Source organism: Glandiceps talaboti, chromosome 19, assembly GCF_964340395.1.
Source record: "Glandiceps talaboti chromosome 19, keGlaTala1.1, whole genome shotgun sequence".
Classification (NCBI taxonomy): domain Eukaryota; kingdom Metazoa; phylum Hemichordata; class Enteropneusta; family Spengelidae; genus Glandiceps; species Glandiceps talaboti.
Window position 1 is genome coordinate 12,029,598 of NC_135567.1, and position 64,886 is coordinate 12,094,483.

At 37.6% G+C, this 64,886-nt stretch overlaps 2 protein-coding genes and 1 long non-coding RNA gene across 3 annotated transcripts; 1 reads left to right on the top strand and 2 right to left on the bottom strand.

Annotated features, from left to right (window-relative positions):
• Positions 1 to 9,375: 9,375 nt before the first annotated feature.
• On the top strand, positions 9,376 to 10,896 carry LOC144449995 (BTB/POZ domain-containing protein 17-like). Its single transcript, XM_078140561.1, has one exon. The coding sequence runs from the start codon at positions 9,376 to 9,378 to the stop codon at positions 10,894 to 10,896; it is 1,521 nt and encodes a 506-aa protein (XP_077996687.1).
• Positions 10,897 to 34,084: 23,188 nt separating this feature from the next.
• Positions 34,085 to 40,536, bottom strand: LOC144450239 (uncharacterized). Its single transcript, XM_078140831.1, has 7 exons — positions 40,356 to 40,536; positions 39,198 to 39,803; positions 37,939 to 38,701; positions 36,749 to 36,852; positions 35,982 to 36,174; positions 35,721 to 35,803; positions 34,085 to 35,162 (listed from the first exon to the last, which is right to left on the bottom strand). Exons 1-7 carry the CDS (start codon positions 40,387 to 40,389, stop codon positions 35,062 to 35,064), a joined length of 1,884 nt encoding a protein of 627 aa, XP_077996957.1. The 5' UTR covers positions 40,390 to 40,536; the 3' UTR covers positions 34,085 to 35,061.
• Positions 40,537 to 45,196: 4,660 nt separating this feature from the next.
• On the bottom strand, positions 45,197 to 46,489 carry LOC144449921 (uncharacterized). The gene is made up of 3 exons (XR_013482193.1): positions 46,448 to 46,489; positions 46,020 to 46,123; positions 45,197 to 45,301 (listed from the first exon to the last, which is right to left on the bottom strand). It is a non-coding gene; the product is annotated as an uncharacterized LOC144449921 (long non-coding RNA).
• Between the last annotated feature and the right edge of the window lie 18,397 nt (positions 46,490 to 64,886).

Below are 64,886 nucleotides of genomic sequence, written 5' to 3' on the forward strand. Positions count from 1 at the left end.
ACTTCCTGATTAAGAATGCCACACCCCCTTGGCCACGTAAGGAGAAATCGGCAGGATTTATCTCCAAAGCTCTATCATAGACGCCAAACGATGTAAAGTTCAAGTCGATAGAGTTCAGAAAATGCATTGAGTGTGGAAAAAGCCAGTGTTCTGTAATTGCAAGAATATCAATTTCCGGAAGGAGCTTGGTTAAGTACGGTACTGTGGACATCACTCCACATACATTCCAACAGCCAAGTCGTAGATTTTTCTCATTGTCGGGTGTAGAAGAAGTCATTAAAGTTGTAATTAAAAGCAACAAAAAAGCACGAAATTGCTTTTTAGTCATCTTCATTGACAGTCATGTGCTCTTGGCGTTCGTGTTGAGCATTTCTTAATTTCATTTGCTCCGAAAATCTATGTTCCCCTAACCACACTCTACAGGAAACGTTTGGTGGCCAAAAACATTCGGCGAGAAGTTGGCTTACAAAGCGCGACGGTACATTGATTTTAGCCGCTACAGCTCCCTTTCGTTTACTAGCAATAATTCGTATCATTGTGGCATGTATATTGTTTTTAGACAAGTGTCTCTCGATTTGATCACGAGTGGTGCCTACCTTAATGCCTCCTATATACATTCTCTGAGTTCGTTGTCTTTGATTAACTCCTTCAAATTCGAAGTCCGAGTGAATACGGGAAGAGTTTGGGGTAGGCAGATTTTGATTTGTTTCATGTAGAACAGCGGGTGTTTTAGAGTTTGAAGCGTCGGATGACGGGTTGAAAATGTCGCGTTGCGTTTTTGATTTTGAAATCGGTTCCGCGATCAGATTTGGCGAGTGTCTATTGACAGAATCAGGGACGGAAGTTGAAGTACACTGTGGATTTACAGCAATATGGCTTGCAAGGCATGATGCGTATGATAGTTTATTTGTACTCTGGGATGGAGTAGACGATATTTGTGAGTCACGAGATTTACTATCATTCGGACGAGCAGAAGCGGGGTTTTCACCCGAAGACACTGATATCACATGTGAATTTGATTCAATGGCATTATTTGGAGTAGAGGCAATTTGGTTCTCTTTGCTGTAAGGTTGAGGAATCGGATGTGTTTGTAGATCAGCAGCTGGAACTGAGGTCGACTGGTTAGGTGGTGACTTGGTGGTGTCACTCAAATTAAGTACATCATCAGCTGGTTGACTAGAAACGCGTTTATTTATCTTCTTGTCTAAACCTTTCAGTTTGGATGAAATATGGTCATGCAGAGTAGATTGACTTCCTAGATCAGTTTGAATCACCTTAACTTGTTGGTTTAATAATTTCAGTTGAGATTTGGAGTTTGCTTCGAACGCCTGGGTTTCGCCTCGGATAGTGTCAATAGTTTTCGCCATGGCGGACATCGCACATTTAGTGTTTTCCATTTCTGCTTTGACTTTACTGGACGACTTTTTCAGGAGGTCTAGTTCTTTACGCAGTTCACTGAATTCGTTGTCATGTTGCTGTTTCAATGCAAGTAGTTGAGCCATTATGGATGCCACATTGTCTCTCATACTGGTGTTTTCAAAGTCAATATCTAAAACTTGATGAGGTTCAGCATCATCTCCACTTTCAGCATATGTAAGATGCATTGTTTGACTTGAAGTAGTTTGTCCTTGTTTCAACAAGGAGGTAATGATTGTCGGGTTTTCTTCATCAAGAAATCTACAGATGTTGTAGCAGTCCTCCAACAGCTTCTCAGTGACAGTGACCTTTGCATTTTTTCGATTGAGTCTACGTGCAAGCACACCATCTGGACAAATGGAGATTTGTCGTGCTAATTTGAATAGATCATTACGTAACAGGTGAATTTCATCGATATCACTTTTCGTTTTTTCACGAAGTTCTGTAACCCAGTTAGCTCTCGGGATGCTATCAAATCTTTTGATGGCAGTCCTGGTAAGGCGCGACTCATACAGATTTTGATTTAATGAAGTGCACTGTTCGTTGTCTTGGTAGTCTTCTTCTGAGTCAACAGTAGAATATTCACTTACCGAAGCTTGTTCATCACTAGTTGGCATTGTCATGCAGATATGCTGTCAACGTCAAGGGTCTTGAGTGGGTGTTTTTACATTTTGACCACTTGTGTAAGCTGTTAGAAACAACGGATCTGTATGTTACTGGTGAATATGAGTTGTATAAAGGGGTCACTAAGTGGATAGAGGCCAAGATGGCTACACAGAATACTGACGAATACATTGCCAAGTTGTTGCCACTAATTCGATTCCCCCATATGACACCTGAGCAGCTTGATTCTATTGAAAAATCGCAACTTTGTGAAAATAATACTTCGATTTTTGGGAAATATTTGTACGAGGCATTTAAATTCCACACAATGAGTGATAAGGCCACTTGTGAATTCACAGGTGTAAAGTTCGAACCGCGAATGTATGGATTCGATGTGAAGTCACAAAATGGATTGACAACATTAAATATTCGGTCTAATAACATCCCTGATTGTCAACCCCACAAGTATGTATCAACCTTGAGTTCGCGACACGCAGTCAACGTACAGGCCAAGTTGGCTGGCTCACAGGCAAAGCGGGGACCACTACAGTACAGTTGGTCTCTGGCGATTAACAGTGTACAGATAGGGCAAAATAAACATCTTATTATGCAGTTTATTCCCGACGATCAAAACACTAATATGAAATACCGCCTCAACATCACTTTGAGAGAAATGTGGAGTCATGTGGAGTCATGATGGGTGAATGGTTAGCGTGACGGGCTTGGAATCTACAGGTTGCAGGTTCGAGCCCTGTCGCTGCCTGCTGTTTGTTTCTGAGTGGCTAAAGTCCTTGGGCAAGATTTGAACCACGACTGTGCTTCAGTCAACCCAGCTGTATAATTGGGGACCTGGTAGGATGTAGGTTGCAATGTGAAGGCTTTAATCCTATGCGCTGAAATGGCTGCAATGGATTGTATGCTCCCCGGGGAGTTGAGGAAGACTAAAGGGCCGTTGTGCCGTTCTGATCCGAGCCAGGGGTAATAAATTGTAAAGCGCTTTGAGCACGGTGTGGGAAAGCGCTATATAAGAACCCAACATTATTATTAAATGGAGGTTAAGCAGGAAATGCAGGGAGGGTGCCATTACGATCCCGGAACCGTCAAAAGGGGCTTTGTAAAAGGTGTCTTAAAATCTGATGGCATTGTTGGTAAATTTAAATCTCATGTAGCTTCATTCAATTCACAGAAATCTCCTGATCAAGTAAGGGTTACTACGTGGTTAAAAGAGATATATGAGCAACAGAAACAACAACAGCAACAGCAACAGCAACAATTTGGGTCGCACTTCGGAGGCTTTAGCAGTTATGCGAGAACAAGCATCCCCTGGCGTCAACGGAATTCAGCAAATGCTGTTCTGTGCGCATTCCTAGATTTTAATGATTCTCAGAACCTTTCAATCTCCACATGTATATTTGCATATCAGTGACAAACTAATAACAGCACAGATAAGATACTAACAGAATTTTAAATTTATGTATTTTATATCTTTCATGCAGTAACCATCAGTCAATGAAAGAATACTAATTAGATACATTTAGTAAGTTAGATTTAGTTTTATCAAAAACTGAAGCAATAGACAAATATAAATCTTCAAGTAAAAAAATGTTCCCTTAAAACGGTATTTGTAGTTAGTCAGGCTGAGAAAGTGCTCATGGCAATACAGCGGACTGTAACAATTATTACAAGTACTGCACCAGAAGCCGGAATAATGAACCATATTTTGAAGATTACTGTGTGCCATACTCTATGTCAGATTCTCAGAAATAGAGAAATCCAGGAGCCAAATATAATTACAAAACGATTATAACACGAAATCGAAATTTTATCAGCAGAAACCAAATACAATGTGTCACTTTAATATTTTGAGAAATTTCTATGACTAGATTGAATGTCTATTCATTTGAGTATGGAAGGGTACAAGCCTGTGAAAAGAAACCATTTTTAGTCACAAGATAATATATATTACTTACTTTTCATGAATATAGTTTAATCAATATAAAACAAAGTATTGATTTGTATTATTTCACCAGTTGGTCGACCATAAAAAGTTAATGTGATTACTTGTAGGGGTGTTATTTGAATAACGATATTGGTATCAACATATGTAATTTGAATATTAGCTTTTATAATTCAAATAAGCAATAAAGTGAATTTTCTCCAGAATTGAATCACTTCAATTTTTGGTAGGATTGTGTGTAATATTGTTGAAATGTTTACAATAAAGGTATATAGGTATGGTACAGCTTTACAAATTTGAAGTAGAAGTAGGACATCCTAATATATATATATATATATATATATATATATATATATATATATATATATATATATATATATATATATATATATATATATATATATATATATATATACACACACACACACAAACATACATACATACATACATACATACATACATACATACATACATACATACATACATACATACATACATACATACACGATTAGGACAATCGTGAGGAGACAGAAAAGTGTAAAAGCTATTGTACAGATAAAATATACTTTTATCAACTAAGGGTTCTAGAGATGTTCAACGGATATTGATTTAATCGACATTTTGGTCATATGAATATGAAACCCTGACCATTACAGGTGATTTCCCCAGATACTATAAATGACGGGTGCTCACTCAGCGACATAGTAAACAGAAGGTGTGTCTCTAATAGTATGTACAGTTTGCATCGACAGGTACACAGTAATATAATTGTTCGTCATCATACACGTCCCGTCTGTGACGTCTTGACCGTCTAAATCAAGGCGATCAACGCTGACAACAACATTAATTACTGTGACATAACAATTAATTGTTTTCGGTAAGAAGGCTATATCTCAAGAATGCACGCTTCAAATTCTGTATAACTTGGTACATACATTTGCGATACCAAAGTGCATCTGTCTTAAAAATGTTATCGATTTAGCTTTTAGTTTTAATACTTTATTGGCATATTTCGGTAATTAGACGCAGTGGACACACAAAGGAAAGTTGTTTCTGGTCAGAAAACGTTCCCTAAAGGGGTGTGACGACGTGAATTGTTCATGACTTACTTTGGCAGTTGTCTTCCCTGAAGTAGCAATTACAGTAGGGAGAGTTATTTTGTGTTTCCCTTGGATCTGCATTCTGCATTGGCTGAACATTGGTTGGCTGGCTGGTTGATTGGTTGATTGATTAAATGATTGGTTGGTTGGCTGGCTGGCTGGCTGGCTGGCTGGCCCTGCTGGCTGGCTGGCTGGTTGGCTGGTTGGCTGGCTGGCGCTACTAGCTGGCTAGCTGGCTGGCTGGTTGATTGATTGATTGATTGATTGATTGATTGATTGATTGATTGATTGATTGATTGATTGTTTGTTTGAGTGAGTGAGTGAGTGAGTGAGTGAGTGAGTGAGTGAGTGAGTGAGTGAGTGAGTGAGTGAGTGAGTGAGTGAGTGAGTGAGTGAGTGAGTGAGTGAGTGAGTGAGTGAGTGAGTGAGTGAGTGAGTGAGTGAGTGAGTGAGTGAGTGAGTGAGTGAGTGAGTGAGTGAGTGAGTGAGTGAGTGAGTGAGTGAGTGAGTGAGTGAGTGAGTTGTTGTTGTTGTTGTTGTTTCTTTATTCCTCCTCAAAGAGAAGAGTTACAACTCAGTTCACAAATATACAAAAAACAAAATAATAAATAAATAACTATAGAGTGCATGACTTCATTAGTCAGTTAAACGATAAACTTAAGGATTTTATCTTGAATATTTCCTATTTGTTCGGTTGCTGAAATTTATACTTACTGTCTTCTAAAAAATTGACAGTAAGAAATAGGAGTGTGACGAGACATCATAATCCAATCAAAAGTCTAAGCATGTGTCTATAAGCTTATAGACTATATCTTGAAATATTTCCCATTCGTATGGTTGCTGAAAGTGTTTTTTGCTATTTTCTAAGATGCTGATAGTAAAATCAACTTCATTTAAGTTGTACAAACGTACAGCAAAGTTAACGTTGATATTATCAAACATAGTTGACCAGAAAATGTCTCTTCGTACAGCCGTATTACGACATGAAGTCAATAAATGAGTTAGATAATCTCCAACGAGCTCTTGGCATTTAGAACATTCAGTTTGTCCTAAAGAGGCTAGGATTTTCATTATTTTGCAAAAAAGCATTGATCAGAAATCAATACCGACCGCCCGCCCGATTGATTGATTGATCGATCGATCGATCGATCGATTGATTGATTGATTGATTGATTGATTGATTGATTGATTGATTGATTGATTGGATGCTAGGCCAATCAACAGATATACACACGTGCCTACGTACATGCCGTACATACATACATACATACATACATACATACATACATACATACATACATACGTACTTTGCTCTGAAACACTACCCAAAAAATTAGTTCGCCAGGTATCATTAATTTGTGTGAATGAGGGCAGGGACATGGTAAACGGTAGGTGTGTCTCTATAGCAACGACCTACACCAATGGAATTGTGGGTCAACATGCCACGTCTGTGACGTCGTGATCATCAAAACGAAAGAGATCAACGCTTACAACAACATCTGGTTTTTTGTGTAGGAAACAACATTACAGACGGGGAATTCATTTAACTCCTGTGTCTTATAAAAGGTAAGTGAAAGACAATTATCAATGTCTACTACTGAACACATACTGTAGTGCTAAAACACCGTTCTTATCAAGTTCAAAATGAACAGGCGACTAGGTATCTAGTAGGTAACGTATGTAAGTTGGTTAAGTGAGACAGTATCAAACTGTAGGATTTTTGGTTAATTTTGCAATTCTTACCAGTAACTGACGTCAAAATGAGATCGCCGAATTAGCTGAGTGACGTCATGGGTCTGTGAGAGAGTGTCTAGACAAGGATAGAGTTTTCACTGCTACTTTAAATGCTATAACGTATATGGGAGTTTTTGTTTTATTGTATCAATAATATGCTTACTGCAACCGTTGGACTCCAATCACAACAGCATATTTTCCACTTGTAAGGGTAAGGCGTTACAAGAATTCGGATTTTTAGAAATTTGGTGAGCCTGATGCCCAAAAGCCGTAGATTTTTACTTACTGCTTTTATTTGTCAGACTGGCAGCTTTACCTGGAAAAACACCCCCTTTCTTTACGTGTAACGTTATTTTTTTGATGAGCTGTTTTTATTTCGCCGAATTAGCTAATTTTTAACTTAAACATATCGATTGATCTACAGACTGAACTCGTGGGTCTGTGGTTGACCTTAGAACCTTATGATGGCGTTATCAACATTTTTTATCAATTCTGATTGTTTTTTTATATCCAACAGGAGAGGGCGTACTTGTACTGGTACATTTCCCGTCGATACACTGCATTACCGAAAATATATAAATACTAACTGTAGAAAATAACACACTGAGGTATGTATGTAAGACCACGATGATTCAGTACATGCCATGTTTTAACAAGCATATATGCCGACTGGGTAACAGTATTGGAAACAGGTTTAGCTTTGTAATAATATATACCAAATAGGTTATTTATATCTCCCATAAGGGGAGGTTATGTTGTGCTTCTGTCTGTCTGTCTGTCTGTCTGTCTGTCTGTCTGTCTGTCTGTCCGTCCGTCCATCTGTCTGTGTTTGTGTGTCTGTCTGTGGCCACGATATCTCAAAAGCTACTGCGTCGATTCTAATGAAACTCACTACACTACTTTCATAATGGAATGATGGTAAACATCAAATGAACATATGAAACATTTGCATAATTAATTACTTTCGGTAATTAGGCTACATCTTAGAAATTCCTAGTTCAATAACAATATAATTTGGTAAATATGCTAACAATAACACAGTGCATATGTCTTATACAGTTTGTTGATGAAGCTTACTTTTAATGAATAATTTGCATAATTAATTATTTTCATTAATTAGGCAATATCTTAAGAAAGAAAGCTTCATATAATTTGGTACATATATCAACCATTATAATGCGTACCTGTCCTATGAATTTTATTCATATTGCTTTAACTTTTAATAAGTAATTTGAATAAATAATGATTTTCGGCTATTAAGCTATATCTTAATAATGCGCACTTCAAATTGCACATAATTTGGCATAAGACCAATGAACTACCCCGTATATCCAATTGCCTTGATATTTGGTGGGGACATTACTTCGGGTGTGTAGATGAGAAATTGTTCAAATAAAAATGATTGCATCAGAGATGTACGATGTGCATTTTGGGTCAAAAAATGTGATTTTTGGTAAATAAAAAACCCCTTGAACTCTAAAAATACTTGACAGATTGGCCTGAAATTTGATGGGAATGTTCTCAGGGGCATGTTTATTTACATTTGTTCATGATGTGATGATTCCATTAGTGATATGCAAATTAGGACAAATATAGCTTTTTGGTCAAAGGTCTTTAATCCAAAACTACTAAGCAGATTGGACTGAAATTTGATGTGGATGCTTCTGGGGTGTATAGATAGAGAAATATCAAGCATATAATTATCTCATGAGTGATATGCAAATTACGTGTAAAAATGTGGAGTTTAGTCAAAAACTTAAATCTCAGAAAGTAATATGTAAATGAGACTAAAACTTGGTGAGATGTTACTAGAAGTATTATTCTACAGATTTTCTGTAAAATATTTTGGCCCTAACAACAATGACCACGCCCATAGCAACAAGAAAATGGCAGTGTATTTTGGTCACATAAAATCATCAGGTAGGCAAGTGAGTAAACATTCAAAAATGTATGTAATATCCTTAGCAACCATGACCATGGCCAAAGCAAAAGCCAAAATGTGGTGTATTTCACAAAGATAACAATAGGGTTTTTAGACAAGTGAACAAACATTCAAAAAATGTTGCAAATGTACCTACGAACAAGACCATGCCGATAGCAACAGCCACATTATCACACATATCACAAAGATAACAACAGAGATTAATAGACAATTGATATGCCTAGCAACAGGAACACGCCTATGGCAACAGCCAAACAATCAGGTATATGCAAAGATAACGAAATGCATTAATAGACAAATCAATAAACATTCGAAAAATGTATTTAAATGTGCCTAGCAACAAAACCACACCCATAGCAACAGCCATTTGACAAACTATTTTTCTCACTACATAAATGCCTTATATTTAAAGTAACACATACTGATTTAAAATTGAGTGTACTGTCCGAATCAATTATCAATTACCATATGGAACTAAACTGTTGACGTCGCCTCTAATATTACGCTCAATAGTAAAAACCCGGTAAATATGACTGGAAGCACATAATTTGAATATAACGCCTAGTATAATTATGATACATCCTTATAATGTCGAATATTTTGATTAATTACAGTTCAAAGCAATGGCAACCAGCGCTCAAGACCAATCATCCCAAGAAACAGTTGGTTCAATTGAATCTTTTGTAACCAACCTATCCACAAATCTATTCAACAACTCTGACCTCAGTGACGTAATCCTAAAAGTCGGGGCAAAGAAGTATCATTCCCATAAGTTCCTGCTGGCCAATTTCAGTGACGTTTTACGTACCATGTTGGTGGAAGGCCGCTGGGCAGATGCCAAGAAACCTGTCGTTACTTTAGAGGAGACACCAGAATGTGTTAAAGTATTTGATAGATTTTTAAGATTCATGTATTGTGGTCAGATAGATTTAGATATTAATAGTGTTGTACCTTTATTATCTTTATCAGATAAATACAACGTTCAACAGATTAAGTCTTTATGTGAAGATTACATGGTTAGACAAGTCGAAAATTACAGCAATGTAAACGGGGCTTTAAAGTGGTGGAAGTTTGCAGAAGGTTTTAGTTTAGGAAGTTTGTCCAAAAGTTGCTTTGAATTGATTTGTGAAAATTTAGATGAGGCGTTAGTTTCCAAAGAGTGGGTGGGTTTACACTTTGATCATTTGTGTAAGCTATTAGAAACAACGGATCTGTATGTTACTGATGAGTATGAGTTATATAAGAGGGTTGCTAAGTGGATAGAGGCCAAGATGACTACACAGAATACTGACGAATACATTGCCAAGTTGTTGCCACTAATTCGTTTCCCCCATATGACACCTGAGCAGCTGGATGCTGTTGAAAATTCTCAACTTTGCCAAAATAATATCTCGAAATTTGGAACATTTTTGTACGAGGCATTTAAATTCCACACAATGGGTGATAAGGCGACAGTGAAATTCATGGGTGTGAAGTTTCAACCAAGAATGTATGGATTTGATGGGAAATCACAAGATGGGTCGACAAATTTAGATATTTGGTCTGCTCACTTCCCTTATTGTCAATCCCATCAGTATCTACAGAACGTCAATTGTTCATACACTGTCAATGTACAGAGCAAGTTTGCTGGATCTCAGGCAAAAGAGGACCTAGTCCAGTACAGCTGGTCTCTGGCGATTAACAGTGTACAGATAGAGCAAAACAAATATCTTATTTTGCAGTTTATGCCAGACATTGAAAACACTAATATGAAATACCGCCTCAACGTCACTCTAAGAGAACAGGAGGTGAAGCAAAAGATGCGGGAGCCCGCGATTTATTGCTCTCCTGTGACCGACATAAATAATATGCAAAGGGGCACTGTAAAGGGAATCTTAAAATCAGAAGGCATTGTTGGTAAATCTAAACCACACGTAGCCTCGTTAAAGTCACAGAAAAGTTCTGATCAAACAAGGGTTACTACGTGGTTGAAGGAGATATATGAGCAACAGATAACACAGAAGGGTGAATATAGGAGAAGACACAGCTACGCGGTCAATGCTTGGGGTCAACAAAATCCAGAAAATGCCATTCTGTGTGCATTTCTAAGCTTAAAGGAATCTCAGGATCTTTCAATCACTACACGAATCTTTGTATATCATTAACATTGTATGCAGTCAATGGCAGTGAGTTCTAAGTTTCCATGTCAAAGGACAAATACAATAATGATAATGATGTTGGGTTCTTATATAACTTTTTCCCACGCCGTGCTCAAAGTGCTTTACGATTGTTATTACCCCTGGCTCGGATCAGAACAGCACAACGGCTCTTTAGTCTTCCTCAACTCCCCGGGGAGCATACAATCCATTGCAGCCATTTAAGTGCATAGGATAAAAGCCTTGACATTGCAACCCACATCCTACCAGGTCCATATAAATACCAATAGAAAGTCAAATAAGTAGTTATAATATGTATTAACCGTTCATTTTCATTCAATGAGACAAAACTAAATTGATACTTTAAGTAACATCATAGATTTTGATTTTATACAAACTTAAGCTGTAGAAACGACACGTCTTAAAGAAAACATTGCATTTGCATTGCTAAAATACAAGTAGGAATAATGTGTATGGTAAAAAAGATTATTTATATGTTAATCAAAAATACTTTTTCTTCGTTCGCCCAAGGAAAATACTCATGCCCTAAAGAGCCTTTGTCACTACACGTCGTAAGACAAATGAAGAAAATTTTTGGAGAATTACATAATTATACCAGCGCCAAGTAAAGTAATGGCAATTTTGAACGTTTAGACTTATATTTCGAACACAGCAAATCCAGTGACGTAGACACGTATTGTTGTGACGTAGAACAACAACAAATTCAATATTGTTTTTGTTCAACCTAGCGTTTGGATACGGTGTAAGAGATGCATGCGCAGCAGAAGACAGCACAATGTCTCATATTTTGAATAATCGCAATCTGAAACTAACTAGAGATGACTGTATATAATATCATACTCTATACCAGATTCATAGAAATGTAGAAATACAACGACCAAATATTATTTCAAAAAAAATTATAACACTTTTTGTAACATGCTATAAAAATCATCAGACGAAATTTTAGAGACATAAATACCGATACTGTGAGTTTGTTTAATGCTTGATGAAGTTTTACTATGGGTAGATTGAACATGTCTATTCACTTGTGTCAGATAGGTATAAGCCTGTGCCTAGAAACTCTATTTAGTCCGAAGATAGTGTATTACTAGTTTTCATGAATATGGTTGTAAAAGGTTAAAAAAGGCACAGGAATTTATGATATTCATCCTGTGGTCTGATCCAAAATACTATAATGTGATTACTTATACGGATGTAGTTTTGATAAGAATATTGGTATCAAAATCTGTAGTTTTGAATGTTAATTATCACAACGCAAATAAGCAATAAAGTTGATTTTCGCCAGATCATTTCAAGGTATTTGTAAGATTGTATGTATTTCTGTTATAATCCAACATATACAACCTACAAAATTTCACAGAAGTAGAAGACATCCAATGTACATACATGCATACATACATACATACATACATACATACATACATACATACATACATACATACATACATACGATTAGGCCAATCGTGAGGAGAAGGAAAATGCAAAAGCTATCGTACGTATGAAATATAATTCTATCAACTAAGGGTGACGAAAGTCTAAGTTTTACAGATGTCAAACGAATATTGAACTGAGAGATATTATAATCATATCAATATGAAGCAGTAACCAAAAGATATTTTTAATGGAAATTATGCATTCAGAGACAAAGTATTAAAACAGAAGGTGTGTCTCTAATAGTATGTATTGTAAAAACTCGACAGGTACACCGTGGAGGAATTGTGGGTACACATACACGTCCTGTCTGTGACGTCATGACCATCTAAACAAAAGCGATCAACCCTTACGACAACATCAGTTACTGTGATGTTAAAAATCAGTACAGAAGGCGATTTTACTCCCTGTGTCATATAAAAGGTAAGTGAGAGACAACTTTCAAGGTGTACTACTAAACACATACTATACATATAAGACACAGGCTGAGTTCTCCATACATACTTCACATACGTTTCAAAATGAACAGGCGACTGGGTATCTAGTATTCACGTTGGTTCCATGGTAAGTAACTGTTCAATGGAGTTTAATAAATGCTGCAAGGATTACTAGTAGTAAGCTTAAACTTATATAAGCTTTGAGAGAGAGAGTGTCAATTAGACAACGACGCAGTGTTCCCTGCTACCTTGAAAATAACCGTTACATTTATAGGAGCCTTCATTTTATTTTCAGACTAATATGTTCTCATGGCAACAGTTGGACTCGTAACACAAAAATTCGTTCCCCGCTTGTGTAAGGACAAGGTGTTACAAGAATTTGGTGAGCATGACGCCAAAAAACAGTAGATTTTGTCGTATTTTTTTAAAAATCAGACTGGCAACTTCACTTGAACAAGCACCCCTTATCTTTCTGTGTACCGTTATTTTTAGTTGATGAAGTGTTTTTATTTCGACAACATAGTTAATTTTTAACTTATATAATCGATTGACCAACACGCAAGTGACAAGTGAACTCATGGTGGCTGACCCTAGAACCTTCTAATGGCGTTATCAACATTGTTTATGAATTCTGTCACTCGCTCGTTCTCTAAACAATGCGGTACTAGGCATAAATCAATTATATGTCCCAAGACAAAATATTAGTTATATTAAAAGTCAAATTTACAAATCAGTCTACAAGGAAAGCCATGATGGGGTGCCCCTTATATCTGCCAACAACTTTAACTGCCGGTGAGGGCGGAGCATCACGACGTGGCGTTAATACAGCGAATGTTATAATTAATTCCAATATTCTACATCGATCTCAAAGTCATAGTAAACTAATGAGATGAAGCCAAAAAGCGGAATGATCACACTATGTACAGTTTTTCAAATCACCAGTATACTAATATATGATTTAACCTTTGACGTTTATCTCATGATTAATAGCAATATTGTCGTTTTGTATCCAACAGGAGAGGTGGTACTTGTACTGGTACATTTCCCCGTCGCTACACGTCATTACAGAAAATATACAGATACCAATTGTAGCAAATAACACACTGAGGTGCGTATGTAAGAACACGATGATTTAGCACATATTGCCTTGTGTTATTGTCACTTTGTCTAAATAAGCACATAGGCCGACTGGGTAACAGTACTGGTATTAGTTTAGTACTAATATGTACCAAGTAGGCCATTTTTACCCCGTGTAAGGGGGGGGGGGTATGTTATGTCAGTCTGTCTGTCTGTGCTTTTGTTTGTCTGTCTCTCCATCTGTCTGTTTCTGTCTGCGTCTGTTTCTGTTTGAAAGAGTGGATGGATGGATGAATGAATTAATGAATTAATGAATTAATGAATGGACGCAGTATCTAAAATGCTACAGTACCAATTCTCATTTGATAAACAAATTTGCGAGTGATTATCTCAACAACAGATAAGATTATGACTGAAACTATGTACTTAATAATGACTTATTTGCAAAGAATTCCATTTTTTTGGTAAACAATATATTAAGAATGTAAGCTTTAAGTAGAATAAGTGCTAACTGTGTTATCTGCGTTCGTACTTTCACAAGGGTAGTAAGTGCAACTGAAAACAACGGTCATCTCAAATGTAAATACCCTTGAGCACTCACACTGTCACTCACGTGACATGGCGTTCTGATATGTTTTTAATATATCTAGATGAAACAGCTAATTTCCGTTAACACATACGCTGGGATCAAACGATTTCGTGTGCAAGGTCAAGGAACGATCAGGCAACGAATTCCATACAACCTTATAATTCTTGTTTCATTACAGCTCAAAGCAATGGCAACAAGTGTTCATGACCAACAATTCAGTGAAACAATTGGTTCAATTGAATCCTTTGTAACCAACCTATCCACAAATCTGTACAACAACTCTGACCTCAGTGACGTAGTGTTGAAAGTTGGGGCAAAGGTGTACCATGCACACAAGTTCCTGCTGGCCAACTTCAGTGATGTTTTCCGTACCATGTTGGTGGAAGGCCGCTGGGCAGATGCTATGAAACCTGACGTTACTTTAGAGGAGACACCAGAATGTGTTAAAGTATTTGATAGATTTTTAAGATTCATGTATTGTGGTCACATTGATTTAGATGTTGACAGTGTTGCACCTTTATTATCTTTAGCAGATAAATACAATGTTCTTCAGATTAAGTCATTTTGTGAAGATTACATGATTAGACAAGTCGAAAATTACAGCAATGTAAACGGGGCTTTACAGTGGTGGAAGTTTGCAGAAAGTTTTAGTTTAGATAGGTTGTCAAAAAGCTGTTTTGAATTGATTTGTGAAAATTTAGATGAGGCCTTAGTTTCAAAAGAGTGGGTGGGTTTACAGTTTGATCTTTTGTGTAAGCTATTAGAAACAACGGATCTGTATGTTACTGACGAATATGAGTTATACAAGGGGGTTGCTAAGTGGATAGAGGCCAAGATGACTACACAGAATACTGACGAATACATTACTAACTTGTTACCACTAATTCGTTTTCCCCAAATGAAACCTGAACAGGTTGATTCTGTCGAAAATTCGCAACTTTACCAAAATAATTCCACGAAAGTTGGGCAATTTTTGTACGAGGCATTTAAATTTCACTCAATGGGTGATGAAAAACCAGGGAAATTCATAGGTGTAAAGTTTGAACCACGAATGTATGGATTCGATGTGACGTCACAAAGTGAATTGACAACATTAAATATTTTGTCGGATAACATCCCTTATTGTCGCTCCCCGCAGTATATATCATCCTTGAATTTGTCATACTCTGTCAACGTACAGGCCAAGCTGGCTGACTCGCAGGCAAACCAGGGACCAGTGCAGTACAGTTGGTCTCTGGCGATTAACAATGTAGAGATAGCGCAAAATAAGTATCTTATTATGCAGTTTATTCCTGACAATCACAACACTAATATGAAATACCGCCTCAACATCACTCTGAGAGAAATGGAGGTTAAGCAGCAGATGCAAGGGTGTTGTTACAGTTCCGAAACCGTGAAAAGTGACACTGTAAAATGTGTCTTAAAATCTGACGGCATTGTTGGTAAATTTAATTCTCATGTAGCTTCGTTCAGTTCACAGAACCCTCCTGATAAAGTATGGATCACTACGTGGTTAAAAGAGATATACGAGCAACAGATCACACGAAGGAGTATTAAAGTATATCCCGGGGTGAACTTCGGAAGTAAGCACCTTTATGCTTGTGCAAAGAACCGTTGGGGTCAACGGACTCCAGCAAATGCTGTTATGTGTGCGTTCCTAGATTTTAATGAATCTCAGAACCTTTCAATCTCCACACGCATATTTGCATATCAGTGACATAACATTACAGATTGTGTAATCCATAGCAATTAGTTCAAATTTTCTATGTCAGTAACAGAACTGGTAATATTCTAATAGAAATTTAAATTTATGTATTTTTATGTATCGTAATGTCCACAAGTCAATGACACAAGACTACTTCAATACTAAGTAAGTTAGGAAAAGCAGCGGTGCTTTCATAGTTTTCGTCCATTTGTGAAGAAGAAGATATATCAATGCGAGTACTAGATAGCCGTAACAAATAAGAAATTAACAACTTATGTGAAAAAATGTTCCGGTTTATGTGAATTATTTAAGAACTTGTAACCTGTCCTTTCTTGCTTGAAATGTACACTTAATAAAAATCTTAAATACAAAAAAGTATGATTTCGGTTTATCCAAATTTGAAGCAACAACCACATGCACACTTTAAAAAAATGTGCCCATAAAACGTTATTTGTAGTTAGTCGGGCTAAGAAATTAGTCAAGGCAAGGCAATAATTATAAGTGCTGCACCAGAAACTGGAATAATGTACCATATTTTGAAGATTACTGTGTGTCATACTCGATGTCAGAATCTCAGAAATAGAGAAATCCAGGAGCTAAATATAATTACAAAACGTTTATAAAAACTTTTTTTTAACGTGATACAGAAATCGTTGGACGCAATTTTATCGGCTGAAAACCAAATACAATGTGTCATTTTAATGTTTTGAGAAATTTTCCATGAGGAGATTGAATATGTTCATTTATTTGAGTATGGAAGGGTACAAAGCCTGTGAAAAGAAAACCATCTTTAGTCACTAGATAATATTATATTACTTACTTTTCATGAATATAGTTTAATCAATATAAAACAAAGTGTGATGATTTGTATTAACGAACCAGCTGGTCGCCACCAAAAGCTAATGTGATTACTTGTACGGCTGTAATTTGAATGACGATATTGGCATCAAAATATGTAATTTTGAATGTTAACTTTTACAATGCAAATAAGCAATAAAGTTAATTTTCTACAGAATTGGATCACTTCAATTTTTAGTAGGATTGTGTGTAATGCTATTGAAATGTTTACACACACACACACACACACACACACACACACATACATATATATATATATATATATATATATATATATATATATATATATATATATATATATATATATATATATATATATATATATATATATACACGCACACATAAGAATTTTGGCAATCATGTGGAGCTGAATAAGTGTAAACAAAGGGTTCTAGAGATGTCCTGAAACTGATTGAACTGATTGACATTATAGTCATATGAATATGTAACACGCACAAAAATATGATTTCACCAGATATTAAGAATGAGGGACATGCACTCACCGACATAGTAAACAGAAGGCGTGTCTCTAATAGTTTGTACTATCAACAAGACTTGTAGTGAAAGGATAAACTTGGCATGTCTATTGTCTAAACATGACTCTGTGTAAATTACGTGAATGGCGCTTACATCCTTGAATTTGAAACAAATGGGCGCCTTCAGGACAATTGTTTTCCAGACACCAAATCTTTTAAAATACTAAACATCTAGAGTCATGACATTCTTCCGTCTTATCTAAAATGTGATGTCCTCATCACTAAAATATCTTATTCTCAGGAAAGATGATAGCAGTACCTATTGAAACGAGATGGCGTAAATTTATAAAAGCACGTCTAAATTATTGTCTCCCTGCCTATGTCAGCTATTGCAATAAAACTTTCTACTACTGGATGTTTGGCGATATGTATTAACAGCGTCATGTCTGAACGGTAATTACAAATTCATGACAGTACAGTAAACACCGACAGTTACACAATAGAGGAATTGTGGGTCCACATACACGTCCCGTCTGTGACCAACTAAACGAAGGCGATCAACTCTTACGACAACATCAGTTTTTGTGACGTTAAGAATCAGTACAGAAGGCGATTTTACTCCCCTTGTTCTTTGTAAGGTAAGTGAAAGACAGTCATCAACGTGTACTAAACACATACTATAGTTCAAAACCCCAGGCTGAGTTCCCTATACTTAACACCAGATTTCAAAATGAACAGGCTACTAGATATCTAGTAGGAGAATTATTCAAGTTCATTCCATGGTAAGTAACTGTTTGCCTTGGATTAAATGCTGCACTGATTACCAGTATACTGATAAACTGATGTTAGCTTTGAGAAAGAGTTTCAAGACGTAGTTTTAACTGCTACCTTGAAAATAACCGCTACGTTTATAGGAGCCTTCATTTCATTTTCTCAATATGTTCTCATGGCAACAGTTGGACTTCAAACACCACAATTTATTTCCTGCTGCTGTAAGGGCTAGGTGAACACAGATTTATTACAGATTTGGTGAGCATGACCCCAAAAGACAGTATATTTTGTCATATTGTTTTATACTTACTTTATGTTATTTAATTTGTTGAACTTGACGACAAAAGGGGGTAGATTTTGTTGTATTACTTTTATTCGTCAGACTGGCAGCTTTACTTGAAACAACACCCCCTTTCTCTATGTGTAACGTTATTTTTAGCTGATGAGGTGTTCTTATTGCGGCGTGTTAGCTAATGTTTAATTTAACTAATCTCTTTTCCGACACACTGACGGAACTCGTGGGTCTGTGGCTGACCTTAGAACTTTATAATGACGTTATCAATACCCTTTATCAATTCTGTCACACGCAATCTGCTTTAGATTTGAGAAACTAATGAAATTTGTCATGAATACCTCGATAAAATATTACTTATTCTATGTTTATAATTATTTATGATATAAAATCTTTGGTTAAAAGTTAAATTTACAACGTCGAGTATATTAAGGTAGGACATGATACATCCGTGCATAAGGTTAATCCTTTATATTGCCAGTGAGGGCGGTATGACATGACAGAGTTTACATCGAATGGTACAATTCTATCTTTTAATGCTAATCGTTTCCTACATAGATTTCAAAGTCATAATACAAAAAATAAACAAAAAGATGAAACCAAAAAAGCGGAATGTTCACTTATCGTACAATCTTCCAAATAAAAAGTATACTAATAATATGATTTAACTTTCATTTGACGTTTATCTCTGGATTAATAGCAAGGTTGTCTGTTTTATTGAACAGGTGAGGTGACACTGGTACTGGTACATTTCCCCATCGCTATGTGGCGTTCCTTTTTCAAAAAAAGAACTGACTGTAGCAAGGAACCTACCGTGGTATGTATGACCATGATGATTCAGTTCATATTAGATAGTTAGCCGAATATTCACTATAACATAAGATGTGAATCAACTAAAGTGACCCTGGTGACGTGGTCACAACGCTAACAATAACTTAAAGAATGCAAGCTTCAAATAACAATAAGTCACAGATAAATTTAATTCCTAAAGTTTGGGAATAGAGGTGGAGGTGAATAGTTTTATTTTAATTGAATCTGCTATGATCGATATCACCCACTGTTTGGAACTCATGTAATTATATGCTCTACACAGATCCTGGAAATCATCTTTCATTCAATCATTTCTAAAAATGATTCTCTATATATATATTTTTTATATTTTAACATGGTTATACTTTTTAAAGTGTGTCCATGACAGTACCGTCATGGGGTCGTCCACACTATGGTACTCATATACCTAATTTAATTTGGTGTATGACGACATTTTTTTCAAATATTTGTTATGTTCATACTTTTATTTGCGTTATCGATTTACAGTGTTTCTTGAAGTGAAGTTGCCTCTCAGTAATTTTCTCACAACATTTTTGCCTTGTTGAAAAAAATACCACATATTCTTGTGGAATTCTACGTACTGTCTGAGACAATTACCAATCTTGGTCACTTAAATTAGAAGGGGATCTAAACCATATGGAGGTGAAGTATCGACCTCGCTTCTAGCATTATGCTAATAAAATAGAAAAAAGGGGGCGCGCATCACAGCACGCACATAATTTCAATATAACTAGTATACATACGTATAATGTCCAATTGGCTTGTTTGATTGATTACAGACCAAACCAAAGGCAATAAGCGCTGCTGACCAATCATCCCTTCAAACAGTTGGTTCAAGTGAATCCTTTGTAGCCAACCTATCTACAAATCTGTACAACAACCCTGACTTCAGTGACGTACTCTTAAAAGTTGGGGTAAAGAAGTATCATGTACACAAGTTGCTGCTGGCCAACGTCAGTGATGTTTTCTATACCATGTTGGTGGAAAGTCGCTGGGCTGATGCTAAGAAACCTGTCATTACCTTAAAGGAGACTCCAGAATGTTTAAAAGTATTTGATAGATTTTTAAGATTTATGTATTGTGGTCAGATATATTTAGATGTTACGAGTGTTGTACCTTTATTATCTTTAGCAGATAAATACAACGTTCAACAGATTAAGTCTTTATGTGAAGATTACATGGTTAGACAAGTCGAAACTAACAGCAATGTAAACGTGGCTCTACAGTGGTGGAAGTTTGCAGAAAGTTTTAGTTTAGATAGCTTGTCAAAAAGTTGCTTTGAATTCATTTGTGAAAATTTAGATGAGGCATTAGTTTCCAGAGAGTGGGTTGGATTACAGTTTAATCATTTGTGTAAGCTATTAGAATCAACGGATCTATATGTTACTGACGAGTATGAGTTATATAAGGGGGTTGCTAAGTGGATAGAGGCCAAGATGACTACACAGAATACTGACGAATACATTACCAAGTTGTTGCCACTAATTCGTTTTCCTCAAATGAAACTCGAACAGGTTGATTCAGTCGAAAATTCTCAACTTTACCAAAATAATTCCACGAAAGTTTGGAAAATTTTGTATGAGGCATTTAAATTTCACTCAATCGGTGATAAAGCCACAGAGAAATTCACAACTGTGCTATGTGAACCGCGAATGTATGGGTTAGATTTCAAGTCAGAAAATAAATTGACAACATTAAATGTGCGATATGATAACATCCCTTATTGTCACGCCCAGCAGTATATACCGTCCTTGAATTTGTCATACTCTGTCAACGTACAGGCCAAGCTGGCTGACTCGTGGAGAAACCAGAAACCACGAGTGTATAAATGCAGATGGACTCTGGCGATTGACAGAGTGCAGCTAGAGCAAAACAATCTTCTTATTATGCAGTTCGTTCCTGACAACTTTTACAGTAATGATAGTAATACGAAATACCGCCTCAACATCACTCTGAAAGAAATGGAGGTTAACCTGGGGATGCCGGGAGAGTGCCGTTACGGTTCCGAAACCGTCAAACCGGCCATTGTAAAAGGTGTCTTAAAATCTGATGGCATTTTTGGTAAATTTGACCCACATGTAGTCTTAAAGTCACAAAAATGTGCTGATCAAACAAGAGTCACTACGTGGTTGAAGGAGATATATCAGCAACAGATAACACAGTGGGATAGAAATAGGAGAGCAAATGAGTTTGTCAGCCATAGGAGTAGAAACAACCCTTGGGGTTATCAAAGTCCAGCAAATGCCATTCTGTGTGCCTTTCTAGATTTTAATGAATTTCAGCAGCTTTCAATCTCTACACAAATCTCTGTATATCATTGACATTGTCCAGTGAATATTAGCCAGTTCAATTTTCTATATCATGAAGAGAACTAACAAAATACCAACAGAATGTTAAATCGAATTATGTATTTTATATCAGGTAGTGACAATTAATGTTCATTTAATGAAAAAAATTGATTTGATACTTGAATTATGATCATTATAACATAATTATACCAGTACCAGTAATATCACGGAAAATCAGGAGAAGTAATGGCAATTTTGAACGTTTAGACTCATATTTCGAACACTGCAATACCAGTGACGTAGATCCTCGTCGTCGTGACATAGAATAGCAAATTCAATAGTTTTGTTGAACCTGGCTTTTACATGGCATACGTGATGCACACGCAGCAGACAACAGAATAGTGTCTCATATTTAGAATAATCGCAATCTGAAGCAGCTAAAGATGACTGTATATCATATCATACTATATTCCAGAAATATTGAATAACAAGAAATACAAATATTATTTCAAAATCAATGATACACTTTTACTAACATGATACAGATCGACTGAAATACCGATACGGTCAGTTTGTTTAATATTTTCTGAAGTTTTACTCTTGGTAGATTGAACGTGTCAATTCATTAGTATGAGATAGGTATAAGCCTGTGATAAGAAACTCTTATGTAATTAGAGGATAATGTATTGGTATTTTTCATGAAAATTATTGAAAAAAGTGAAAAAGCACAGGGATTTATGATATCCAATCCTGTGGTGTTTTCTCACTTAATCTAAATGTGATTACTTGTCTGTACGTAATTTTAGTAACCATATTGGTATTATAATCTGTAATTGTAAATGTTACTGTTACAACGAAAATAAGAATAAAGTTGATTTTCGCCTGATTACTTTGAGGTGTTTGCAAGATTATTTGAACTTCTGGTGTAATACAACATATGTAACATATAAAATGTACACAATTTCACAGTACGTGGTACATACATACATACATACATACATACATACATACATACATACATACATACGCACGCACGCACGCACGCACGCACACACACACACACACACACATACATACATACATACATACATACAGACAGACAGACAGACAGATAGACAGACAGACAGACAGACAGACAGACAGACAGATACACAAACAAACAAACAAACAAACAAACAAACAAACAAACAAACAAACAAACAAACAAACAAACAAACAAAAACAAATGTACACCATACGATTAGAGACAGAAAAGTGTGAAAGCTATCGTACAAATTAAATACATTTTTATCAACTAAAGGTTCTAGAGATGTCCGACGGATATTGAACTGATTGACATTATGGTCATATGAATATGTAACACTAACAAAAAAATGATTTCACCGGATATTATGAATGAGGGACATGCACTCAGCGACAGAGTAAACAAAAGGCGTGTCTCTAAAAGTATGTACAGTTAGCACCGACAGTTACACTGTAGTGGAATTATGGGTACACATTCATGTCCTGTCTGTGACGTCATGACCAACTAAATGAAAGCGATCAACGCTTGCGACAACATCAGTTCTTGTAACGTTAACAATCAGTACAGAAGGCGATTTTACTCCCTGCGCCTTTTAAAAGGTAAGTGGAGAGAGTCATTAACGTGTATTACTAAATACATACTACAGTTTCAAAACACATTTTATGGTTTTAAAACACTGACCGAGTTCCCCATACTTGACATCATCTACAAAATGAACAGCCGAGAAGATATTTATCAGGTGAATTATTCAACTTGGTTCCATTGGACAGTAACTGTTTGAATTGTGTTAAATGTTGCAAGGGTTACTAGTAAGCTTAAACTGATGTAGATTTTGAGAGTGTCACAGTTGAACTACAAACACCACAAGACGTTACAAGAATTCGGATTTTTCGAAATTTTGGTGAGCATACGCCAAAAGGGAGTTGACTTGATTGCGTAGCTGTTATTCGTCAGATTGACAACTTTACTTGAAACAACACCCCATTTCGCTATGTGTAACATTATTTTTAGCTGATGAGGTGTTCTTATTGCGACGTTTTAGCTAATTTTTAACAATTAACCGACAAACTTAGTGAACTCATGGGTCTGTGTCTGTCTGACCTTTGAACCTTAGCTAATTTTTAACTTAAATAATCAATTAACCGACACACTTTGTGACTGTGTGGTGTGTCTGTCTGACCTTTGACCCTCATGATGACGTTATCAATATCATACATCAAGTCTGTCACAAGCAATTTGCTTTAAAATTGCGGAACTAGTAAAATCTGTCATGTGTCACTCGCTAAAATATTGTTTATTCTATGTTTATAATTACCAGTTTCCGAAGTCGAATGTACTCTATATATATAAGGAAGGCCGTGACAGGGTACACCCTTACAACGGTCAACCCCTGCCTTTGTGGCGGAGTGACATGACGTATTTTAGAGTCAACATCGAGTTGTACCATTCCAACATTTTTCCATGCTAATCGTTACCTATATTGATCTTAAAGTCATAATAAAACAAATGAAATGAAGCTAACAAATAAAATGATCTCTCAGTTTATACTTTTCAAATCACCAGCATGTCAATATATGATTTGACTTTCATTTGACGTTTATATCTAGATTAACAGCACGATTATGTTTGTTGTTTATTCAATAGGAGAAGTGACACTTGTACTGTTACATTATCACGTCACTGTACGACATTATCATAAAGATAAATATATCCTAATCGCAGCAAACAAGCATCTGAGGTAGGTGTGTAAAACCACGATCGATGATTCAGTAATTGTTAACTTGTCATTTTGTGTGGTGAATATAATATCTGTAAGTCTATTGCTGTCGGGATAATAGTGTTATGAAACAGGTATGGCGTTGGTTTAGTGTTACATTAATTAATATGTACCACATAGGCTATATCTACCTCATATAAGGGAAGGCCTAAGTCATATACAGTAGGTTATAACTCTGTTTGTTTGTTTGTCTGACTGACTGACTGACTGACTGACTGACTGACTGACTGACTATCTGTCTGTCTGTCTGTCTGTCTGTCTGTCTGTCTGTCTGTATGTATGTATGTATGTATATATGTACGTACGTACTTACGTACTTACGTACATACGTACGTAGCTATGTATGTATGTATGTATGTATGTATGTATATATGTATGTATGTATGTATGTATGTATGTATGTCTCTGTTTCTCTAGATGGATGGCTAGATGTATGGACGGACACTGTATCTAAAAATCTACTTGAATAAAAATCTACTTGCAATGAATAAACATTACCAAACAATAATATTTTTTTTAGATTATGGTAGCAACTATATATATGAGTCATTTACATAAATTTATGTTTGGAAATTAAACAACGTCTTAAGGAAGCAAACTTCTTATGACAAACTTACAGCAAATATTGATAAAAATAGAAGGCAGACAAAAATCGATTCCTGGGAGTTGGGTGGGGGACCATTTCAAAAACGATTTTATGATTCTACTTTTGATTAATATCACTAACTGCTTGGAATTCTAATAATTACATAAACTGCTGATAGATCCTGGAATTAATCTTTCATTTAACCATTTCTAACAATTCTTCTCCTTTTTTTCGGAATTTCAGTAGTCTTTTTATATAGTGTCCATCAATATACTTTTTTGAGGCCGGAGTCGATCGTGGTCGTAGTCTACATTCAATTTACTGTATGACCACGTGACGCTTAAATATTTGCAACTTTTCATACTTTTGTCGTTGTCAACCATTTACAAAATTCGTTAAAGTGTATTTTCAAGTAAGATATTTTCTCACGGGGGGGGGGGGGTCTGAGCCTTATTGAACTGAACTGTCGACCTTTACCTCTAGTATTATGTTAAATAGAACATAGGAATATCACAGCAAGCCCATAATTTGAATATAACGACTACTATAATACATCCTTATAATGACTAACATGTTGTTTAATTTCCGTGAATAGTTTCATCAGGTTGGACAATATCTTGAGAAGAATACTTATATTTCACAACCGAGGTAATTTTACATACCATTTTGTTTAATTACAGCTCATCACAATGGCAACTAGCCTACATGACCAATCATCCGAAGAAATAGTTGGTTCAATTGATTCCTTTGTAACCAACCTATCCACAAATCTGTACAACAACCCGGACTTCAGTGACGTACTCTTAAAAGTTGGGGCAAAGAAGTATCATTCACAACAGTTTCTGCTGGCCAACTTCAGTAATGTTTTCCGTACCATGTTGGTGGAAGGCCGCTGGGCAGATGCTAAGAAACATGTCATTACTTTAGAGGAGACACCAGAATGTGTTACAGTATTTGATAGCTTTTTAGGATTTATGTATTGTGGTCAGATAGATTTAGATATTGAGAGTGTTGTACCTTTATTATCTTTAGCAGATAAATACAACGTCCATCAGATTAAGTCTTTATGTGAAGATTACATGGTTAGACAAGTCGAAACTAACAGCAATGTAAACGGGGCTTTACAGTGGTGGAAGTTTGCAGAAAGTATTAGTTTAGAGAGTTTGTCAAAAAGATGCTTTGAATCGATTTGTGAAAATTTAGATGACGCGTTAGTGTCCGGAGAGTGGGTGGGTTTACAGTTTGATCTTTTGTGTAAGCTATTAGAAACAACGGATCTGTATGTTACTGACGAGCATGAGTTATATAAGGGGTTCGTCAGGTGGATAGAGGCCAAGATGACTACACAGAATACTGACGAATACATTGCCAAGTTGTTGCCACTAATTCGCTTTCCTCATATGACACCTGAGCAGCTTGATAACGTTAAAAAGTCGCAACTTTGCATAAATAATGCCTCTAAATTTGGGCACTTTTTAAGCGAAGCAGTTAAATTCAACATAATGAATTTTTTGGCCACTGGAAAGTTCACAGGTGAAAAGTTTGAACGACGACTGTATGGATTCGATATGAAGTCACAAAATGGATTGACAACTTTAAAAATTAAGCCAGGTGATATTCTACGCAGTTTCCGTTTCGAGTTACTACGGGACGCGAAGACATGTAAATTACACACTGTATACATAAACACCAAATTGACACCACGTCAGGAACCTAGGCTTTGTCAGGGCAGTGGCTTTCTGACGATTAGTGCTGTAGAGTTTGAAGAACGAAAGAAACATCTCATCATGCATTTTATGCCACGTACACAACACAGTGATATTAAATACCGACTCAACATCACTGTGAGAGTAAAGGAGGGTGAACAGGCCATGTTTGGGACAGTTGTTTCGCCTGGGAATGATACACAAGAGGGCGCTGTAAAGAGTGTCTTAAAATGTAATGGTATTGTAGGTGAATTCAAACCCCATGTAAACTCATTACTTTCAGTGAAATCTGATGGAGACGAACGAGGTGCGGTTGTTTCATGGTTGAAAAGAACCTACGAGCGTATAAAGAGCGAAGAGCGCTTTTTCGCTAAATATGGTAATATTCTGTGTGCGTTTCTATACTTTGGGGAACATCCCCAAAATATGTTAATTACCACACAATTTATGGTATACAACTGACTATGATTACTAAGCCAGTTAAATATTCCTTGCCACTCCCACTAGACGAACATATTTATTCAACCTGCTACTGAGTTAGATGTGCTAGGGCACATATCTGTCTGCTTGTGATATGCATATTGTCTTGCACCCTTAGTAAGAGAGCCGCCATGTTGGATAGCGCACCCAACGACCAGTTTACACATTCTACTGTCGACTGGTTTACACTCGTGTATTGGTTAATACAGCTCATGTTTTTGCTATCCAACATGGCGATGAGAGCAGTGTTTTGACAACAACATTTAATACTCTGTTATATTAGCCTTTCATAGTAAAGGAATCAAGGGAAATTGTACGAGTATTAGCATAATTAATTTACACCCAGTTTTGACGGTTTATATTTTAAAGAAGTGTATAATGGCATGTATCTTTATAATTGTCTATCCGTACGTGGTCATCGATAAGCCGATTGTCTTCATATAATATATTCTGAATAATTTGCCTGATGTTAGTATCAAAATGTGGATAACATTTAAGTGATCACGATATATGCTATGGATGGGGGAAGGTAATTTCCATTATTAAAGTAGAAACGTTTGTACACAATATTTAATATGGTTTCGTTTGAAATATATTAGTAAATGTATGTATGTATGTGTGTATGTATGTGTGTATGTGTGTATGTATGTATGTATGCTGTTTGGTTGGTTGGCTGGCTGCCTGGCCCTGCTTGCTGACTGGCTGGCTGCAGACAGTATGGCTGGCTGGCTGACTGATTGATTGATTGATTGATTGATTGATTGATTGATTGATTGATTGATTGATTGATTGATTGATTGATTGATTGATTGATTGATTGATTGATTGATTGATTGATTGATTGGTTGATTGGTTGGTTGGTTGGTTGGTTGGTTGGTTGGTTGGTTGGTTGGTTGACTGGTTGATTGATTGACTGATTGATTGATTGACTGATTGATTGATTGATTGATTGATTGATTGATTGATTGATTGATTGATTGATTGATTGATTGATTGATTGGTCAATCGATTGATCGATCGATCGATCGATCGATCGATCAATCAATTCGGTGAGTGAGTTAGTTGAGTGAGTGGGTGAGTGAGTGAGTGAGTGAGTGAGTGAGTGAGTGAGTGGGTGAGTGGGTGAGTGGGTGAGTGAGTGAGTGAGTGAGTGAGTGAGTGAGTGAGTGAGTGAGGAAGGAGTGATGTATAGAATGAGACAGATAGGAAGTCGTTGCCATGGTTAATATTTCATTCGTTTATTTGCTAGCCAAACTGCCTGTAGACTCACTTATCAATTTGCTCATATGTCTCATCCAAGCGGAATTTTTCCATTTTGTTATACATATATATGTGCCTACCTTCAGGGTGTGTTTTCTACCTAGCTCTTTCGTATCAAATAAGCACAGGAAGTGTACTTTCCAACTGTAGAGTCTTCATCTTAAACGGGGTAAGGGGAGGAGACATTATGACATCCACTGTGCAAACCCTAAGCTAACTTCGTCATGCTAATTCTCTGTCTGATATTTTTTACGTCGGCCGTTATAAGATATTTGAATTAGCAACCCTTCGTGAAAAGTTTGTTCTAACATTTCGGCTCATCATACGTTGTATGCGCTGTCGATCAGGTGGTATTGATTATTGATCGAAATGGGTCTATACATAGAGATGATCAGTATTGGCCACAAAACCCTATCAAAGCTGTCCAAACCCCTCCCCCATCGAACACATGCTCATATTCACGCACACTACATACATACATACATACATACATACATACATACATACATACATACATACATACTTTGCTCTGAAACACTACCCAAAAGATGACTACACCGGATATCATTAATTTGTATGAATAAGGGCAGGGACTCTGTGACATAGTAAACGGTAGGTGTGTCGCTATAGCAACGACCTACACCCTATGTCCCGCCTGTGACGTCGTGATCACCAAAACGAAAGCGATCAACGCTTACAACAACATCAGTTCTGCTTTTTGTGTAGAGAACAACATTACAGACGGTGGTTTCATTTCACTCCTGTGTCTTATAAAAGGTAAGTGAAAGAAAATTATCAACGTCTACTATTAAACACACACGGTAGTGTTAAAGCACCGTCCGATTTTCCATCAAGTTCAAAATGATCAGGCGACTAGATGTCTAGTAGAAGAATTATTCAAGTTGTTTACGAGGGACAGTATCAAACTGTAGGACTTTAAGTTAATTTTACCAGTAACTGACTTATGATCAGGCGACTAGATATAATAGGGGAATTATTCAAGTTGTTTACGTGAGACAGTATCAAACTGTCGGACTTTAAGTTAATTTTACCAGTAACTGACTTCTAGGTGAGATCGCCGAATTAGCTGCGTGAAGTCGTGGGTCTGTGAGAGTCTTGACAACCATACATTTTTTACTGCTACCTTGAATATAACGTATATAGGAGCTTTCATTGTATTCTATCAATGGTATGTTCTCACTGCAACAGTTGGACTCCAAACACAACAGCATATTTTCCTCTTGTGTAAGGGTATGGCGTTACAAGAATTCTGATTTTTAGAAATTTGTTGAGCAAAAGACGCCCAAAAGCCGTAGATTTTGACGTATTGCTTTTAGTCGTCAGACTGGCAGCTTTACCCCTTGTCGATCAGATGGTATTGAAACTCCCTTTCTTTACGTGTAATGTTATTTTTTATGAGGTATTTTTATTGCTCCGAATTAGTTAATTTTTAACTTAAATAATCGATTGACCACAGACTGAGTGAACTCGTGGGTCTGTGGCTGACCTTAGTACCTTATGATGGCGTTATCAACATTTGTTTAAATCAATCCTGATTGTATCCAACAGGAGAGGTGGTACTTGTACTGGTACATTTCCCTGTTGTTACGCATCATTACCGAAACCATACAGATACTAACTGTAGCAAATAACAGACTGAGGTACGTATGTAAGACCACGATGATTTAGCACATATTGCCTTGTCATGTTTTAACAATCATATAGGCCGACTGGGTAACAGTATTGGAAACATGTTTAGCTTTGTATTAATATATACCAAATAGGTTATTTATACCTCCCATAAGAGGAGGTTATGTTATGCTTCTGTCTGTCTGTCTGTCTGTCTGTCTGTCTGTCTGTCTGTCTGTCTGTCTGTCTGTCTGTCTGTCTGTCTGTCTGCCCTTGTGTGCCTGTCTGTGGCCACGATACCTTAAAAACTACTGCATCGTTTTAATAAAACTCGCTACACTACTGTCATAATGAAAATGAACATATGAACAAGTTCATATGACCTATAATAGTTAGTTGATTTAGCTCAAAGTTTTAATGAATAATTTGTATAATTAATTACTTTTGATCATTTTGCTTATAAATTGGGCTCCATCCAGCTGTCAATCCATCTGTCTGTCCATCTGTCCGTGCATCCGGAGCTATTTCTTGGACATTCATCGACCAATTTCTTTCAAACTTAGTAAATAGATAATGAAATATGACTTACAAATATATGTCAATTTGCTTTGGGGTATGATGCAATCTAGTCAACGAAGAGCCATTTTGATTTGCTAACATGTCATTAGCCATTATTTGGTCATATTTGAATTGACTTGGTTCAGTTCTAAGACAAGACCAATGAACTACTCCATATATCCGATTGCCTTGATATTTGGAGGGGACATTTCTCCAGGTGTGTAGATGAGAAATTGTTCAAATGAAAATGATTGCACCAGAGATGTGCGTTTTGGGTAATAAAAAAAAAGGTGATTTCTGGTGTGTGAAAATGCTATAATTCAGCTTAGAAATGAAAGGTTCTTGATTTATTGATGCGATTTTGTAAATCTTTTATGGGAAACTTCGCATCTCAATGTCAATGTTATCACGATTAGCCTCTGTTTGAGGTTGCTTGGAAACTCTGCTTTTAGCACAGCTGAATTAAATCATGGGCACTGTCTAAGATTAAAACAGGTTCATTCATGCTATAAGAAAACGGCAAATATCACAGGAAGCGCGTAATTTGAATATAACGACTTGTACAATTATGATACATTCTTATAATGTCGAACATTTTGTTTAATTACAGTTCAAAGCAATGGCAACCAGCACTTATGACCAATCATCCCAAGAAACAGTTGGTTCAATTGAATCTTTTGTAACCGACCTATCCACAAATCTATTCAACAACTCTGACCTCAGTGACATAGAGTTGAAAGTGGGAGCAAAGGTGTACCACGCACACAGATTTCTGCTGGCCAGCTTTAGTGATGTTTTCCGCACCATGTTGGTAGAAGGCCGCTGGGTTGATGCTAATACACCTGACGTTACTTTAGAGGAGACACCAGAATGTGTTAAAGTATTTGAGAGATTTTTAAGATTCATGTATTGTGGTCAGATAGATTTAGATATTGAAAGTGTTGTACCTTTATTATCTTTAGCAGATAAATACAACGTTCATCAGATTAAGTCTTTATGTGAAGATTACATGATTAGACAAGTCGAAAACAACAGCAATGTAAACGCGGCTTTACAGTGGTGGAAGTTTGCAGAAAGTTTTAGTTTAGGAAGTTTGTCCAAAAGTTGCTTTGAATTGATTTGTGAAAATTTAGATGAGGCGTTAGTGTCTGGAGAGTGGGTGGGATTACACTTTAATTATTTGTGTAAGCTATTAGAAACAACGGATCTGTATGTTACTGACGAGTATGAGTTATATAAGGGGGTTGCTAAGTGGATAGAGGCCAAGATGGCTACACAGAATACTGACGAATACATTGCCAAGTTGTTGCCACTAATTCGTTTTCCTCATATGACACCTGAGCAGCTTGATAACGTTAACAAGTCGCAACTTTGCAAAAATAATACCTCTAAATTTGAGCACTTTTTAAGCGAAGCGGTTGAATTCCACAGAATGAGTTGTTCATCCATTGTAAAGTTTACAGATGTAAAGTTCGAACGACGAATGTACAGATTCGAGTCACAAAATGGATTGACAACATTAAACATTAGGCCTAGTGATATGTTACACAGTTTACATTTCGAGTTACTACGGGATGCGAGGAACGAGAAGGGGACATGTACATCACACACTGTATACGTAAACATCAAATTGACACCACGTCGGTACCCCAGGCTTCGTCGGGTCGGTTGCTTTGTGACGATTAGTACTGTAGACTTTGAAAATCGAAAGAAACATCTCATCATGCATTTTATGCCACGTGCACAGTACAGTGGTATGAAATACCGACTCATCATCACTTTGAGAGTAAAGGAGAATGAACAGGCCATGTTTTGGATAGTTCTTTCACCTGGGAATGATACACAAGAGGGCACTGTAAAGAGTGTCTTAAAATGTAGTGGTATTGTAGGTGAATTCAAACCCCATGTAACCTCATTACGTTCAGTAAAATCTGATGGAGACGAACGAGGTGTGGTTGCATCATGGTTGAAAAGAACCTACGAGCGTATGGAAGAAGAAAAGCACTTTTTCGCTGGAGATGCTAATATTCTGTGTGCGTTTCTATACTTAGGGGAACATCCCCAAAATATGTCAATCACCACACAATTTATGGTATACAACTAACTAGGATTACTAAGCCATTTAATTTTCCCTTGCCACTCCCACTAGACGAACATATTTATTCAACCTGTTAATACTGAGTTACACGTGCGAGGGCACATATTTGTCTGCTTGTGATATGCATATTGTCTTGAACCCTTAGTTAGAGAGCCGCCATTTTGTATAGCGCACCCAACGACCAGTTTACACATTCTACTGTTAATTGGTTTACACTCGCGTATTGGTTAATACAGCTCATGTTTTGCTATCCAATATGGCGGCTCTCAGAGAGCATATGATGAAGGCAGTGTTTTTACAACAACATTTAATACTCTGTTTTATTAGCCTTTCATAGTAAAGGAATCAAGGGAAATTGCACGAGTATTAGCATAAGTAATTTACACCCTGTTTTGATGGTTTATATTTTCAAGAAGTATATAATGGCATCTATCTTTATGATTGTCTATCAGTACGCGGTCATTGATAAGCCGAGGGTCTGAATATAATGTATTCTGAATAATTTGCCTGATGTTAGTATCAAAATGTGAATAACATTTAAGTGATCACGAAATATGGTATGGATGGGGGAAGGTAATTTCCATTATTAAAGTAGAAACGTTTGTACACAATATTTAATATATGGTTTCGTTTGAAATATGTTAGTAAATGCATGTATGTATGTATGTATGTATGTATGTATGTATGTATGTATGTATGTATGTATGTATGTATGTATGTATGTATGTATGTATGTATGTATGCACTTATGTATGTGCATAAACGTTCGTATGTACGTATGTATGTATGTATGTATGTATGTATGTATGTATGTATGTATGTATGTATATGGATAAATCTATGTTTGTGTGAGCGTGAGTACACACATACATACATACATACATACATACATACATACATACATACATCATGAACTGTTTGCTGGTGTATTTGATTGCCAGTTGTCAATGACAGGCACACTGGCTGACCAAAGAATATCTTGATTGATTGATTGATTGATTGATTGATTGATTGATTGATTGATTGATTGATTGATTGATTGATTGATTGATTGATTGATTGATTGATTGATTGATTGATTGATTGATTGATTGATTGATTGATTGATTGATTGATGGATGGATTGATCGATCGATTGGGTGAGTGAGTGAGTGAGTGAGTGAGTGAGTGAGTGAGTGAGTGAGTGAGTGAGTGAGTGAGTGAGTGAGTGAGTGTGTGAGTGAGTGAGTGATGTATAGAATGAGACAGAAAGGAAGTCGTTGCCATGGTTAATATTTCATTCATTTATTTGCTAGCCAAACTGTCCACAGTCTCACTTATCAATTTGCTCATATGTGTCATGAAAATAAGCATTTTGCCACCCAAACAACATTTAAAAAATGCAAAAGAATGTATTTTAAATTCTTGTCTACAGCATAAAGAAATCACACATATTTTTTTTCAGTTCATTTAATTTGTACAATACCTGTAAAAAGGATGTCCCGCAATAGTGTTACATCGTTAGACAAAGTCGATAATGTTCCTCAAGATGTTAAGATTTAATAAAAACTTCAACAGTGACATCTTTCTACCATGCACGAGCAAAGTTGGAAAAAAATGGAATATATACTCTGGTCATTCTACGTCACATAACGCACGCCTATGTCACAACAACGTGTGTAGATACGTCACTGGTTATGTTGTGTTCGTAATATGAGTCAAAACGCTCAAAATGTCCATTATTTTCCACGATTTGTTTTATATTACTGACAGTGGTGTAATTATATCATTCCCCAATATTTATTTTCATTCAGCTGGAAAATACTCATTACCCATAAAGGGTTGTAACTACTCGTCAAGTGACTCGTGGTGATTAGGGCCCCTTAGGTCACTCGGTTTTTTTCTTGGCTAAATGAAGAGAAGTAGTGGGGAATAATACCTAATTACAATTTGTGAAAACCTGGGGAGTCCAATGAAGTTGAAATTAACTGATGTGTTGAGAATAACCATTCAAAGATCTGAATAATTAAACAAATAGAAATGGTCGAAATATATTTTTGATAAAACGGTTCTTATCAACAGCGATTATATTGCCCAAACTTTACAGTTGTGCTACAACGTCATTCATTCATTGTTCTCATTATCTCCTAAACCAAATATTCACACCATTCTCTGTTTGCAGTTTGGTTGATTTTCATTCTAGCTGTCATCTCTACATTCATTCACAGAGATCAATTATCAATACAGATCAGCATATAATATTTTATATTTTGTTTTTTCTTATCACGAAATCTTCACCTACATCAAATATTCCATTTTACTTTTATCTAGCGTGTCATCTGGATTATCAACGATATCAGGGTTTTGTACAAAGGTAGAAAATGTCGTTTCCTCATCACCTGAAAATAGAAAGCATTGACCAGAAATCAATAAATGATATTGTAATAATGAAATATTATATTCAATTTGAAAGTTATATATTAATTATTTTGAGCCCGGTTTGTAGATGTATAAATTTAAACCAACTGACTGACTGACTGACTAACTGACTGACAGACCGACCGACCGACCGATCAATCGATCGATCGATCGATCGATCGATCGATTGATTGATTGATAGATTGATTGATTGATTGATTGATTGATTGATTGATTGATTGATTGATTGATTGATTGATTGATTGATTGATTGGATGCTCGGTCAATCGATGGATATACATATGTGCATACGTACATAGATATATAGATACATACATGCATGCATGCATACATACATACATACATACATACATACATACATACATACATACATACATACATACATACGGACAGACGGACAGACAGACCGACAGACATGAACAGACAGAGAAATGTAGAAATAGAGACAGTGAAACAGAGAGGACTTGGTAAGAGATGACAATATGATATAAGACAGACTTTCTGAACAAATGACATACCTCCAATATAACTATTACCACGTGACTGTGATGGTGCAGCGTCATACTGGAATGATCCCCTTGATACCTCAAATGACGACAGTCTAACAGGAAATGACGTCATATAAAAGTCAATAAGTGAGCTATATGATTGTTAACAATATGGTTGCCACTATTATATTACAGGATGTACTCAGATGTTATTTCATATTACATTCATCCTAAAATGGTATGCCAATACAAAAACGACAATTGTTATCATAAACAATTTTATATCGTTACCTTTTTGCAGAACCAGTTTTCTTCTTCTTTGCAAGGACGCCCCCATACGTTAGGATTAGTGCAATCGCTATAATTATGATAATGAGGAAAGCAGTGACGGCTGCTATGACTATTATCCAGTAATTTGATTGGCTAGAACCTCCATTGTCATAATTTCGGTCAGGTATAGGGGGCAGCATTGACGTTTGTAGATCTGAAATCAAAGTGAAAATAAATTTGAGATCATCAAATATATGTTCATCTTTGAAGTAAATACAACTTTTGAAATGAAACAAAAGGAAACAAACAATAAAGCACAACAAAGCCCTGAGCCACACACTGAACAATGCATGGCATGGCACGACCAAACACAACACAACACAACACAACACAACACAACACAACACAACACAACACAGCACAGCACAGCACAGTGCAACGCAACACAACGCAACGCAACACAACACAACGCAACACAACACTACACAACGCAATACACACACACAATATGGCAATATAACACAAATTTGCGGAAGCATCCCCAATCGCAGGGGAAGTGCCTCCCCTAGTTGGCTATACATTTATATATGCCCCCCTTCAGGGTTTGTTTTCTACCTCGTAATGTAATGACATTCTTTTTACATACAGCATTATAAATCTTCTACCAAACCCCGAGGGGCCATGATCGTCACCCTCAAGTGACATTCACTACCAGGCAACTAGCTGTAATTGGAAATAAATGAATAAATAAATAATCTATGAAATATAAATTGGCAAAATTAGCTTACCTTGACAGACTCCAATCACAGGATCACATCGACAAGATTTACAGCATTGACATATACTATTACATCCTTGTCCGTAAAATCCACTAGGACACGTCTCATTGCAACTGAAATACAAGCAAAATTACAAGGCTTTTTAGTCTTATCTCAATAAAAAAACGTTCATAAAAACTTGTAAATTCCTACAACTTTTTTTTCATCGTCAAGCTGACGACATTTATACATATTTTGCACTGTCGTCTGAGTCATAAATTAACTTCATTTAACTAAAAAACTCATTATATTTTATTTTCTGATTGTACAATCCCATCAAAGAATATGGTTACTTTGTTGAATTAAAAGTGTTATAAAAGTCTGCCTGTTAAAGGGTGTAAAATGCCGTGCTTTCATTCACTTTCACTTATCAGGTAGGAACTGGTATGATGATAACTTAGGCGGAAGTGACGTATTTACCTAGGCAACTTCCGTTGAACATGTTGTCGACTGTTTCTATTGTTATTGTATGATAACACTTGCAGTCAATGATACCTTAAACAGAATTTGCCTTGCAAGGCCTACACGTCACTTCCGCCTAAGTTCTTGTGGATGCTAGATCTGATGTGATAAGTGAATGAAAACAAAGCATTTTATATTGTTGAACAGCCAGGTTTTTGCTAAACATAGTGAATTTACAAGGTATTATCCTATAACTGTGTCGAATAGGGAACTTGCAATCCAGACTGAGCATGTTCAGACGCAAAGGACTATGGGATTATCTGTGGTTATCGTAATACCTAATCTGTAGCTACTAATCAAATTAACCTCCCACAATGGTCAGGGTAAATATGAATTGATTATTTATCGTTACAAACAATGTATCAACACCGTTTACAATACTAATTGATTAGTATTTATTATCACATTTCCCATGATGCAACATTCAACAAGCGGGTTTGCAAGTTCCCTATTCTCAACAAAAGTGTATTTCACCAATTAAGAATGTAATACAACTGTCAGATAATTCCAATATTTGATGACTGAAAGAATCCTTCTGATGTGACCCCAGTGGCAGTGGAGTCATCACGAAACTCCAATATATTGCATATTCTCTGTTACCTATAAATTAGTCTGTAACATAATAAATGACCAAAATACTCCCAATGCAAGTTCATCATTTTTTGAAAATACTCAATGGTTACTATAGTATGACTTACAATTTTCCTGTAATTCCAGGTGGACATTCTGGACAGCTTCCAGTCACGTGATCACATAAAATGTCATCCCGGCATTTAGGACATTGTTCTGTACAGTTGTTTCCATAGTAACCAGGATCACATTGCTGGTCACAATGAGTATTTTGCCAGCCAGGTAAACAAATACATCCATCTATATGGTGGCAAGTACGAGAGTGCTGGCAATCACATTTCTGTTTACATTGGCTACCAGAGTAACCAGTCGGGCATTTCTCAGAGCAGTTTTCCCCTTTCCATCCGGGCAAACAATCACAACCAGACACGTGATGACAAACTCCTCCATTCTTACATGTGCACCGTTGCTCACACTCGTTCCCATAGTAACCAGGCCGACATATCTTATTGCACAGTTTCCCTCGATATCCAGGGTCGCAATCACAATGTCCAGTCACGTGATCACAATTGGAATAATTACTACACATACAATGTTCACTGCAATCTATCCCATAATATCCTTCATTACAAGGTTCGTGGCATTGCAGTCCCTTCCATCCAGGTTGGCAGATGCACGAACCGTTGAAACGATCACAAGCTGCTTCGTTGACACACGTACAATTGTTATCACAGTTAGGTCCGTACTTGTCAAGGTCACACGGCACCTCACATAACTTCCCTGTCCATCCCTCTGTACAATTGCATGTACCGGTCACAGGATCACAAGTGCTATTATGTTCACAGGTGCAAATATGTTGACAGAAATGACCATATGTACCGGCTGGACAATCTAACAATAAATAGATATAGAGAGATCGATACAATAATTATTGACTATCAATGCATTATATGATTAAAGTGGCCATAGGGAGGATTGTTTTTGTGGGTTTTTTTAGGGGTGGGGGTGAGAGGGGGGTTAATTTATTCTTTGTAACTTAATAAATTACAAAAGATAAATAAATAAGTAAACTTTTTGTTATTGTATGTAAAATTTGTTACAAACATGATGGACAGACAGACAGACAGACAGACAGACAGACACACATAGGCAGACAGACAGACAGACAGACAGACAGACAGACAGACAGACAGACGGACGGACGGACGGACGGACGGACGGACGGACGGACGGACGGACGGACGGACGGACGGACGGACGGACGGACGGACGGACGGACAGACAGACAGACAGACAGACAGACAGACAGACAGACAGACAGACAGACAGACAGACAGACAGACAGACAGACAGACAGACAGACAGACGAATGAAAAAAAAGACATACCTGTACAATGTCCTGTCATGGGATCACACTTCATATTATTTGGGCATTCACATTTGTGTTTACAGTTGTTTCCATAGTAACCATTGGAACACGTTTCATTGCAATATCTACCAGTCCAACCTGGATGGCATATGGTACCAAAAAATCGATCACAAACACCGTTATCTTGGAAAAGACATTGTTGCGTACATCCAGGGCCGTAGTACCCAACAGGACATTCCACTGAACAATCAGGTCCTGTCCAGCCTGAACTACAGTCACATGTCCCATGTATCGCATCGCATGTTGCATTATTTTGGCAAAAACACTGATTCCTACACTCGTTTCCATAGTAACCGGGATCACAGACTATTGTGCAATTGTTTCCTTGCCAACCAGGCGCACACTTACAATTTCCATCAAAACGGTCGCAAATGGCCTCATTGTAACAAGAGCATGTTCCAGTGCAATTTGGGCCATAGTGGTCACTGTCACATGGTATGTCACAATGTGTACCCATCCATCCATCCATGCATATACATGTACCATCTATAATGTTACAGGTACTATTCATACGACAGTCACAAGTAAATTGACATTGATAGCCAAACTTTCCTGGTTGACAATCTGTGAACAAAAGATTAAAACAAATATTCCTATGATGTTTCATGAAATTTTGTGATACGTTTACTGATATCTTCTACTTACATTAGAACAATTACTCTGATCTTGGAATAAAGAAATAAAAGCCAGACTGGATAAAGTGCTACATGGATTTACGGTTTATGGTTTGATTACTGTATCGAAAGGTTTGATGCAAAGTGCTCCATATTGTTGACTACAGATATGTTTTATTCATTATTGCAGTCACGGGAAGATTGGAAGTTTTTTGTAACACATTCCATGATACAAGTGACAGATAAACAGACAGATAAACAGACAGACACACTGCAGACAGACAGACAGACAGACAGACAGACAGACAGACAGACAGACAGACAGACAGACAGACAGACAGACTGATGATAGATGGATGGATGGACGAGTACGTGAGTGGGTGAGCAGGCAGGCTGACAGACAGATGGATGAATGGACTGACAAACATATGGACAATCAGGCATGCATGCAGAAAGAGAGACAATCAAACACACAGAGACATGAAAAAATCATATAACATACCTGTACAATGTCCTGTCATGGGATCACACTTCATATTATTTGGGCATTCACACTTATGTTTACAGTTGTTTCCATAGTAACCATTGGAACACGTTTCATTGCAATATCTACCAGTCCAACCTGGATGGCATATGACACCAACAAATCTATCACAAACACCGTTATCTTGAAAAAGACATTGGTTGATACATCCGGGGCCATAAAATCCATCAGGACATTGTATTGAGCAATCAGTTCCTGTCCAGCCTGGAGTACAGTCACATGTCCCATGTATCGCATCGCATGTTGCATTATTTTGGCAAGAACACTGATTCTTACACTCGTTTCCATAGTAACCGGGATCACAGGCTATTGTGCAATTGTTTCCTTGCCAACCAGGCGCACACTTGCAATTTCCATCAAAACGGTCGCAAATGGCCTCATTGTAACAAGAACATGTTTCAGTGCAATTCGGGCCATAATGGTCACTGTCACATGGTATGTCACATTGTGTACCCATCCACCCATCCATACAAATACAGCTACCATCTATAATGTTACAGGTACTATTCATACGACAGTCACATGTCACTTGACATTGATAGCCAAACTTTCCTGGTTGACAATCTGTGAACAAAACATTGAAACAAATGATCAGATATTTAATGAAATTTTGAAGAATCGCAATTCCATTGGTAGGTATTCCCATATGCTACCTACATTTTGACAGTAAAAATCTTGAAATAATTGGTTATGGTTTGGTTACTTCACAGACACATTGGGCGCAAATTGTACAATTATTGTATGTGGATTTATGGCTGCGTATTGTCACAGTTACAGAAACACAATGACAGACTGCCAGGCTGGCAGGCAGGCAGACAGACAGACAGACAGACAGACAGTCAGTCAGTCAGTCAGTCAGTCAGACAGACATAACTTAGGTAACCATTATCATTAGGACAATAAATATATGTTTGTGTAGATGGAAACTAGGAAACACTCGTTTGTAGCATTCATATTACAACGAGTAACACTGAAGTAAAGCACATTCTCTATGTGCTACACGCGTTTATAGCATTCATATCAAGTGTAAAAGTATACTTTCAATTGGTTTATTTACAAGCTTAGCATGTGGCCTTTCTCATGTGGTCAATTAGCAAAGTATACAGTATACTTGTACACTTGATATGGATGCTATAAACGATTATGGTACATATAGAAAACACTTTACTTTGGTGTTATGGGTTGTACTTGATATGGATGCTATTAACGGTTATGGTACACATAGAAAACGCTTCACTTTGGCGTTATAGGTTATATTTTGGGTTTTGTTGTATCAACCAAACATCCAGGTACTCACCATGGCAACCACCAGTTTCTCTATCACAGTATTTACCAGCTGGACAACTACACTTATAGAAGCATCCTTTGCCATAATATCCGTCTGGACATGGGTGATTGCAGTTCTTACCAATCCATCCCAGAGAACACTCACATCCACTGAATCGATCACACGTTGCATCATTTTCACAAAGACACATCTCTGTGCAATTTCTTCCGTAAAAGCCATCTGGGCAGGGGTGTGCGCAGTCAGGCCCCGTCCACCCATCAGAACAAGAACATAACCCAGTCACAATATCACATGTTGCATTGTTTTTACAAGTGCATTTTTCTTTACACTGGTTGCCATAGTAACCAACTGAGCAAGGCTCGTTACAGAATTCCCCTTGTAGTCCTGGTGGACAAATGCACTGTCCGCTAATTGGATTACATGTATTATTTTGGCAATTGCAAAGTTGTTTGCAGTTGTTGCCATAGTAACCAGGCTCGCATGGCAAGGTACAGTTCTTTCCATGCCAGCCAGGATCGCACAGACAGGTGCCGTCAGTGGGATCACACGTGGAATTGTTTTGGCAGTCACATTTTTCAAGGCAACGGTTGCCATAGTAACCAGGTAAGCATGAAGACGCACACTCCACTCCATACCAGCCTGCCGTACAAGTACAAAGTCCGGTAAAACGGTCACAAGCAGCTCCATTTTGACATTTGCATTGCTGTTTGCAGTTTGGTCCAAAGTGCTGGACGTCACATGACTCATTGCAATGTACACCACCGTAACCATGGTTACAAGTGCACGTACCGTCAACTGCATCGCAGATCGCATTGGCTGGGCAATCACATTTTAGACTACATCCGGGACCGTGAAAACCTAATGGACAGTCTAAAAAATAAATTAACACAACATTTATTTGAGTTTATTTAGAGTGTTTTTGATCATTATCTAAATATAGAGCGTTACCATGGAGACAAATGATTGGAGAAATACAACATAACAATCCTACTATGGAGAACTGCACGATTGGCCATCAAATTTTCTCTTCATACCTTTGTCAACTTATCTCGGTTGTCATAATATCGTATCAATGATGGAAACAGGAAGTTGTAAAGTTTAGTTACTTCCTTTGACTGTTAGTAGTGTGTAGAAACAAAAAGAAATAAGTAAAAGTCGATCAAAAGCCTATTTGCATTTTAAACACTAACAAATGTGAAGGGCTGGGTTATTTTAATTTGCTGGAATGCCTAACATTGGATGACAGGAGGGAATCCTCACACTATACGAAAAGTCATATTTGTCCATGTCTTTCCACCGGGGTAAATCTTTAGCAGAGGATGTGTAAATGTGGTGAGTATGAGACGAAGTGACACCTTTGACTTAATTTACCCCCGATGACCTCTCCCCTTGGGGGTTGTAGGCAGTCAAAAGTGTCACCTCGTCTCATATTACCTCTTGACAGAGATGGTAGTTAGGTGGGTCACAGGTAGGGTAAAGGTTGGGTAAAGGTGGGTAAATTGGACTTTTCGTATAGTGTCAAGTAAATGTGTTGATAACAAAATATGATAATTTGTTAAATACATTGACAGAAAACATTAATACAATATAGAGCAATGATAGCAAATACATTTCCAATCATGCCTCATTCAAGATGGCAGGTTTGCAAAAGTTCTGTCACCAATGCTAGTGATATCTAATGTTGGATATTGCGATTCAGGGAATGTTATATACTGATTTAGCTTGTCCATGCATCTTTACTCATACATGAAACATATATATTTCCAATATATTTAAACAGGTTTTTAGCCATTCTTTGAAGGGCTATGTTTCAAATGTAGGTCATCACTTTATTGTTATCTTATCAGTGGAGCTATAAGGATTACATAGGATCATTTTTATAAGTTCTGTCTTCTGGACGTTTTATTTAGCTCTGCACGGTTTTTCACACAATCAAAATATTAATCCTAATCTCAAGTAAGCCTCTACATTGAAATGCATATATCTTGCAAGTCTTACAAACTTGGTGAGAAAGCTAGACTTACCTGTACAATGTCCATTAACAAAATCACACGACGTTGCATTCGGACAGCTACACATTTGTTTACATTCGTCACCATAGTAACCATTTGGACACGTCTCGTTGCAAGTTCCACCAATCCAACCAGGGTTGCATATACAGCCAGAAAAACGATCACACAGTCCATTAGCACTGCAATTGCATGGTTCTTTGCAGTTCGGACCATAAAAGCCAAAATCACACGATTCGGTGCAATGTTCTCCAGTCCAGCCTACTTCACATGTGCAACGTCCATCGACATGATCGCAGGTGGCGCCGTTGTCACATTCACATACATTTTCACAATTTTCTCCGTACAGGTGTGCAGGACAGGGGGTGCCACAATCTAAATCCATCCAACCAGGATTGCAGTTACAGTTACCATGGAAACGATCACAAGTGGCGTTGTTTTGACAAGTACATAATTGTGAGCAATTAGGCCCATAGTGTTGGAAGTCACATTGCATGTTGCAGTTGTCTCCTGTCCACCCATGTGTACAGGTACATGTTCCGTCACCTAAGTTACATACAGATCGTTTTGGACAACGACAACGTTTTGTACACCCTGGACCATAACGACCAGACGGACAAGCTGTAAGAGCCATGAAAAGACAGAATCTGTTACAATACGCCTCACGCTCAAATTTCCCTGAAACATTTCAATGGAATTCAAATCTCACCGTACTTTGGCATGTAAACGTTTACCCTTTTGAAATAGTAAAATATATTTAGAAATAGTAAAATATATTTAGGGAATCACAGTCACCTGAGATTGGTGTGGAGCTTAGTTGCAAAATTCAAGTAATTAGCAACGATTTTTCATTTTCGAGCCGCATACAGTGTTGTACGCAGTATTCATGGGGTCAATGTTTATAGATGTTCGATCGTCTCCTATGTGGACTGCCTGACTTTTGTTAAAGTTAAATAAATAAATAAATAAATAAATAAATAAATAAATAAATAAATATATCTAAAAAGAAGAAATAACCAGCAAACGAAATTCTATATCTCGCATAAGATAAGAAAGTATGAACAGAACAAAAATAAAACTACTCTGATAATTATCATTCAATTCCTTGGTATAAAAGATATGTTTGGACCGTAAATATATAAAAACATAAACGTAACGTAAGGCTAGTGACCTAGTTTATGCAAATAAAGATTGAAAACATTGTTTTGATTGATTGATTGACTGATTGATTGATTGATTGACCGACCGACCGACCGACCGACCAACTGTCTGTTTGTTTGTTTGTTTGTTTGTTTGTTTGTTTATTTGTTTGTTTTCTTTGATTGATTGATTGATTGATTGATTGATTGATTGATTGATTGATTGATTGATTGATTGATTGATTGATTGATTGATTGATTGATTTATTGATTGATAATGTAGTCATTAAAAATATAATTTGAAAATGTAAGATAGTGACCGTGTATGAACTGTGAGAAGTGTAGGTGTTTTATGATACATACCAGTTGTACACGACACTCCAAAGTAACCAGGATCACATGTACATACTTTATGTTTGTGTGGACTTACTACACATCGACCATACAAACAGGCTGGCTTGCATACAGCTGGAATGAAAACAGCATTTTTCAAAGTTTCAAAGTTATCATCATCGTCGTCATTCTCATTTTCGTCGTCAAGGTCATGATCAGTATGATTGATAATCATCATCATCATCAGCGTCATCATCACCATCATCATAATCATCACCACCACCACCACCACCACCACCACCATCATCATCACCATCATCATTATCGAGATCACCATCACCACCACTACCATCATCATCATCATCATCATCATTACTACCACAACCACCACCATCATCATCATTACTACCACCACCACCACCACCACTATCACCACCATAGCCACCACCACCACCATCATCATCATCATCATCGTCGTCGTCATTACTACCACAACCACCAGCATCATCATTATTACTACCACAACCACCAGCATCATCATTATTACTACCACCACCACCACCACCTCCACCACCACCATCATCACCACCATCACCACTATCATCATCATTATCATCATCATCATCATCATCATCATCACCACCACCACCACCACCACCACCACCACCACCACCACCACCACCACCACAAGAGCGGTGATGAATACGACATCCACTTTTTAGCCATCAAGCCACGTTCACAACTTACATTAAAGCTTCTAACACTTTATCACCTTTATCATGGCCTGATACATTAGGTATGGTGTATTAAGATTTAGAAATGAACAGTAGAATTCAAAATTGACAAATCGTACCTTCTAAACATTCTTTATCTCCCTCTATCTGTTTCCATCCATCACAGCATTCAGCACTCAACACTATTCTTCTCTCTGTTCTGTACACGATGTTCGATACAATTCTTGATAAAAGAAGAACAACACAATGAAAACTTAAAAAAAAATAATTATCAAACCTTACAAAAGTTTATCCATTTTTACTCCGAGTGGCAAATCCTGTAACAGAGGCCCCATTGTCAATTAAAATCAGAGTACGAATTAAAAGTAACTATTTTATATTATTTTACGACTCATATTTCGAGCACCGCAGACGTAGATACTGTTTATCATAACGAATAATCCTTATTTTCTGTTCAGCGACAATAACTTGGCTTGTGTATGGTACAAAATCGAATGCTGGTAGTTCTTTCAAGGAAATAAAATTTTGGGGGAATAATTACACTTACCTGTATTTCGTGCAGTTGTACGAGCCGTAGTCATAGTAACATATGTCATTATACTCCTCCCACATAGGAATAGAAAACTTAGCGGTGTAGTCCACATGTCTATATATGGAAAGTAAAGACGCATTTATGAAAATACATGTATTTTTTAAATATGTTTATTGTCAACAACTCTGGGTTATCAATGTCAGGAAAGAAGGATGTTATGTCTATGTTTGCCTTCTGTCTGCCTGTCTGCCTGTCTGTCTGCTTGTCTGTCTGTCTGCCTGTCTACTCATATTCCCATTGCAATATCAATTCTCATTTAATAACAGATGCAACCTCCATAAATCAATCAATCAATCAATCCACACATCACCTCGCACATGGGTTGCCTTTTCATCTGTCCAGTCAGTCAGTCGGTCGGTCGGTCAGCCAGCCAGCCAACCAACCAATAATAATAATAATGTTCGGTTCTTATATAGCGCTTTCCCACACCGTGCTCAAAGCGCTTTACAACTATTACCCCTGGCTCGGATCAGAACGGCACAACGGCCCTTTAGTCTTCCTCAACTCCCCGGGGAGCATACAATCCATTGCAGCCATTTAAGCGCATAGGATTAAAGCCTTCACATTGCAACCTACATCCTACCAGGTCCCCAATTATACAGCTGGGTTGACTGAAGCACAGTCATGCCCAAGGACTTTAGCCACTCAGAAACAAACAGCAGGCAGCAACAGGGCTCGAACCTGCAACCTGTAGATTCCAAGCCAGTCACGCTAACCATTCACCCATCATGACTCCACTAACCAACCATCCACCCATCCATTCATCCATCCATCCATTCATACACCCACCCACCCACCCATCCAACCATCCACCCAGCACACAGATTGACTTTTTCATCTGAAAATTCACTTTCTAGCCATGGGGTCATTGACATGGGCAAACGCCCATGCATGCATGCAAAACACCTTCACAGCATCAGAATAAAGGTTGATTGTGACTGGATATCGCAAACATTGGGTTATACATAGGTAAATGTTGTAAACTTGGGCCAATGAACATTTGGGGAGTACCCCCCCCCCCCTTTCCCGGGGAGAAGGCTTTATCCTATCCCTACGTATATACCTAAACCGCTATACAACTTTCAGTCTCATTTGACAACAAATGCGTATCTAATTACTTTCAGTACACTATTTGCCTAGCCCAGGAAATGCGATAAGAACGTAGTACAGATTGCTAAGTTTCTGTATAGAGAACGGAAGGACTGTTGATGAGCAACGGAAAACATAAAGAATATTAATTTTCCAGCGACATGCGCAAAGTGGTTATAAGTGATATAACAGGGCGCCATGAGTGTAAGTGTGGCGTACTTGGGGCATTCGCACTCGTGCTTGTCGAATTTCCTGCTGGACTTTCACAAGCGGGGCGAAAAGAAGTCCAACCGCAGTGAAAACTACAGGCTCTCACGGGGCATGTAGCTCTGTTACTATAATACAAAGTTATCCGAAACTGTAAACTTCATGAGTGCGATCACGTGATTTCGTGTGTAAGGAACGAACGCACTTGTATATCATTTGTATGTATGTATGTATGTATGTATGTATGTATGTATGTATGTATGTATGTGTGTGTGTGTGTGTATGTGTGTGTGTATGCATGCATGCATGCATGCATGGATGGATGGATGGATGGATGGATGTATGTATGTATGTATGTATGTATGTATGTATGTATGTATGTATGTATGGATGGATGGATGGATGGATGAATGAATGTATATATGTATGTATGTATGTATGTATGTATGTATGTATGGATGGATGGATGGATGGATGGATGGATGGATGAATGTATGTATGTATGTATGTATGTATGTATGTATGTATGTATGTATGTACGTACGTATGTATGTATGTGTATATGTATATGTATATATACACACAGCACTAGTATGTGGCTGCGCAACAAGAACTTGTCACGCTTTTAACCAATTTTATAGTATCTCTTGAGTGGTTATTCACATTCGTAATGTGAAAAGTCTCAAATCTGCGACAGGGGATTAACATGTGTGTATATATAATAGACTCTTGATACATGTTGGGGTGCTCATATTTGTATTAACTCTTGAATGACATTTCTGGTCTTTATAGCAAAAGAAAACTTTTACTTGGCTGTTACAACCCTTCCATAGTCTGCAAACTGGGGTCTTATGTATGCCTTGATTGGGAAACAATGTGGCTTTCGTATGACGTAGTGCCTAAAATGTATGTTCCGCTCTTGACAAACCCATGCCTTTACTTAGAAAAAGAAGTAACCTTCGATTACATGGCGTAATATGTTGCTATTTCTCATGAGTTTTGTTTACCTTTAACGGAAATTACGTAAGCTTCTTCATAATGTGACGTAATCACTGGCACACTAGTACTAGTTAACAATGTTTAGCTGCTATCACATTACAACCTGTTTCCTCTTAGACAATAACATGTCCCAGATACGTCAATTTTACATGACGTCATAACCTTGTTTTGGTGAAATTCAATTCCATTTTAAGGCATGAGGTAGAAAGGTCAAGCTGTTGAACGATTTTTGACTTGCTTTACCAAAAATGAACAAGAAATGAAAGATAAACGCAATTTTTGGTATTTGAAAATAATTGACGTAATCATGGTCGACTAATCGTCGTGAACTACTGTCCCTTTTACGGCAACACTAGATGATATACACTTTGTATATTTGTGTTGGTGGTGGATAATGGGATTGATCTAAAGGCCGAAATTACTTATTGATATTTTACTAATTCAGAAGGTCCGAAAAACAACTTCAAATATGCTGCGATCAAAACTTAGAAATTTCGCTTAAGACATGTTTTCTCTTATTTCGCTGGAAAACTAAAATTCCAAAAATAAATGCCTTCTTTACATGATCACAGTGTACCTGAGTCTGATAATTGGTGTGAAAGTAAGTTTTTGAGAGATAGTTGAAGACTGCGAAATCGATGTTTTGTTCTAATGTGCAACGAAAATCAAGCTCAATCATACAGAAAAGTAACATCGTCAGAACAATTTTGGCAATTTGTAACCTCAAAAACCGTAATTATATATGTTATATGTACACCTGGACATAAATATTTCTGAGTATTACATGTAGTTTATAACGGCGTAAATATCTAATGTTTACAGTATGCATGAACACAATTTAAATTATATAAATATTGTTGCAGTACAGTGGCATCAAAATTGTATTATGTACATATTTTGGAAATAATTGTGTACACAGATAAGCATTTCTAAACATAGATAAGCAGTGCTGATCACGAGCTAAATGTGGAGTAAATGCATGCTGATTTGCCAAGACATGAGAAACTGCATGAGTTATTGGCAGGCAGACAACATCCATTTTAACATATTCGTTATGAGTTTGACAATTGTTTCCGTTCATGCTTGTGGCGCACAACTACAATTATTTGATCATGGTGTAAAAATATTCCAACTTACTTTTCCTTTTGGCAGACATTCAAACCGGTTGGGTTCAGGTCTTGTGCATCCACTGGTGAATAGAACAGACACAGAAGCAAAATGGTACAGCAGAGAATATTTATCGAAGACGTCGTCGCCATTTCGATGCTGTTGTTGTCTGCTCAGCCGATAAAACTTTATCTGGGCGCGTTGCTCGTTTCTCAGCTGCAGACGATATTTCAGGACGCCGTGGTGAAATATGGTTTGAAAAGCGCGGAAAAAATAGCGCGGGTAATTATAACAGATAGTTCATGACCCAACAGGTTCGTAATTCTGTCTTCACGGAGTGTGGTCTCTGTTCAAAGTCACTGTCAAAATACAAAGGGGTCGAATTCAACTTATGAATTATGACTCCCTGGAGTGAGCTAAATATTGTTATTTCAATTCACCGGAAACATATGATGATTTGCAAGATGTAGATAACGTTCAGACGGCAGGAGACTTCCGGTTGAGGAACGATAAACAATGTCAACGGAGGGAAATAAAACATGTAATTGAGAAGGTTGCTCTGAGCACTGTACACAAGATACATCACAAAGCGAATAATATAGCAAATGTGACCCTTTTAGGAGGTAAATTTATAAAATAAGTATATTTACCTCACAAAAAGGGTCAGATTTGCTATCTGTTATCAATCATTGAACTCTACTGGCGGGAATGATCACTGTCGTCTGCGCTAAGCATTTCCAAAACAAAATATGAACATTTGTATTACATGTCAATTTTTTTTACTCAATTGAAATTTATTCTACGCTAAATTCAAATAAATGGATATTATTTGTCGGCTAATCTCAAAATGTTGTTATGCCATTGATCACCTGCACATAAAATCACACCCCTCCCTCACCCGAGAATGTATTGTTATGTACCACATATGCTTCTTACTAAATTTCTGCAAAATATCGGTTCTTTTCGAATTCATTTGGACTGAAATTAGATAAATAGATACTGTTTATCGATTGATCCCAAAATTTAGGTTTAACAGTTGACATTTATGACAGTACACCCTGCCCATCCAGACAAGGAAGTCCATGACCCCCTGTGACCCCCCCCCCCTCCCTTCCCCGCTTGTCGTACAGTGCCAAATTTGCCTGGTACTGAACGACCGTTTATACAAAATGACATCCGTCTTAATAAACCAGGTTGTATTCTACATACATGATAGTTTAGATAGATCAATACGTTAGAGGAAGTTAAAATGAAAATGTACTTGGATATTTATTGAGGGACAAAACAAGCTCCCTAACGACATGAATATTTATGTCTGTTGCTAACCCGTTCAAAAAGGTAACGGTAAGACCGAGGTTAATGGTTGGCCGGCAACGTATAATTTTTTAGTAATCTCGTTTATTCGTTTGTGTGTTTTCTCTTTTGTTTGTTTGTCATTGTTAAAAAAAACTTCAGCAATGATTTACTAGTATCATGTGATTACGCCTACGCACAACACGTGATATTTGATACTACATTAAAATACACAGTGTATGATGGTGTGATGTAGGCGAACCCGATTACGTAAATTACGCTAAATAGCAATCGTGCTGTAGAGTGGATGTTAATGACGAGTACTAGAACTCATTTCTCGCCTTTCAAAGGTTGATACCCAAAGAACGGAAGCGTATTTCCCTTATTGTCTGTCTGTCTATCTATCTCTGTCTATCTGCCTGTCTCATCTCTGTCTGTCTGTCTGTCTGTCTGTCTGTCTGTCTGTCTGTATGTCTGTCTGTCTGTATGTCGGCCTGTCTGTCTCTGTCTGTCTGTCTGCCTGCCTGTGTCTCTATATGTCTCTGTCTGTCTGTCTGTCTGTCTGTCTCGGTATCTGTCTCTGTCTGTCTGTCTCTGTCTCTGTCTCCGTCTTTGTCTGTCTGTCTGTCTGTCTGTCTGTCTGTCTCTCCCTCCCTCTCTCTCTCTCTCTCTCTCTCTCTCTCTCTCTCTCTCTCTCTCTCTCTCTCTCTCTCTCTCTCTCTCTCTCTCTCTCTCTCTCTCTCTCTCTCTCTCTCTCTCTCTCTACGATTTAGTCTAGCCACACATATACTGTTATTTGTTATTAAAATTCCTATACAATCGAAAAAATGGCGGAGTTTTGTAAATTCCAGGGTAGTTTTTATATATACTAGGTCTATTATAATTGGTGTAGAATGAAAGATTGGACGAGGTGATTACCGATTGCAAAGTACTGATATGTGTAGATGATTGAGCTCATGTTCTGCGATATTTCATGTCTATTTATAGTGACATACATGCGTTGCTATTATTTGAAAACAATTACATGTATTCATACTGGTATCTTAGAGATAGCACCGTCATTTAAAGTTCACAATTTTACGTGCTCGGGAACACTATTTATCATTGCCATGGTAACATCGATCAATATTTAGTAAAGTTCGTGAAAAGATTAAAGGGTTCGCTTTTATTTGGCCATGGTTCCTCTTTCTTTGGTCATCGTAGGTCATGGTACCAGTTCGGTACGGTCCTTATCAGTTTGTTTTGACCGCCGATAAAACAATCTAACGTCCCGAATCGGTGGAGCAGCATCGTTATATTTATAGTGCGGGGTTTGGCATATTTCTTTTTACTACCCGAGGCGAAATTTTGAAAAGAGCGTGTACAATTGTCGACCATCGTTGTGGAATGTATTGATAGTAGCCGATAATTTGTACGTGATAATCAGCATTATGTTAACAGACGACACCAAATCTCAATTACTACACGGGAAATGTCACCTCTCCCTGCCGCAATTACAGCCTCGCACGGTCCGTGTCTTTCTCGGCTCAACATCGTCCGGTAAGTTCTTTCTATCGTTCGTGAGTATTAAAGTATATATATATACATATATGCAAGGCCTGTACGTAGTGACTATTTCATTGTAATACTCACATGCATGGTAAAAAACGACAGGATTTTTTTTTAAATATATCTTTTAATACTTTTTTATTATTAATAATAAAAAACGACATGACTTTACGCCGATGATTTTATTCCGAAAGCAACAAACTTTATAAAAGGGACATCTGTGTTTTCATTAAGGGTTACTGATTTCAATAGTTTTTAACAATGGGTGTATTATTACATATTGTTTGATGCTGTCTGATCCTGTAGGAGTTACGACCCCCCCCCCCCATAAAAGGGACACCTGTGTTTTCATTAATGATTTTTAATAGTTAATGATTTCAATAGTTTTTAACAATTGGTGTATTGTTACATATTGTTTGATGCTGTCTGATCCTGTCGGAGTTACCTCCCCCCCCCATATATATTTGGATTCCTCGCGATCATGACACCGAGGCTCAGCAGGTTCCAGTTTACGGTATTGTCAGTATATGTTTTTCGTCACTGAACAACAAGAATGCAAACGATAACGTTAACGTTGTAGGCTTCGTACACTTTACAACAGTGATGATATGTTTCGAACAGTACAATCGCGGAGCAAAAGTTATTACTGCTTCTGGTTCTTATAAGAGATTTATGTTGTTGTTGTTGTTGTTGTTGTTGTTGTTGTTGTTGTTGTTGTTGTTGTTGCTGCTGCTGCTGTTGTTCATGTTGTTCATGTTGTTGTTAATGCTAGTGATGTTACTATGTGTTGCTATGGGTACATGCAAAGAAGGAAGCATAAAAAATAAAAGAACAGGGTGACCTGTCATTTCCCACAATGCAGCCGCACGGTGTGTCAACAACAAACAGTGGTAAATTGATTCGACTTTTTTATTTATTTATTTATTTATTCAGCTTTGACGTAAACTCAGGATGAGTCACACAGGTGACTAACACCTATAGAAAGCGACCCTCCTCAATGTTCAGTGTTAATGCAGGAGGAAACCGGAGTACCCGGGGAATACCTGCGTTGTTCGGTAGAGTCAAACTGAACGACACTCTTCTTACATACAGCGTGGTAAATTTAATCGAACCCTGAATGGGGTCCGAACCCTGACCGCAGTGGTAAGAGGCAAGTGGTTTAACCACTCAGCCACCGTCAACAACTTTACCGTTTACAAACTAAGACATCGATCATATTCGACACAGTTCAATAACTGCCAATCAAAAAAAATATTTATTTTGTCTAGATAAGTTTTCATTTCAATTCCGGCGTTCTGAAATAAAATATTGTTGGGCAAGCTTATCAACAGGATATGTGTAAAAGGTCAACTGGGGTCACGGTCTGATATTATTTTCATTCTGACAGAGATGTTGCAAGTGGACAAAGTGCATAGCATGATATTTGCAAACAAACATTTATGCTTGTTATTCAAACTACAACGGAGTACCAAATAGTGTGAACATTTTGCTAAGACACGTACATATTTTTATGAGCGAGAAGTAATTGGACATGAGATCCTTATTAAAGCTGACCAGTCATCCCCACTGAGTGACACAATAGTAGCACACACACAGATAAGATAAGAATAAGCCTAGTTTATTTTCATATTGTTTGTTTGGGCTGTTGGACGGAGGGAGGAGGAATGGAGGGATGGATGGGTGAATGGATGGAGAGAGGGAGGGATGGATGGATGGATGGATGGATGGATGGAGGGATGGGTGGATGGATGGATCGATGGATGGATAGATAGTTGGTTAGTTGGTTGGTTGGAGGGAGATTGATTGATTGATTGATTGGTTGGTTGGTTGGTTGGTTGGTTGGGTGATTGTTTATTTGGTTGGTTGGTTGGTTGGTTGGTTGGTTGGTTTGTTGGTTGGTTGGTTGGTTGATTGGTCGGTTGGTTGGTTGATTGATTGATTGATTGATTGGGTGGTTGGTTGGTTGGTTGGTTGGTTGGTTGGTAAGTTAAACATCAGAAATATGAAAAAATGTCGGAATTTTGTCTTTTGCTCCAATTACACTTTGATCGCTTTTATTTTGTATTCCTGAATTTAACCTTTAATTAACATTTCACTTTCCCAAGCAATACTAGAAATATATCCACCACCCCAACATCATTTGTTCACCAGTTGCAATAGGATATTTTTGAGACCAAAGTGCAAATATCAAATGTTTCAAATACATATGTGACTTTTTTCTGGGTCAATAACCTTTTGTCATGATCTATTTCGATAGATACGTTAGTTGAGCGCAATGCATTGATGCAGGATACCTACCCAAAACTGAAAGACTACTGTAAATCGAAGTATGGCCTAGACTTCCAATTGGTGGATATGACTTGGGGAGTATCCAATGGCATCGCAGACAACGACATGACGTCAGAATTGTGGACGAAAGAAATTGAGCGATGTCAAAGAGTGTCGGTTGGTCCAAATTTTGTGGTAAGTTAAAAAGACAAAATATCGGAACAGAACATGACCATACTGTTGACACTTCACGATTTTCATGTGGGGAGTTTCCTTTTCTGCATGGGCGCATGCGTGAGATGGTATTATAGAAAATGCTATTTTTGTTCATTTACTTGAGTTTCAGGCACGGTGTCATACCCTGAATTCGAGAACCAGATATCTATTCTTGTTATAAGACAAAGGTCACAATTTATACCGGCCACTGTTATTCAACGCAATTGTTCTAGCTATATTTGAATAGCGCCCTCACTGAGCTTGGCTAAACTGTCTTTGATCGAGCAGTTAGCTATATACTCGTACTGCAGCTGGTAGTAGTCAAAACGCTTACGGTATTTCCTCATCTGTTGCTTGGTGAGCAAACTGGTGAAGCTAGTACGGGACTGTTAAAGTCTTGTCTATTTGTCGATATCTTTTTACCGGATCCACTATCAACATTTATGATAATTCTAACTAATTTGACGATTCTAATTAATTTTAAAAATGTTTTATAGTTTATTTTGTTTAAATTCCATATATCGATTTCGATACATTTCATTCTTTTTTATTTCTTTGAAATATTTTTCATTTCGTAATTTATTCATTTATTTCCTAGGCCATCCTGTGTCAAAAATATGGTTACCGTCCAATTCCGCGAACGATTCTAGCAGACGAATTCGAAGTCCTACGAGGATTTCTAGTCAAAGAGAAACAGTCTGTCGAGATTCTAGATGAATACTACAAGAAAGATACAAACGCCACCCCCCCTGTGTATGTCCTTCAACCAATCACAACCAAGAAGGTGAATTCCGAGGATAACAATAGTCCAGGAAAGATGGCGACCGACCGCAATGAATGCTGGGATGACGTCACAACTTTACAAGCACAACTACGTGACGCTGCCATTGCTTGTGAAAAGAGTAAAAAAATCAAAAAGACAGCGTCCCTCAAGTACCAAACATCAGGTAAGTATTTAATCAAGTATTTGTTTTACACATCACAAGAAGTTGGTATGAAAATGATACATGTACGTTGCCATGGTTTTCATTTTCAGCAATTGGACAGTAAGTAAGTTTTTTTTATTTGCATCATTTTTTAGTATTTTACTTTTTTAAAGTCTTGTTTTATTTATGTTTTTTTATTTGATTTTTTTCAAAATTTAATTTATCTACTATATTCATAATTTTTTACTCGTTTTGGTTTCAGTTTCGGTAATATAGAGTGCATTGAACAGAAACTAACTTTCCTTTTTTAAAGCAGGGTATGTTTGCATCTCCAATTTCCTATTCGGATTAATAGCACATCCTTTTCATATAACATTGAATTAATTAATTGGCTTAGACTTTGTCATGTGGTATGGATTATTGACCCATAGTGTCTTCAATTTGCATACAGAGAACATTATTCGCTTTCTATTTTCCCTGGGGTACTCTTCCGGTAGCCTGGAGGCCTACAGGTGTTTTGTTTTGACGATGGAAAGAATACAACCCTGAGAATGTGATCAGTTTTACAAAACACATTGCCTGGCCTTATTTGGGTACTAGTAGACCTCATACAGCTATTGGGGTAATATACGTCTACTAGCGCCCTCGTAGACAGGCAATAATGTATACTAATATATTTCCTTTTTTACAGTGATGCACAATGCAGTGACTCGTGGTATACTTGATGTCAATGCTAGGAGAGAAGATCAGTGTGTATGTTTTGTGCGAAAATTCAAGGAAATGGAGAAAGAGACGAAAACAGAGGAAGTTAAGAATTTCATAGACCTAAAAGAAGATGGAGCCATAGACGAAGGTGCACAGCGACTTCTCAGTGACTTAAGGGACAAGCAAATTCCAGAGGCTTTGAAAGATCCTAATGTCATCGTTTCCACTTTAGATGATTGGTCAAAGACTGGTGTTGACCCAGGTGTACCCGAGCACAAGCAACACCTTGATGTATTCAAAGAGAAATTTTACAACACAATGGTGACTCTGATAGATCGAGCAGTAGAAAAGGGTAAAAGCAGAAGAAGTGACTCTATGTATGAAGAAATCTTGCAGCATTTGTCATTCTGTAAACTAAGATGTTTGTCATTCTACGAACAAGATGAACTCCTTAAAATCAAAGGTTATTTGCAAGATCGACAGAATGCGTCACCAACAGTGTCCTCTCCTATGGTCCTTTATGGAGGGTCTGGAAGCGGTAAAACATCAGTCATTGCTAAAGCTGCATACAAGACAGCCTCAGAGTGGATCACTGGCTCAGATGTCGCTGTTGTAGTGAGGTTCCTTGGAATTACGTCAGCAAGTACCTCTTTACGGCTATTACTCAAATCCATCTGTCAACAGGTTATGACCATATATGGTAAGAATAATGAGCCTCTGCCTGATGAATACTTCAGATTGGTTCGTTGCTTTTCACGAACCCTTCAGTGTGCCATTAAAGAAAAGCCTCTGATCATCTTTATTGATTCACTAGACAGATTGTCACAGACAGAGAGCGCTTACAGAATGTCGTGGTTACCAAGAAAACTCCCACCATACGTCGCTGTTGTATTATCAACTCTCTCAGATGAACCTGACATTTTAAACCAGTTGCAGACGACATTTCAAGACAACACAAATCGTATAGCAGTGAAGCCTCCAACGGTTGAAGAGAGTATGAAAATGATGACGTTATGGCTAAAATCTGAAAAGAGAAGAATCACGGAAGAACAGACAGATGTGATATTGAAGATGGTTAAACAATGCACGATGCCAGTCTTCGTAAGGGTTCTATTCGACCAAGCCAAACGCTGGCAGTCCTACCTACCACCAACTGCAATCAAAACTGAATCGTCTCTCAAGAGCATGATATCCTCAATATTTCAGGGACTTGAGGACCGTCATGGAAAGACTTTGGTGTCGCATGCACTTGGTTATCTTACTGTCTCACAAAGTGGAATCACCGAATCCGAGCTAGAAGACTTACTGTCATTGGATGATGAAGTCCTCGAAGTGGTTTTTCCTGATGGGAAGCAGGCAGTGCGGAGGATACCACCACTTTTGTTGCTACGTATCCGAAATGAAATAGATGAGTTGCTGATACAGAGGGAAATTGATGGAGTCCAAGTGATGGACTGGGCTAATCAGCAATTTAAAGAAGCAGCCCGGGACCGATATTTACATGATGGACAGCTCATCAAAGATTTACACAAGCTGCTAGCCAAATATTTCATCAGTGTTTCGAGCAACGGAAATGAGGAATCCTCCGGGTCTACACAACATACGAATGAAATCAACGATCAGGGCGAAAGGGAGGAGGACAGGAAAGTAACACCACAACCCCTGAAATACACCGACGACAGCTTCAACATCCGAAAATTGCAACAACTTCCTTACCATCTAGTGAGGAATGGTGATCCAGAGCGACTGAAGAAGTATGCACTCTGTAACTTTGACTTTTTAATGGCAAAATTATTGGGCACGGGAGTGGATGATGTTTTGCAAGATTTCGCTGATGCCATAAGTGTATATTCAAATGATAATGAAATTCAGCTGGTTGGTAGCGCCCTTGAGGTCAGTACATCAGCATTAAGAAATGATGCAAACCATATTGCGTTTGAATTGATCGCTAGGCTAAAAGACACTCAGAGCCAATACATAACTGCACTTGTATCAGAAGCCGAGAAGTCTACAGCAAGCGAAAAGATACCAATAGTACCTTACAACCAGTGCTACCCGGAAGTCAACGGCTTACTGCAGACTCAGCTGGCAGGTCACACAGATCACGTCAACAGCCTAGCAGCCACATCGGATGGTCGATTCCTGGTGAGTGTGTCCAGAGATGGCACGGCTGTAGTGTGGGATTTGCAGACAAGTTCTCTACTCCACACATTGTCGGGGGAAAACAAAGAACCAGTCTGGCAGGTTGTCATCACTCCTGATAACTCATTGGTTATTACGTACAGCTACTTGGCCCCTAATTATGGTAGGTCATTGTTCTAATACTGTGTAGTCTAGTTCCACGATGGACAGTATACATATTTTTTACCGTCTAGTCAAGGTCCCCAACAATTGCACATAATTATGTGCTTCTCCCACAGGATTCGTATAAAGATGATGACGAACAGCGCAAGTCAATAGTAATCGATCCATCACAAATTGACAAAATCTAAACAATTTAGCAGTCGACTTCAGACCTGACATCTCGTACCCTGTAGATGTCAGCCAATGAACACTGCACTGCCAGTGTGAAACTAACCAATTACTTTCACTTTAATATAGATGCAGGTCGTAGCAAACAGGTAAATGTATGGAACATCATGAGTGGTGAACACATTCAGAAGTTGAAAGGTCATACTGGTTATGGTAACTGTCAGATGAGAATTACATCAGATTCTAAGTTTGCTGTCAGTGACATGGTCAAAGCGAAAGATAAATCAGACTCTAACCTAGCCACCAAGGAATTCTCCTTCATTGTTTGGAGATTGCAGGATGGACAGCAACTTTATAAGCCAGTGCAAGCCCATAAAGGTAACAGCTATACTTTTATTTCACATAAGTATTCTACTAGTTTGCAGACAACTATTATGTTCTCAAGAGTTCTTTGCGTTTCTTAATCTCATTTGTATACTTGGAGATAAGCATTATTTCTTAAGCACAGTGCCCCATTTATACAAGTACAGGGTGAGTAAAGGGGTCAAAGTGTAAAGGGTAAAAGAGGTCATGTACGCCATTGAGAACTCTGTCTTTGAGTTACTCAATTGGGTCAATCCGTATTCTTGTAAACTGAGCTGCAAGACTCACTCACTCATTTGATGAGCTGCTTAACCAAGCTTCACGTAACACCTGGGACCTGGCAAAGCTAACAAGGTACCAGGACTGTTATGTAAAAAATTATTCATAAACTCTTGACAAAGTTACTTGAATTGTATAATAAACATACATATACAATTTGTGATACTAAACAACCTTGTTCACGAAGTTTAAAGTTTTAATAATTAAGAAGAAAAGTAATTTTATATGCATAATTCCAGATCTTTAAATTCATCACAAATTTCATTCTGTTGACAGGCGTCATAAATGATATCGTCCTCGCAAGATCATCAGATGAGCACAATCTAGTGGTGACGTGTGGTGCACAACAAGACCCTTGTATCAAAGTTTGGGATCTCATCAAAGGTGAGCTGCTAAAATCAATAATGGAGTACACTAAACTCATACGCACACCATGTACAAAGATGGCAGTATCAGTTGATGGATGTTACGTTGCTTTCCATTTCCACCGACGGGGACTACTTGATGTTAACACTTTTGACTTCACATACATGAATGACAATCACCTGGTCTCAAGGGTGTTACCTGTAATGGCGCAATTCATCAATGATGACGCAAAAGTACTGTATCTTGAAGGCAATACTGCGAATGTTTATGATGTCAAAAGTATGCAAATTACAGCTAAAATGAACTTTGACACTGACAAGGAAGAAGAAATTGAACACATCTTCGTCACAAAGAGCATGGACCTCATCATCACACATAACCAAGACCAAGATCATTGCACTGTGTGGAAACCACCACAGAATACCACCAACGATGACGGCTGTGGATGTGAAAGTATCAAACGGCTCCCTCATGCGAAACCTGTCACGGATGCATGTCTTGTAACTCAAGGGTCATCGCACTTTCTTGTCACAGCATCAGAAGATAAAACAATCAAGATATGGAATGTCAACAGCCTAAAAGGTCAAAGGTCAGAAGACAAAAGTGAATACATCAAGAAAAATAACATGATAAACTACACAAAGAGTAGTCATCTTCAAATGGTACACAAGATACGATTGGTGAATAAGGAAGAACATCAAGCAATTGCAATGATAGAGCAAAGAGGTCGGAAGTTAAGTCTGTATGACGTCACAGGAGGAAATTGCGTCACATCACGTGATTGCACTCAAGACTACGTCCATGGTATAGCTGCTATCGACACAACACCGAGTGGTACAAGATTATTTGGTGTAGGTGCAAACAAATTAGTTGAGTATGACACCAAGACTCTAGAGATGGTTGGAGAAATGCCCAAGGAGCTCGAAATACCATGCTCTGGACTAAGGATGTATTCCGAGAATGAGGGCATTCTAATATCTCAATACCCCATAAGTCTCTATAAATATGACGTCAACAAGCAGTGGTACCTTGGTCAGTATGACCCGGATGACACTCCACTGGATATTCATTTCCTCAAAGATGAGAAAATGGTGGTTGTTATGGAAACATCTTTTGCTACGATCAACCTGAAGACGATGGAAGAAGAGATCCGTGACAGGGAGCGTAGATCTTCCACTGACACACACCAAATGACTTGTACTGCGGTATCACAAAATGAAGAGAAGTTACTTGCTGGTTTCTCATGTGGTATCGTGAAAGTGTATGCCATCAATATCAGCAACAAAGAGAAGGAACCTCAAATCGAGGCACATGATCCACAACGAGACTGGATTGACAAATATGCCGTATCAACCATCACCCTTTCTTCAAATGGTAATTTCTTTGTGACGTCATCCAGCGACAAAACAGTGAAGGTGTGGGACATGAAGACCTTGAAACTACTACACACCCTCAAAGGTCACACAGGGGTTGTTACCATGACAACACTCACCGCTGATGACCAGTTTATCTTAAGCACATCCAAAGATGAAGTGATATTTCGAGTATGGAGCGCTGCTATGGGGACACAAGTTGCCACTGTGCACGCATACTCCAGAATCTCCACAATAAATGTGATTCCCGTGAAGAATAGCCTGTTCATTACCACAGCAGACGACAGAGTGATGTCCTTCAAGGTTAACAAACGTTGGCAAACTTCTTCAACAGCAACGACAAACACCAACACCAATAGTCATAGACAGACACCAAACTTGTCTTGTTCAAAGGCATCATGTGTATGCTGTATCTTGTAGAATCCTGAGAAGGGGAACATGACGTCACAGCAATGACGTCACTGCATACTGTAAAATAATTGAATGTGACATGAAAATACCACGACGGATTATGGGAATGTGGCGTCATAGTGATCATGTCACTGTAGACTACTGAGCAAGTGGGTGTGACGTCAATGCAAATTTTGGAACACCTGAATATGAAATGACGGCAATGACGTCACAGACTACAGAAAACAAGTTTGACCTCATCACGATGACATCACTTTAGACCACGAAATGGCTGCGAAATGGCCGCAAAAAGAAACTTCATTAGGTAATCAGGAATAGATGCCATGTAGAGGTTTCCCTCTGTTTTTATCAAAGGACAACGTGGAAGTACAAACTATGTAAAGACTAGATCAACCCATGGCACTGTGCATGGATATGATAAAAAACTAAAAACAACAATAACAACAACAAAACAGAGACTCTGTGTTTGTATTGCATTCAAGGTGCAAATATGCTAATTATATATATAGCGGGACTGATTTCATGTTTTGAATGTATTATGATGATGAGAAATCATTGGGATCTTCAGTATAACTGAATATGAGATATAGTCTCGGTTACCCAGACTCTCACCGCTGGGGGCTCTTCTATGAGACCACCAAAACGAGAGTCTGGGAAACCACGTTTTAATTATCCTGCGCCGGAAGTCACTTAGTAAATTTCTTCCATGACATCAAAAAATGGGCTTACAGGTCTGTTGTAATAAAGATGCGTGACTTGCTCGACAGAAGTGACAACCTGTCACAAAGGTACCTAAATCATTCAGCCAGTAATATTGGACATGAAGTATTTTCCCAGCATACACTGGTCTAGGAGCTAGTTCCTGCTCAGGTGAAGTGAGATTCGGTTTCTACAGACGCTCGTCTGGGTGGTATCAAAGAACAGCCCCCGGCAGTGAGAGTTTGGGTAACTGAGACTACTTGATATAGGACGTCAACGAGAACTCTCACACGTCACTAGAAGTGAATATGCCATAGACAGTGGAGAAGAAATTCACTCTGTAAATGTACCAAAATAGTGTACCATGCGAATACGCAAAATACAATTGCAGACATCAGACTGTTGACAAACGGAACTACAAACGTTGATAGTAACCAATTCAATTGAATTAATAACACTTTGCACAACATGTTGGAAGTACAGGGACTTATGTATATTGAACACATATTGCCTGGCCATGAGGGCTATAGCACACGTTTATTACACCCGAGGGACTGTGATTTACCAGAATCACATGCTATTTCCCTCGGCCTTCGGCCTCGGGAAATAGCATGTGATTCTGGTAACTCACAGTCACGAGGGGGTAACGGATGCTATAGCCCGAATATAGGCCAGGCAATATGCGTTTTATAATATACCATGTAATAGTTGATGGAACTATTCCCCTAGGGAAATAGTCATTCTATTTTCCTATAATGTGACTGATTCTAGCGAATCATGGCATAGCATTATCACTAGGTATATTATAATACATTCTATCATTTGATAAGAAAATCACTGTAATATCAACACATTACTTTCAAGGCTTACTGTGAGTGCTAAAATGACCATTGAAATTCACAATCTAAAAAAAAGGCATTTACACTCAAGGTCGTCGTTACTTTAGTTTCCTTTTTGTTTTGTTATATGATATAAGCACGTGCTTTGAAGGTATGTTGGTGGCAGCAAATGAACTGCATAGTAGTAGTAAGGCGAACCAGAATTTCCTATGGTCGTAAGGCATAGTTTTATGTAGAGCAAAAACAAACTAAAGTCCTCTTTACGGCAATCATAAACTACTGTCCTAGTTACGGCAGTCGTAAAACAGTGTCCAATTTACGACACTCATGTATTGTTATCTCAAAGCTAATTCCCATTCTCATTATCTTTCGTTGCGTCAGAATCGCTTACGCAGCATTTTCCCATACACTGGCAGCAGTAGTAGTTACTAGTGTTTTGTCTTGTAACCTTAGCAACTATGATGACACTTTGCCTTAGAGTTGAGCACAGTGTGTTGTGTGAAATACCATTACAATCAAGACCTATACACGTAGAATTCATCATGATTATTTATTTTTATCATAAAAAAAGAAAAACCTCCAGAAAGTTTCTTTTCAAAATAACTTTGTACAATAAGTCGTTGTAATATTAGGATAACAATAAAGGCTCATGTATAGTTATGCTTTAAAAACCGTCGTTGATGGCGCACTTTTCCGAGCGGCGAGTAAGCGCGCCACCAACGACTGTAGGTTACAGTTTAACATGAACTTGGTAAAATAGGGAACAGATAACCGATCTATATAGCAATATGTGCTGCACAAGTTTGTAGTTTTTGGCCATGTAATAATCTCACTTTGGGGAAAAAAGCAAATATCTCTGATTCAAAAAAAATAATATCATTCAAAAAGCCATATAAGAATTCAATTCTGAATATTTTAAAGTTATTGTCCCATCGTATAAAAGTAACAAAAGTGTGAAAATATTTCTTTGAAATATAGATAAATGACAAAATATTTGTACATTTTTACTACCGTCTCCCTTGAAACCAAATGAAGCTAATCAACACGGCTGCCAAAATAAAAAAAAAATTATCACAAGTTTAAATTTTTGCTTCTACAGCAATTGCAGATTTATTCAATTTAGTATATCACGTGATCGAGGTAATACATGCTCTAGATCGGATTATAAATAAAAAACAAATATTAAAATAAATCTTTCAGATTAAACGTCAGTTGAACGTACAAACTTTGATAT

Excerpts from the sequence above, each read along its gene's own strand:
- LOC144449995 (XM_078140561.1), top strand. The coding sequence starts at position 9,376 with ATGGCAACCAGCGCTCAAGACCAATCATCCCAAGAAACAGTTGGTTCA.
- LOC144450239 (XM_078140831.1), bottom strand. The coding sequence starts at position 40,389 with ATGAAGTGTGATCCCATGACAGGACATTGTACAG. Across the intron at positions 39,804-40,355 it reads CATGACAGGACATTGTACAG|ATTGTCAACCAGGAAAGTTT; the intron begins GTATGTTATATG and ends TTTTGTTCACAG. Across the intron at positions 35,804-35,981 it reads AAAACTGGTTCTGCAAAAAG|ACTGTCGTCATTTGAGGTAT; the intron begins GTAACGATATAA and ends ATTTCCTGTTAG.